Here is a 72,089-nt window from a genome sequence, read left to right on the forward strand (position 1 = left end):
TGAGAAGGGGCAGCTAAGTGGCTCAGTGGATAGAGTACTGGGCCTGGAGTCAGGGAGATCTGAGTTCAAATCTGGCCTGAGATACTTCCTAGACATGTAACCCTCAGCAAGTCACTTAACCCTGTTTGCCTCAGTTTCTTCATTTGTACAATGAGTTGGAGAAGGAAATGGCAAACTATTCCAGTATCTTTGCCAAGAAAACCCATGAAAGGGTTACAGAAAGTTGGACCAACTTAAATGACTGAACAACAAATATGAGAAAGCAGAGATTTCCAAGTACCGGGAGTATCATGTACAAAGGCATGGAGGTGAGAAATGGAATGTCAAGTATAGGAAAGAGTTGGTAGGCCAGTTTGGCTGGAAAATATAAATGACAGGATCATAGATTCAGAACTGGATAAGACCATGGAGGCAAAAAACCCAACCGCTCTCATTTTATAGATGAGAAAGCTGTGACACATAAAGGTTAAGTGACTTGCCTAGGGCTACATAGGCAGTAAGGTTAAAAAAATCAAGTTGAGTATTCCTGACTCCAAGTTCAACAATCTACTATTAAATCTCCTCACTGCCTTAAATAGTGTAAAATGGGGGAGTAATGGAAAATTAATTTGGGAAGATAGATTGGAGCCCAACTATGACGGATTTAAAAAGCCAAAAAGAGGGATCCATATATTATCCTATAGGGAAACGGTTGCTACTAAAGTTTTTTGGAGCAGGGGATTCACATAGTAAGACTTGGGTTTGGGAATTTCAATCTAGCAGTCATGTGCAGCATAAATAGGTAAGAGAAAGAATTAAAGCAAGATGACCAACCAGGAGGCTATTGTTCTCCTATATGTATGCTATGATACTGTAATAGGAGATTATTGTCCAGGTGAGAGGTGATGAAGTCTGAACTAGGCTGACAGCTATATGAGTATAGAGAAAGTAAAGGATTCGACAGATGTTGTGGAAGTAGAATAAAAAGAACAAGGCAATTTATTGGATATAGGGGTTAAAGGAAAGTGAAGAGTTAATGGTTGCCTTGAAACTGTGAACCTAGCAGGTAGTAATGCCTAGCTAGAGCTCAGGAAAGACAAATGAAGAGTCAGGAAAGATTGAGGATGAGAGGGCAGATAGGAGGAGAACCAGGATAAAACAGTAACATGGAAACAAATGGAGAAGAAAGCATCCAGGAGGAGGAAGAAAAAGGTCAACATTGACTAAAACTGCAGAAGAATAAGCCCAGAAGAATGAGGGCTGAGAAAAAATGCCATTAGTTTTAGCAATTAAGAGACTATGCAATTCCGGTTGAGTAGTAGACTTTGAAGCAGATTTTGAAAAAAAGAAAGAATTAAGTGGGCTATGAGAAAGTAGAGGCAGAGTGTAGAAAGTTTTTGTTAAGGATTTTGAAAGTAAAAGGCAGGAGAACTATACAAAAATTTCTCTACGGGACAACAGGATCAAGTGAAAGGTTTTGTTTGTTTTTAAGGATGAGTGAGATCTGGGCATATCAAAATCAGAAGGGAAGAAGTCAGTGGATTGAAAAGGTTAGAAAGGGATAGGAGAAGGAGCTTCTGGAAGAGATAGGAGTGGTTGGGATCATGAGGTTGTCTTTGAAAAGAAGAATCACCTCTTATTATATCACAGCCTCATTATACATTCAATAAGGAAGAAGAAATCTGTTTTCAGAGCCATCAAACACTCACATGGCCTTAACTCGGGTTTCATAATGCATCTTAATAAAGCTGCAAATTACCTTTATGTTGCACAGACTTAGAGATTTTTTTCAAGCTTACCCAGGTGGATTGATATTCTTTTTTGAATACAGTTTAATTTACTTTTGCATAAGAATAAGTAATAAGGTCAGTTTTATTGAGAAAATTCTTCATTATTCTTGGGAAAAATTAGTGTTGGATTTTAATCAATTTTTGGTTTTGTTAAAGCTCCCAGAATGTTTATTTGGATGTTCATGGGAGAAAGAAATGGTGCCTGACTACTTTTAGATACAAGCCAAACATATTTGAATATAAAATGTTCCATATAGCATTGCTAATAAAGCATAGTTTTGATTTTTATAAAGTAGAACAACTTAAATTAGAAGAGCTAGTTACATAGATATTGGGATAGGCCAGCATAATAGGAATATTTTCAATTCTCATTTTTCTTTATTTTCTTTGTCAGGAAAAAAACTTAACTTGGATTCACATTCTGAGTCATTGATTCAGACTAAACAGGCAATTTTTGCTGAACATATACTCTGTGCATAGCCTTGACATAGCTAGATGAAAAGATAGTGTACAAAATACTATGGTCTCAGGCCCCTACATGCTTAGTTGCATATTAATAACCTTGTAGAACATGGAACATCCATTCTGTCTCACAATGAACAGCTATTCCAGTTTCAAACTATTCTGTGGTTCTATAGTTTAAGAACCCCCACCAATGTGTATACCCTTAAAAGTTATCCAGAGGGTAATATTAGTTTAAAGAAAAGGCATTTAATGAAATGATATCGTAAAAGAAGGGATAAAACATTTCCTTCAAAAACCTGGGGTATACCCTTTCATAAATATATTACCAATGGGAAGAATGGAAACATGTAAGGACCCATATGAAAGTCCACACACATACACAAACACACAAGTGAGTAGAGGAACATACTTGTAGAGGGCATTGACACAGAAGATATGTGACCTGGGAACATGTGTGGAGGAAGGGAGAAGCTCTTATATTTTAGGGATGCTCATGTTTTCTAGTGATTAGTCTAACTAGACCCGAGAAGCAGCTAGTGGATCAGCAAGATCATCACTGGGCCTGGAGTCAGGAAGACTCAAGTTCAAATCTGGCCTCAGACACTTACTAGCTGTGTGACCCTGGGTAAACCATCTAGGTTCTGTTTACTTCAATTCACTGAAGAAGGGAATGGCAAATATCCATGCCAAGAAAACCTCACAGACAGCATTGGTGCGCTATGGTCCACAGGCTCATGAGGAGTTGTATACAACTGAAATATTGAACAAGTAGACCTACTCCTGCTACTAGAGCATCCTTCCCTAGTCGTTATTCTGCTGTATTCTCTGGCTGCTCTATCAGGAACTGCTCTGCCAAATACTCATGCTCTGTCATCTTTTCTAGAATCTACTCCACTGTAGTTCTGGTGCCTCCAGATCCTACTGGTGATGATGATGAGGACGATTTTTAGGGGTGTTTATCAAGACTGATAGAAGAAAACAAGCAGGAAAAGGATATAAGTCAAATTAAGTACAAACATTTAAAAGAGGGTGCTGGGATGAGGTTAAAACCAGTAATTCAAAAAGGTAATCAATCTCCTCCAGAAGATTAGGTATAAAGTTATGAATTCAATCAAGTAGTAAGATATCCAAATCCAAGAGGATATCCTCATGAAGCAAGGTCAGGAAAACATCCTAGAGAGCAGAAACAAATGAACAAACCCCAAACCCTGGGAGGGACAGTTTATCTTACATAAGAACCAACTAGAGAGAGAACAGACCTATTGTCTGTATAGTAGGTTATGACATGAATGTATCTTGATACAAGAGCTTTGGTCTCTGATATGACTGCACATTTGTGAGCTCAGATGTCATTACTCCTTCTTTAATGCCTCCCTGGATCTCTAGTTGAGCCTTGGTAGGCTAGCACTGGTGAAACAATTCTTCCAAACTGAGAGGTGAAAGCATTCATGTGACTGATGATTTCTGTTTTCCCCTCAGGTACACAGCTGTTCAAGTCTACAAGGTATTAGAGATAACCAGCACATTTCACCAAATCCATTATCTTACATTATATATTCCTTTTATTTATCCATGATTAGTGCAGTTGGGAAATGATTCAGTGGCTGTACTTTGGAATTGGTGGATTTTATTGTTCAGTCATTTTCTATGTCTGACTCTTCATGACCCCATTTGAGGTTTTCTTGGGAAAGATACTGGAGTGGTTTGCCATTTCCTTCTCCAGCTCATTTTACAGATGAGGAAACTGAGGCAAACAGGGTTAAATGACTGTCCAGAGTCACATAGCTAACAAGTTTCTGAGGCCAGATTTGAACTTCCTGACTTCAGATCCAGTACTCTATCCACAGAGCCATCTAGCTATTCTATAATTGATGTGGACCCATTTAAATATGAACAGATGGAGAAGAGCAGATGTATAGTGGAGAGGGTATTCTTAGCCGATAATCTACATGGCTCACCACCTCCATGATTTTGAAAAAAACTAGAGTAGCAAGGGAAGGTAATTGTCTAATTCATCATGAACACGTCTAGCCAAGGCTTCTAAAATTCATCATCCACTGCACGTATATTATAAGACAAATTCACCATGAAAGGAGCTGCCACATTTCACCACAATTCCAAGCCCTTTTCAGAGCTCACTAATCTGGTAACTGGCAACTTTTGATTATAGATATGTATCAAAATAAGCCTTTAGGTATTGGAATGGCTCCTTTACAACACTAAACAAAGCTAATTCCGTTTGAGGTTAAAGCAATGGCCCAGGGATTAATCAGTGCTAACAGGGCCTCCAATGTACCAATAGGTAGGCTGGACACTATAAAAAATGTAATGGCCCAAGCTGAAGAAAGTCTCCACGAGTAAGAGTTCATATGAAATTTTATTTGTGCCAGAAAGCCTGGGAGGAGGGCCTCTACAATGAACCAATCTGGGGACTCACTGTTTCTCTGGTGGGTGGGTCAGTTAATTCTACCTGTTCTACATGAATGAAATGCTTCATTTTGGCTTCAAAGGCTCACCAGAGCGTAAACAGTTTTTGTGCAATTTGGGCTGAGTTTTGCTGGAACACAGTAAGTTCTGAATTCCAATGGATTAAAATAAGCTTCTTGAAGGCAGAAACTATTTAATTTTTGTCTTTGTATCCTAGGTGACTAACATAGTACTTGGAACATAGTAGGCATTTAATAAAATTTTATTGATTGATTTAGCATACAATTCCCAAGGATGCAAATGAATAGCTAGCAAGATGATTCATCATTATCTGAGGAGGAGAGAAGGCTGAAGGTCCTGTCCCCTGTTAGAAGTCAGGCTATGAGGGCTAAGAGTAACAGTATTTGGTATTCCTAAGAACATGCCTGAATTGGAGCGAGGCAAAAAAGAGCATAATCTAAATCAAGATCTTCATCTTCTTTCTTTGATCTCTTTAGGGTATAAATTTAGTACTGTTTTAGTGGGGTCAAAAGTATGCATAGTTTTGGACTGTAGGGGACACAGTACCAAAATGTTTTCCAGATTGATTTGATGATTTCACAGTTCCACCAATATTCCATTGGTGTGCTTGTTTCCCCTTGCCCCCTCTAACTGTCAGTTTCTTTTTTTGTCATCTTTGCCAGTATGATTCATATGAAAGATGCTTAGATTTGCTTTGCTTTTCAAAAAAAATTATTAATGATTTGGAATTTTTCTGCATGCTTTTTTTAGTTTGGATTTATTTCTTTAAAAATGGGATGTTTATATCTTTGACTCTTTGTTGGAGGATTGATTCTTGTTCTTACATATTTGATTCAGCTAGGTATGTTTCTTGGGTATGAGATGTTTATCAGAGACATTTGCTACAATTTTCTTCCTCTAGGACTATTTCTCTTCTATTTCAACTGCATTAATTTTGATTTGTGGAAACTTAAAATTTTATAGTTAAAATCACCCATTTTACCTTTTCTGATCCACCGTGTCTCTTGTTTATCATCAACTCTTCCCTAATCCACAAATAAGAAGTTTAATTTTCCATGTGCCTTTAACTGTCTTTGTGATCCATCTTTTTGTATCAAAGTTACATTTCTACTTCTCATTTATTTCACAATATGGTGTGAGAAATTGGCTGATATCCATGTTTTGGCAGACTCCTTTCCAATTTTCCCAGAAGATTTTTGTTTAGTAGTATGGCTTGGGTGCATTGGGTTCATCAACCACTATGTTACTATTTCCTTCTGTAGGTTGTGGATCTGTTTTACTGATTGATTTTTCCATAACTTCTCCACTTTATGTGATGAAAGTCAGTCCCACAGTGGTTAAATTACTTGTCTAAGGTCACATAATAAATAAGTAGAAGATCCAAGATTTAAACCTGGGTAATCTCATTTCCAATTCAACATTTTTCACTGTACCATACTTTGGCAGCCAACAATTTCCCTCGTATGAGAAAACATCAGGAATAACCTCCTCCTATTATCATATCATGCTAGCACAATACAGTTTCATTTCACCTACACTTGATTCTCTTTTTGACTAATCCATGACCAATAACCAGAGTTGTTATTGTTGTCATTTGGTCATTTCAGTTGTATCCAACTCTTTGTGACGCCATCTGGAGTTTTCTTGGCAAAGGTACTAGAGTGGTTTGCCATTTCCTTCTCCAGCTCATTTTTACAGATGAAGAACTGAGGCAAACAAGGTTAAGTGACTTGCCCAGGGTCACACAGAAAATAAGTGCCTGAGGTCTGATTTTGATCTTGCAAAGATGAGTACTCCTGATCCCAGGTTCAGCACTCTGTATACTTGCCTGCCCCAATAGCTAGGGTGGAATGTTTAAAACCTTGCTCTAAGGGTACTAATTTAGGAGACAGTTTGCCCTGGTGTATCAAATTTAGTAGATGATTGTAATATTTTCAGTCATCCAACCTCATAGAAACAACAGATTTTAGCTCATAAAAAGCAAGAATAGTCAAAATAAGAATTTGCTAGGTGATGGGCTAAAGCTCTTATCCACTCCCATCCACATGCAGGTTTCCAAGCATCCCAGCTGTACATTCTATTTACCTGAGATTGCACTGTCATCTGATTGCTCCAGGGGAACAAAAAGGCCCAGTTATAACTTTTCTGCTCAAGTTTAGTATTAGCTTTTCTAAATGAGTTTTGGTAGTTCATTTTTCTTCCTTATGAATATCTATAGGCATGACAAACTATTACAAGAGAATTTGTGGGGCTAGAGAAAGAATAAGAAAGGTCAATTAGAGTCATATCACAAAATATTCATTAAACAACTATTTGTCAAGAATTGTGACAGGTACTAGGTCCTCTAGGACCTCCTTTTTAGGTGGATACTAGTTTTAAAAAGTAACAATACAAGTTAAAGACTACTTAGTACTGTCTCACCACCACCCCGTCCCACCAACTCAGAGCATTTAGGTGGTGCTCTAGATAAAGTGTCAGGCCTGGAGTCAGGAAGACTCATCTTCCTGAGATCAAATCTGGCCTCAGACACTTATTAACTGTGTGACCTGGGAAGCTCACTTAACCCTATTTGCCTAAGTTTCCTCAACTGTAAAATGATCTGGAGAAAGAAATGACAGATCACTCCAGTATCTTTCCCAAGAAAACCCCAAATGGGGTCACAAACAGTTGGACAAGACTGAAAAAGTCTGAACAATAAAACCCCCATCTCAGAATAGTCCGATGGATGGGCAGTGCTTTTGTCAACATAAAGATGTCAATTTGTATTCAGATTTTTATCCAATTCTTTCTGAATTAGATTTCTAAGTGGAGAACTATTAACACAGAGAAACAGCTTATAATATTAAAGAAACAGAAAGGAAGGGGTGGTAGAAAGAGGGAAAGAGGGAGGAAGAGGAGGAAAGAAGGACAGAGACAGGTGAAGAAGAAGGAAAGTAGGAAGAAAGAAAAAAAAAGGAAGTCTCCTTCCTCATTTGATGTGCTTTTTTTTTCTTAGTTGTTAATTCTTCTATAGATTAGGTATAATGAACACTGCTTCCCTCCTACCCTGTGCCCATGAAATTCACCCGTGCCTTTCTTTCCAGCTCAGCCTCCCTACTGCCTACACATTCCACCTTGCTGGTGAGAAATCAACAATGGGAAGTGAGAAAACTTATGCTATCATAACTTTTTAAGGAAGTTTTCACAGTATCACTCACCCTGAGACACTGATTAAGAAACAGTAGATGAATATTAAGGGATGTTCTATTTGGCATGAGACTTGTCAGCCCCTGTCCATGCTGCCATCTTCCCTCCTCTTTACTTTAACATTGTTTTATTGTGACATCTGTTTAATTATCATCCCTTTTTTATTGCTGTTAAACATCATCTATGTCTAATCCTTTGGTATGCTTCAGTACTTAGCAGTGAAGTCATCCTTCATTTGTCTTTTATTTCCTACCCAAAATGTTGTCCATCCCCTTTTCCCTTTGCCTTAGGAAATTGCTAAGAATTAATTTTACTTTAGTCACCCTGATGGGATATCATAAGAAGAGAGGCGGGGTAGATTGATAAAGCAAGACCTAAAGAAATAATTGGTGAGATGTGGATCAATCTATAAGATGAAAATAGGCTTTAATAAGATTTTTTTCTCATTTCCTTTTTGCAGACTGATCTCTGTAAACCCATTATCTTTAATAGGAAATCTTTATTTATGATCATTAAAAGGTTTGCAATAATAGGATCTTTAAAGAGAAATTGAACAGAGGCTATAACTGAGAAGTCTTGAAAAAATACAGTTTTCCAGGCAGGCACAATAATGGGAAAGAATATGGAAAATCATCAAAATTGTCTTGATTTTTTAATATAAAAAATGATAATCCTGATTACATACTTTGAATTTTTACAGTAAAGAATTTGGAATGACCTACCAATATTTGCTGCCCTAGTATTCCTTTTACCTAATAATACACACTTAAAGAGACAGCTGATAAAAGTGGGATAAAGACTGAACACCTGGAAGAGAATAAAACTAATAATCTAAATATCATTGCTTAATAGATGAGCTTTCTTTCATTCTTCATACCTTATCCAAGACTTCCATATAACAATGAAATCACAGATCTACTCCTAAAACTTTGTTTATTTTGCTTATATCTTTTATATACAGGGTGTCCCTAAAGTCTGGACACATATGCAAAAACTCGTATTTTGAAATATTCGGAATATTGACAGACATTAGCCCCCCGACTTCTTTTTCTGGGGTATGCCAAAGGAGAAGGTGTACTCAATGAAAATCACAGATGGAACAGACTTGATTGAATGCATAAGGAGTGAATGTGCTAAAATTGATGGCGATATGGAGTTATTGCTCTGAGTTCACATGAATCTTGCAAAGCACATCAACCTTTGCATCACAAATGATGGAAATCAATTGAAGATGTTATTTGTTAATATTCCAATTAAATAAAATGTTGTTGCAAATTTCATTCATTTCATTTCTTGAAAATATGCATTTTTTGCCTATGATTCCAGACTTTAGGAACACCCTGTATTTATGTATGTATATATTATATCCCTTGATAGAGTGGAAGCTCCTTGAAGTCAGGGACTATTTTATTTTTGTCTTTATATTTACAGTACTAGCACAGTAGCTGGCATATAGTAGGTACTTAGTAAATATTTGTGGATTGAATTACACAGACAACCCTTTGAACTGAATTCCACACTTGTAGAGTCCACAATCTAAGATAAACATACTGACATGACTATCTATTCATGCATAGGGCAAAGAGTCAGGTGAAAATTGTTAAACTAATTCTGAAGGCACACAGAGTCTCCCCCCACCCCCATCATATTTAATTCAACTGCAAAGACATATTTTATATAGAAAATAGGTAAATATATAAATATAAATTATTACTTTGAAATTCAGTTTTGCTTATAAAATTTGGTTGGGAGGGGCATGAGATTTGAAGAAAGGAGGAATAAACAAACAAACACTGTACTAAGCATCGGCGATATACAGAGAATCAAAAAGATTCTCCATTAAATTAAATAGCTTCTCTAGGAGGTTACATTCTAATTTGAAGAGATAGCACACAAAAGAGAGTTGAAAAGGAAAAACACAAAAAAGGCTGGTGGGGTAGAGAGAGATGAAGGCACAAAGCATGGGAGCATTGTTTTGAAGTTTGAAAAGTCAGTAGAAGGGCCAGGAAAGGAATAAAAATTGGGCAGTCTAATTTCCTCCACAAAATGGAAGCCTCAGCAGGTACTCACTAATGGGAGAAGGGGGCAGGTCTTGTGGAGGAATATTCCAGGATGATAAGAATGAGGAAGTCTCAGGCATCGAGGAAAGTTTCAGGATGACACAACAGCTGGGGCATGGTTTTTAAAGTCTGGAAAGTCAGGAAAAGGGCTTTGAGAGAAAGATTTGATAAATTCACGTATTTTTTGTCAATTCTGCCAATATGAGACTTCACAAAATCTGTGAAATAATCACTATGCACCATTATATTATTATCATGCACCATCGATGTACACCACCTTCAACTATTAGGAAGAAAGAACAAAGCAAGTAAAAAGCATTAGCCTGAGAATAAAGACCAGCTTGTCATTAATCTCATTTGGTTATGATAATAGTCTCCTTAGAAAGATAAAAGTTATTTGTAAGAACCATTCTCAATTCAAAAATTATGACCTTATTAATGTTACTGCATTTCTTCCAACCACTACATCTCTGAGCTCCTGAGAACCATGTAGAAATTTGATAGCTAAGATAGCTGCAGGATTATAAATCTTTCTATTCTTTGTGAAGAGAAAATGGGTATCATGAAAGAGATTGTGTGCAGCACTGAGCCCATTTGAAATTATGACCATCTATTGGTTGAGTAATTAACCACCAAAATAAAAGTAACGGTTGAGAAGAAAGTGTCCTCTAGTGAACAATTCACAATAATTCAATTTGTGGAGATATAAATAATATTTCCTTGAGTTTTTTTTTTTTCTGAATGAAGTGTCAACCAATAATGATGAAGTTATCATTGGGATAAAAGCTGACATTTTTTACTAATTAAGGAAATTCAACTAAAAAGGATGTTCTTATCATGGGAAAAAAGAAAAAATCAGAATCAAAATTAATACAAAGACATTCTTTCATTAATTTGATTGAAATAATTATCATCTGGCATGATTTTTGTCCAAGATTTTCTGTAATACCTTCTTATATACTAATCAATCAATATATTGGAAGATTTTTATTATGGGTCTTTCTCATTTATTCTCTTTCATTCTTACTATATGACCAGTCCACTTCCTTGTCTGGTCATGCGTTTTCTAGATACTGTCTCGTGGACTGACCTTTGGATCTCTCTTACAAAACAACATTTTGGGTAATAGAGCTAATATTGAGACACGATATTATAGTTGATAACAACCTGGCCTTAGAGTTGGGAAGATTTGATTCAAATCTCACCTCTGACATGTCCTGTCTGTATGACCTTGAGTGAGTCACTTTTAACCTTTCAGTGGCTCAGGCAACGCTCGAAGATATAAGTTGTAGACGTAGAGAAAATCCTTCCCTAGGAGTTCCTCATACCTCTGAAATTATAGGTCTGGTTAAAAACAAACAAATTTATTATCACTTCTGTAATTTTTGCTTCCTGTGTCACTTGCTTGACATGTATGTGCTTCTTTGTGTTGGTATTTGTCTCATATGCATGTCTTATCTGTCCAACCAGATTTACTGGAACAATTGCTATTCCTAACACTTTCATCAAATAAGAACCTACACTTAGCAGCCAGATTCCTGTCCTCTCACGCTAAAAAGATATTTGCTGCCACCCTCTCCTCTCCTTCCCCCATCCCAACCCCTTTCTGGTTCAACCCCAGCCCACAAATTCTACTTGGTCAGCTCTGTCACTTTCTGGAGGGCTCATACTGCTTATAAGAAAACTGAAGCTAATAGAAATGAAGCAATTAGGATCCATTGAATTAACTCACAGAATGAGTTAGTGGCAGAATGGAGAACAATGTGAATACACCCTTTCCTGATTTTAATGAATACAAAAACAACTGTCGTCATAACAAGTGTGGGTGGACCTCAATGAAATCAGTCAGAGGATGGTTACCCAGTCTCTCTTTAGATTGTCTTAACTTTTCCTTCTCTTTCTCCTCTCTGTCTTTTACCCATGTCACATCTTTCTGGCATCTTTATTAGTAAGTACTCTGCCAGATGTAATATTATTTTGCACATTCTGGAAATAGCACTTTTCTCCAGGTTTTACTAACTTTATTCCCAATCAGATCATAGAAGTTTCCCCAAGTTTCTCTGAAACCCTCCCTTTAATTATTTCTCAAAGTAATATTTCACTACATTCATATACCATAATTTGTTCAGCCATTTCCCAAATAATAGGCATCCCCCATTAATTTCCTGCTACCTTCTACAACAAAAAGAGTTGCTATAAATATCTTTGTATCTTTGAGTCCTATTCTTTTTTTTGATCTCTTTGGGATCTAACAGTGGTATTACTGGATTAAAAGGTTACATAGTTTTAACACTTAGGGGGAATAGTTCCAAACTGCTTTCTAAGATATCTTGTCTAATTCACAGTGCCATCAACAATGCATTAGTGTGTCTGTTTTCCCATAGCCCCTCCAACAATTATCATTTGGCCTTTTTTGTTATTTTAATATCTCGGTATTGGACTTTTCTAATATCATAAGTTTCAGAAAAATTTCTGGCCTGCATTGATATAAGGACCAGTGAAACCAGAGAACCAGTTTCTATTCCCTATCCCTATCCCCTAATGTACCCATAAAAACTTTTCATCTGTGGAGAAAGGAGTGTGCCTATTAACACATTTCTGCTCATGAATATATTAGACCTAGTTAATTTGTCACATGGTAACTGCATGCCTAGGCAATAAATATAAAACAAATAAATTTTGATGTGGGGAAGGGTGAGGGAAAATCAGAGTATAGGACTACCACATAGGGAGGGAAAACTTACTTGGGAAGCCTTTGGACAGCAAAGGGCATCAAATACCTGAATATGTGTATTTAGTGAAAGGGAAGAGAAGAACACCAAAAGAGATGTTTGCAGGGAGCCAAAGACAAATTTAGACAATTTTAACTTTTATTCTAGGATTGAACCTAGTATTTTTTTTAAATATATTTTTATTTCATTAAATATTTTCCAATTAAATGTTTAAAAAAATTAACGATCATTTTTTAAAATTTGAATTCCAAAACTATCTCTCCCTCCTGACTCTGCCCTTTCTTGTCAAGGAAAGCAATTTGATATTGATTAAACATGTGAAGTCATGCAAAACATTTCCATATTAGCCATATTGCAAAAGAAAACAAACACACATGCACGCACACAAAATAAAACAAGAAAAATGAAGTAAAAACAGTATGCTTTAATCAGTGTTCAGAGTTCGTTAGTTCTTTCTTTGAAAAGAGAGAACATTTTTTGTTATGAGTCCTTTGGGATTGTCTTGGATTATTGTCACGGTGAGAGTAGCTAAGTCTTTCACACTTGATCATCCTTATAATATTGTTGTTACTGTGTACAATGTTCTCCTGGTTTTGCTCACTCCAATTTGCATCAGTTCATAGCACATGTTTTTCTGAGACCATCCTGCTCATCATTTCTTATGGCTCAATAGTATTACATCACAATCATATACCACAACTTGTTCATCTGCTCCCCAATTGATAAGCATCCTTTTGATTTCCTATTTTTTGCCACCACAAGAAGATCTTTTATTAACATATTTGTACAAACTGGACCTTTTCCCTCTTCTTTGATCTCTTCACCATACAGACCTAGTAGTAGTGATGGTGCTGGGTCAAAGAGTATGCAGTGTTATAGCTCTTTGGAGGCAGTTCTAAATTGATTTCCAGCATGGTTGGATTAATTCACAACTTCACCAACAGTTCATTAAAGTTCCAATTTTTCCACATCCCCTCCACTATTTGTCATTTTCCTTTCCTATAACATTAGATAATGTGAGGCAATATATCAGTGTTGTTTTAATTTGCATTTCTCTAATCAATAGTGATTAAGAGCATTTTTTCATGTGACTACTGATAGCTTGATTTCTTTTTTGAGAACTGCCTGTTCATATGCTTTGACCATTTATCAACTAGGAAATGGTTCTTATTTTTATAAATTTGTTTCAGTTCACTATATATTTGAGAAATAAGGCCTTTATCGGAGAAAATTGCTATAAACTTTTCCCATTTTTCAGTTTTTCTTCTAATTTTGGCTGTATTAGTTTTATTTGTGCAAAAGCTTTTCAATTTCATGTAATCAAAATTATCTATTTTACTTCTCATGATTATCTCTATAACTTATTTGATCATAAATTATTATCCTTAGATCCAACAGCTACATTTTCCAATTTCCCTGATTCACTTATGATATCACTATTTCTAAATCATTTATCCATTTTGAAGTTATTTTGGTAAGCAATGTGAGATGGTGATCTATGCCCAGTTTCTGCCAAACTGCTTTCTATTCCTGCCACCCCCCCCCCCAGGAATTTTTGTCAAATGGTGAATTATAGCCTCCAAAGCTAAAAATCTTTGAATTTTATCAAATATTTAATTACTATAGTCATTTACTACTATGTATTATGTACCTAATCTATTCCACTGACCCACTCCTGTATTTCTTAGTCAGTATCAGGTTGTTTTGGTGATTACTGCTTTGTAATATAGTTTGAAATCTGGAATCCTAGGCCACTTTCCTGTTCAATTTTTTTTTCATTTATTAATCAGATATTTTTGACCTTTTTCTTCTTTCACATAAATTTTAATTTTTTTCTAGCTCTTTGGTAGCTTGATGCATATGACATTGAATGAGTAAATTAACTTAGGCAGAATTGTCATTTTTATTATATTGGCTTGACCTACCCATGAGCAATTAATATTTCTCCAATTTATTAGATCTGCCTTTGTGTCAAAAGGTGTTTTGTAATTGTCTTGGCAGGTAGACTCCCAAATATTCTATATTGTCTGCAGTTATTTTAAATTGAATTTTTCTTTCTAGCTAATGCTGCTTTTTGGTAGCATACAGAAATGCTGATTATTTATGTACATTTATTTTATATCCTGCAATTCGCTAAAGCTCAATTGTTTCAACTAGTTTTTGTTTCAGTTGATTCTCTAGGGTTCTGTAAGTATACCATCATATCATCTGCAAAGAGTGACAGTTTTGTTTCCTCATTGCAGATTTTTATTCCTTCAATTTCTTCTTTCTTGTCTTATTGTTATAGCTAGCATTTCTGGAACAATATTGAATATAGTAGTAATAATGGACATACTTGTTTCTCCTCTGATCCTATTGGGAAGGCTTAAGATTATCCCCATTACACACAATGCTTACTTGATATATTTTTATTGCATTATGGCGTGAAAAGGGTACACTTACTATTTTTGCTTATCTGCATATGATTGTGAGGTTATTACACCCTCATACATGGACAATTTTTGTGAAGGTGCCTGTACAACCAAGAAAAAAGGTGTACTCCTTTTTATTCCCATTCAGTTTTCTCTAGAGGCCTACTATATCTAACTTTTCTAAGATTCTATTCACCTACTTAATTTCTTTCTTATTTAATTTATGGTAAGATTTATTTAACATTGAGAAAGGAATATTGAAGTCCCCCACTAGTATAGTTTTACTGTTTATTTCCTTCTGTAATTCATTTAGCTTTTCCTTTAAAATTTGCATGCTATGCAGGAATACCATACAAGACAGAAACTTGAGGCAGGAATACCTAAGAAGATGGAAATGTGGTTGATACAGTAGTATAACCCCAAAGACACACTGCCCACTTCACAATCTTGTGTGAGACTGAAACTGGTAGTCCTGTCACCCTGTATAAATGACAGCTGAAGGCCAGCTCAACACTAACGCCTTCTCTAAAAGTGTGAGCCTTCTTTAGGTAACAGTCACCTGAAAATGGAGAAGAATAAAATACATTTTCTCAGAAGCAGTGAGGTCAGAAGTTTTACGCTCAATGGCAGGTCTGCTATTTATTCCCTCTGTGATGCTTGGGAAGTAATCTCCCTTCCCTGGGACTCAGTTTCTTCATTTATAAAAGACATGGCTGTAACCGAGCAGGACAGCTAGTTAGCAGAGTGAAGGGCAACTGGGGCCCGGCCTGGAGTCAGGAAGACTCATCTTCCTAAATTCAAATCTGGCCTCAGATACTTACTAGTTATATGACCCTGAGCAAGTCATTTAGCCCTGTTTGCCTCAGTTTCCTCATCTATAAAATGAACTAGAGAAGGAAATGGCAAACTGCTCCATTATCTTTGCCAAGAGAACCCCAAACGGAGTCACAAAGAGTCAGACAGGATTGAAATGACTTCAAGTAAAAAAAAAACCAGCAACAAAACCAACTGAACAATTTCTGGGATTCTAGGAAGTATGCTTTTAAAATGTAATACTTTGTCTTGTGAAACAACTCAATGGCTTAATGACTCTAGCCGAATCTCTTCTAAGAGCTTGTCTAGGAAGAGGCAGAAAAGTATGGTTGGGTGGCATGGCTCTGTTTGGCCAAAAGCAGCGATGAGCAAATGTCTGTCCACCAATCAAAGTCCCAGGTTTCTAGGCTCCATGGCTAGGAAGGCTCATACTGCACAGATCCCTACTTTCAGGACCATACCTCCTCCAGATTTTTAGTGAGGGCTGTCAAACCTCTGAAGCAAATGAGTGTAAATATTCCCCTTCCACAGCACTACTGTCCTTTCTCTCTGATAAATCCCCAGTCACAGCAGTTTTGCTTTCCTTCCCTAATAGTGCAAACTGGTTCTTGGCAGATGTGCTGCTTGATGCAGGGAGAATCAGCCAGTGGTCTGAGGCTTCTCTTCAGGACGTTGACAGAGTCAGACCAGGGGGAACATGTGGATGACTGAGAGAATTAGACTTCTCCTGATGTTCCTTAAAAGAGGTAGGAAGGGGATTTGAAGCATGAAAGAAATGACAGTTGGAAACTTAGCTTGGCTCTGGTACCAAGGTCTTAGTGGCATCTTTCTTCAGGCAGGGTTTGCAGCTGGGAACATCAATCTCCTCCTGACCAGCCACTCATTAACATTCAAGGTATCGCTTTCAATTAAATTTCCTGAATGCTCATTTAGTTTCTGGTTAATAAGGCAGTATTGAGTGTCATGTATGATCCAACTGACTGTTTTTAAAGGGGTGAAAAATCACCCTGAGATAAGATAAATGGAAAAATCTGTGATTGTGTCTTGGTGATACCAGAGCAACCAGTCAGTTCTGGCTATGACCACACACACACACACACACACACACACACACACACAGACACACACAGACACACACACACACGCACACACACAGAGTTTTTTTTTAAATGGATGAATTCAGTCAACCAACCAAATCTTTGGAAATTAATTAGTTAGTAACTGACTATTAAATGGTTGACTAAATTCAACTATGCTTCTTCTTCAAGGTGGTTTTTAGTTGCAGACTTTGTGGAAATAAAAAGAATCAACAGTTCCAGTATGAAAATCAGTCATACTGGTTATTTTTCATGGCATGGACCAAACCATGGTTGATTCCTTTTTAGTTTCCTAATTAGCTGATTTTAATCTGTAGTGGTAATCAGGGCAGGGCTTTTGGCTGTTCTTCTCTTAATTGCCTTTAATGATTCTGATCTTTGTTTGAATGTGGCTAGCAAAATGGGATCTTGTCTTGAATGTTTCTCAGCACTAAGACAATTGGGAGTCATTGATTGGAAACACAGTATATGGTGGTACTAGGGTTTAACTAACTTTCCCACACCCTAAATGGGACTTTTCACTGTTCTTTGTTGAAGTTCTTCTCCACATTGAGGAAATCAAGTGCCCCAGGGCCCTGCAACTGGTGTATAAGATAAGGTATAAAATAAGGTTGGTGTTTGACTTTTGGGGCTCGCTAATGGAAGGAGTGTTGAGACTCTGGGCAAGCCATTGTAACTGCCTCCCAGCTTTGCTAACCCAGACCCATTGGTTCTTCTCTGGCAACTATGTACATTGACTTGATCAGACAAAGTCTGTCTGTTGATGTTTGTCATTTCTGTTTGTATGTGCCCTGAAGTTCAGGGGGCTGATCTTTTCCCCCTGACCTAAGTGAATGATATATGTATGTTAAATTAAACTGTGATTGCTAACCCCTTAAAGTTGCTTTACTTAGAAAAGCAGATCAAAGAACCTGTGCTAGTAGCCCTTCTGCCTGCTGGTTGTTGTTGGTCTTCCACAGCCACAGTAGCTGCTAGCCATATTGTTGCTACAATATGCCATAGACATGATTCTATTGTGTTTAAGGTAAAAAAAAATAAACAATTCCTTTTGATATCGGGAATTAAATCTACACTAAATGTAAATGAAAGTGTCTTCATTCAATTCATTGTTGCCTGGCTAAATCAAGTTTACTCCTTGAAGAGGTGACTTAGAGGAGATCTTGAAGCTATCATTGCTGAGCTCTCGAGTTTGGCAGGGGAGGCAGCAACCCAAGAAACCCCTCATTAATTTAATTCTTATCAATCATCTTTGAGAAGCCAGAGTTCAGATTAGGATATCTAATACATAATTATAAAAAAGATAGGTGCCACTGATTTACAATACAAAATATGGCCTTTCTTGGGTATAAAGGTCACGGATCAGGCAAAGGAAAACCCTGCACCCCTTGACCAACAATTACTTGTGTAAACAAATACAGTAAGAGACATGTCAGCATGGTGTAGTAAAATAAGAGTTAGAACTGAAATCAGAGGTCCATAGTTCAAATTCTGGCTTTGTCATTCACTACCTATGTGACCTTGGGCAAATCACTTATCTTGGTCTCAGTTTCCTTATCTTTAAAATGAGGTAATGATTTCTAAGGTCCCCTCTAGCTCTATGTTTACTATGCTATAACCCTATGACCTGGTTTTGAGTTTTGTCTTTACTGCTTACTACCTTTGTAACTGTGGACAATTCATTTAATCTCCTTCATGACTCAGTTTTCTCATCTGTAAAAAGAATGAGTTGGACTAGATGATTTTCAAAGTTTCTTCTGTCCATAAATCTATAATTCTCTGATGTATGACTAGGAAAAGAATTGAAGGTAAAAGTCATATTGTAAGATGGAGGAGAAATCTAGTGTTACATTGTGATTCCTGGAACACTAAAAGAAACAGAAGAAAGCATACATTGTATTGGGTGTTTGGAGGATTATAGAAAGTGATAAGATAGAAACTGCTACAGGATGAAAAAACAGGTAAGGAGTTGCAATTTATAAGAGCATAAAGAATGTTCTCACTTGTTGAAATTACACATCAAAGTAGAATTATACTCTTTAGATCTGGAAGGATCCTTGGATAAGGAGGCTGAGGTCATGAGAGATCAATTGACTTACTCAGGGTCACCCAAGTAGTACATGGCAGAGACAAGATTCAAAGTCAGTTTTTTTTTCTGTCTTCAAAGCCAGTGTTCTTTTCACCATATCACAAAGCATCAAAGGATAGTGCACCTGTTCTTCAAACTAAAGTATTCTAAAGGTAAGATCAAATGAGATAACATATCTAAAGCACTTTGAAACCTTAAAATGCTATATAAATGTAATAGTGAAGATAATGATAACAAAAGTGATAGTGGTGATGGTGACAACAATCATCACTGTACAGGCCCAGCTGTCCTCATGGTTGCCAGACTTCTTAAGGAACTTAGACTACTACATTAGCATAAAACCATTGTGGAAATTTGAATAAACAATACAAATATAATACAAAACAATAATCTCTTAAACACCATCAAGAGCCTGTATTGTCTCTTAATCCTCCCATTTTGGCTCCTGATTTGACTCCTGGCTCACGATCCCTAGATGACATCTAAAAACCTTATTTGCCCCCTAAGGTCTATATAATATGATCCCACAATTTTATGATTCTTCACTGTCACCTCTTTCTAGGCTTCCTTTGCTTTCTCTATTAACATCCCCAATAAGGACTCTAGTGTGGACCTGCAGCATAATACCTAGTTTTCCATACATTGTCTATCCATGGACAGTACCAATCCAATCATGGGAACTTCTCTGAAGAGACACGACTTCATTCATTTCTGACAATAGTAAATCAGGGGTATGATGCCACACACCATTCTGCTATACAAATCAAATGTCAGGAGCATTAACTTATGGAGGCAGAATAAGTTGAAGAAAGAGGTTGCTTTGCCATTTGGTGCCAAGAAAATATCTGAAACTTAAATACATGCAAATGACATTGAAATGTTTCTAATCAAGGCAAATGCCCCACCCCCCATCCCAATAGACACTTCAGAATACATCCTATCTTTTGGCAATTTTTGTTTCCCTTTAAAGGTGCCTCTGATGATCTTTTAAAATTTTGAAATTTCAAACAAATATATGCAAAAATATGTGAAGGAGATAGAACTAAGGAAGGGGGAGGAGAGGTAGATGAAAACAAAGTGCAATACACATGCACCTATGGATTGCTCTTGACTCCCTACCTAACAGCAGAGGAACTGTACCCAGATGACAGCTGATAAATTAATAGGAAAGGGAAACAATAAATTCCAACCCTTCAAATTAAATATTGTTCAGAAAATTTCATATTTGGGAGGATCTGATAAGGCAAGGATATACTTTGGTAAACCATGGGGAACTAGCAAAAACCAAAGAGCTTTAAAAATGATTTTTACAAAAAGGGGTTGAAACTCTTTTTCTGAAGAATAACTCACCAAAAGAGGAAACATTGTTCCTACCTTTTTTTCTATTGGCATAATAGAAATATAAAATAGAGGTTTCCAAATCATAAGCAGACATATTTTATGGCCTGTTGAGGGGCTGTGTTTAGAAACCCATGAATGTAGCTTAGAAATTTGTTGGGGCTGGGAATAAACAACATTTGAAAGAAGGTGACCATGAGAAAGAGAGAATCCACAAAAAAGAAAATAGAAGTGGTGATGATGAGGATGATTGTGGTGGTAACGAGGACAGTGAAGTTTTCAACAAAAGCAGCGAGAATGTCACTAATTTGCAATCCTTTGGGCATTATTTGTTGGAAATGACTCCTTATTAGCCACCAGCTTTTTAAATTTTCAACTGAAGATCAGAAGGTGGCAGTAGTGTTTATGGGATTGGCTGCTTGAGGAAACAGAGAAGCTGGAACTAGCTATTTAACAGGCCCTTCACAAGAAGCTGTGCAATTAAAAAACAAACAGGTATCACAATGACCTGCAACTCTAAAGTATCTTTGATTCTTTAGTGCTAGAAGTGGATGCTAGCTTTCAGTTTACAATTTGTCTAAAAATAACAGCAGCAATAAAGCTTACTTTAATAACAGCAGAACTCAGCATCGTTCTTTACTTACCTTACTTCTTCCTTCTCTCCCTCCATTAATCCTTCCTTTTTTCCTTCCTTCCTTTTTCCCTTTCTTTCTTCCTTTTTTCCTTTCTTCCTTCCTTTTTTCCTTCCTTCCTTCTTTCCTTCTTTCTTCTTTTTTTCTTTCCTCCCTCCTTCCTTCCTTTCTTCCTTCATTCCTTTCTTCTCTTCCTACTTCTTCTCTCTTTCTCTGTCTATTTATCTATCTCTATTTCTCTCAGTCTCTGTCTCTGTCTTTCTATCTGTCACTCTCTGTCCCTGTCTCTGTTTCTCTGTCTCTCTCTCTTTCCACAATGGCTTATTCTTGCCTTTGATGAAATTTGTACCCATCATTAATTGAGTCAGGTTCTCTTGGTGGGGAGAAAAATATGCTCATCCACCCTTTAAAATGCAAGGACTGCACCACTGGTATATAGCCCGATTAGGTCAAAGGCAGAATGAAAAAAATTCCATATATAAAAAACACTCAGAGCAGCACTTTGTTTTTGGTAGGGAACAGAAACAACAAAACCCCAACAGCTGAAAACAATTTGCTGCCTATCAATTGGAGAATGGTATATGGGGGGTGGGGAGAGAACAGAGGGTTGGGAATCAGAAAAAAAAAAAAGCCAAATTCTAATCCTAGCCCTTCTTGGAACTATCTAGTTTAAAGTGGACAAAACACTTTAATTCCATGGCCTTGATTTCCTTTTCTGTAAAATGAGAGAGAGTTTGGGATTAGATGACCTCTGAGGTCCCAACTAGCTCTCAGCTGTCATCTTATGAATGATTGAAAAAGGGTGTTATGTAAATATAATGAAATATATCTTTGGGCTTGAAAATCACAAATGTGAGTATTTTAAATGCAAAGACTTCTATGAACTTATGTAGAATGAATTAATACCAGGAAAATATAGTTATAATGAAGATAGAAATGAAAATAATAGTAAAAAGCAGGGAAAGTCATGATGAAATATACTTTCATTCTCTTTGTGTAGAAATGAGGGACCTAGGATGTGAAATTTTGCACAGTCAGACTTACCTTATAGTATTTTTGCCTAACATTTTCTTTTCTTACGAGGGATGGTTGGTGGATTCAAAGAGGGGGAGGGAAGAGAGAAGAGGTATTCGCTAGGGAGGAGAGAATTTATCAGTAATTGTCTGTGAGGTAAAAAGCAAAAGCCATCAGGTAAATATAGAAAAGAAATAAATTAAACAATCCCTCCCACTAATACGTGAGTTCTCATAGAGCTACCATCTTTGTAAATGAATTAATAGCAGATGACATTTTGTGGATTTGGGCTTTCAGGCAAATGTAGGCAAAAGAGACACCACCCCAAAGATTCGTCAAGATGGAGCAGGATCAGAGGGTAAAAGTTTTCTAACCTTAGAGATAGAAGAAACCTTGGAGCTACCAAACCTTTCATTTTATAGATGTAGAAACTAAAGATGGTCACAGATGGGGAGACTAAGGATAATCAATATGCAAAGGAAATAACAGCAGAATTGGATATTAGCATCTTTGTACACACATAGGAAAAGAGACTTAAAGAAAAATTTCTGCTATATCAAACATTTTTTCTTCAACTCTTTTCTTAAAGTAATGAGTGTTAGAGCTTTGAAATGATGATTTTCAAAGGCTCTTGAAATGAATAAAGGCGTAAATTGAGCATAACTCAAACTAGGCAAGTCTTCCAAACAAGAGAGGAAAGTTGTCTTTGGGAGGTTCAAGACCAATTATACTATAAATGCTTTGAAAGGACTGAGAAAATTACTTTTAAAAAAAATTCACATTGAAGGAATCAAGTCCAGCAAAAATTCATTGCTGTTTTATTAATGAACTGTGTAATTGCACAATGGATGTTAGTATTTCGTGGGGCTATAATGTTCATTAAGACAAAAAAATCACAAATAGCAGTCCAGACAGTTGTGACTGCCTCAAAGTGTTAGGGATTCTAATTAGTTTCCTCATATTACTTCATTGGTACTTCAAGAGACACTCCCTCCCCTGCCTCACAGGTAAATATGTCCAGAGACTTGAAACCAAGGTTGTGCCTCAGTTAATTATATCATTTTGCTAAATACCATGAAACATCTGGATATTTGGTGCTATGAACAACATAGTCTATGCCTAAATAGCAAAGCACAAGGTTGAGCTAGATAAGAATATGGATGGAGAAATCCAGCATAGATAATTCAGGTCAAGTTTCTCATCCCTTTCATTTTCCTAAAGAATAGACCTGGGGCCCTGAATGATTTTAGCTGATAAGTCTACTCTCTGTGTTGGTTTGTCCATGGATACACCGGCTTCACCTACATGTCAGGATGAAAAGTGAAAAGTGAACTTCAGCTTCCAGATGTGTTCAAACTCTGGATGTTTTGTGTAATATTAAAACAGTCATGGCCTCCAGGGCCTATTACAGAGCCTAAAGGTTACTGCATACCAATGATGCCAGTCTTATTAATGGAGACAGTGAAAAGAGCTCTGGATTTCATGCTGGAGAATCTGAATTTGAATCCTGGCCCTGCCACTATTTGTGTACCTTTGGACAAATTATCTAACTTTCTGAGCCTCAGTTTCTCCAGCTATAAATAGAAGGCATTAGACAAGATAACTGCTAAGGCTCCTTCTCACTCTAAATTTATGACCTAGTACATACAAGAAGAATAATAGCATTTATGGAGTGCTTCAAGTTTTGCCAAGTAATTTACAAATATTATTTAATTTTGTTTTCACAAAGTCCCTAAGAGTTAGTGTTATTATTATGTCCATTTTTACAGGTGAGGTAACTGAAGCAGACAGAAAAGTGGCTTATTCAGAATCAGAGAGCTAGCAAGTGTCTGAGGCCAGATTTGAACAAAAGTCTTCTTGACTCCAGATCTAGCACTCTATTCACTGGGTTACTTCATCTGCTTTGAGTATATATTATATGCACTGTGGGGTGATACAAACAAGTATAAGCTTTAGTCTCTGATTTCTAAGACAATGGCATCTAGTTAGGAAAGTATGTCCCACACCCATGTAATTGTGGAATAAAATAAGAAGTAGATACATTTGCATAGTACACTTAATAAAGGCTATATACCTCCAGAGGAGGGAGAGATTATGGTAATCTGAAGTGTTAAGGGGGTGCTTCTGAGAAGAATTAGAACCTGGACTGACCAGGCTTTGGCTTTTGGGAAGAAGTGCATTACTGCACCAAGTAGGCACTTTGTGCAACATGGCCTCTGTGTGTGCCTGTTTATAGAATGCTCCCAATGGTTTCTTCCTAGGGGCAACTCTGTCAGATGTGCTTGCAAGATATTTTTAAAAAAATAAATGGACTGAATCAGTGATAGGACTAATGTTGCAGGAACAGAGAGAAAGCTGCCTAAAGGGGGGAAATAGAAAATATCTTCTCTTAAGACTTATTTTTCAAAGGAAAAAGATGAAGGCGGATAACATCTGACAGCAAAGATGAGTGCAAAGTGAGAGAACTAAGAGGAAGGTGATTTTATTTTTCTCCCTCTGTGTCCCTTCCCCAAATCTAGCAAAAAGATTTGCAGAAATCTCCACATTCATAATATCATGAACTACTGACCAGAAGTAATTTGGAAATCATTCAGTCCAATACTTTCCTTATAGAAGTGAGGGAATTCTCATGTGGGTTATTTTTCACATTATGGCACCAAATTATATTTACCTAAGTAAGATGTGGCATATGACAGTGGAAAAGAAGGGACATGGATTCTTATTAATCAATCAGTGAGCTTTACTGAAGCACCTTCTAAGTGCCAGGCACAGTCCTGGGCACCGAGGATAGAACAAATATAGCTCCTAGTTGTAGGAAGTTGTTTTTTTTAATTACCCTAATTCTTTACCATAAAATACACAGAAGCATACAAATTTATGTATCTTTACATATATTTTGTTACATTTATGTATATATAAGTATATGTATATATGTGTATGTCTATGTATTTATCTAGATATTATATATGTATATATGGAGAAAGAGAGAGAGAGTGAGAAAGGGGGAGAGAGAGAGAGAGAGAGAGAGAGAATATTTTAATGTTTTCAGAGGTGATTCAGGTAACCAGAACATTGAAGCAATCAGGTCTTACATTTAAGAATAGAATCAAAAGCTAAATTACGTTAGTGTCAGGACAGCAACTTCTTCATTCTATAGATGAGGAAGTTAGAGCTTTGAAAAATGAAGTGACTTGCCCAATTTTCTGTAGTTAGTAAGTGACAAAGCTAAGACTGGGACTCGGGTCTATATTGTTTTCTATTTTGACAAGATATGGAATGAACAGCCCCATTTTGCAGTATGAATTTACAGTTAAATTCTGAAATTCCTTTTCTGGTTTGAAATTCAACATAAGGACTGGATTGCAGATAACTTATTGAGAAGGAAGTAACATCATGTATAAAAGGCAGAGCTTGCTGACTATGGGTTTTAATGGGGAAAAGAGGAGGAAGACCTAAAGGAAGTGGTCAAGCTTTGTATTATCTAAGGAAGCCTCCTGGGAAAGATGGATTTATAGCAGAGTCATACATGGAGGAAGAGACAGATAGAATGAGGCAAATAGAAATTTTAATTTGTTATCTTTCATTTTCTGTTATTTTTCTATTAACAATCATTTATTTTTTCTCCATTTCAAAGAAAAAAAGAAAAGAAAAATCCCTATAATAAATATGTATAATCAAGCAAAACAAATTCCTACCTTGGTTACATCAAAAGTTTATGTCTCCTTCCTGAACAGATAGAAAATATTAAACTGGGGGAATATTATGAACAGACACAAGGAAAGATTTGAAAATTAAATGTTTGATCAGAACAAAGTGAGCCAGGATGAAACTGGAGATGAGATTCTCTGTATTACAGACCTTTCATCCCCAAACTTCCTGTCTTCCCAGCTTACATATTTCTGTCACTGACAACCATTCTTTTAGTTTCCCAGGTTTATAATATTTCTGTGATTCTAGACACCCCCTTCCTCACTCCACAAATAGCCAAGTCTTGAAGAGAGGAAGGAAGAACCATTTCTTAATGGTTCTACCTCTCCAACATGTCTTGCATCTGACCCCTTTTCTCTTCTTATTTTTTTTCTCCCACACACTTAAAATACTAGTTCAGGCCCACATCACCTCATGTCTAAACTAGTAAAACAGCCTCCTAATTGGTCTCCTGGTCTTGAGTCCATCACAGTTCCAGTTAATCATCCATAAAGTAGCCAAAATGATTTCCCTTAAACTTATATCTGATTATGTTACTCCACTACTCAACAATCTTTCTTGCCTCTAGGGTGAAATATAAACTCATCTGTTTAACTTCTTAAAACTATAGTTTCATTGACATGTTTGTTTGTATATCACCTAATTCCCTTTTACATTCCTCCCTTTCCTTGCTCCCAGAGAGCTATGAATTATTCAAATATTTTATATCATTTTAATATGTTTTTGTTATTGATATTTTCTGTTGCTTTTATGACAATAGTATTCTTCATATCCCTCCCTCTCCCCAGCAATATCCCATAAGACAAATTGTATTTTTTAGAGAGGGAAAAAAATGTCAACACAACTAATCTATACAATGAAAAAGTCGAAAGCATGTGCAATGTGTAACACCTGTGGATCTCCCACCTCCAGAGAGATAGGTTTGTGGTGTCTTCCCATACCTCTTTACCTCTTGATCTTTACAATTTTGTTACATTTACTTTTGATTTTTTTGGTGTGTCATCATTCTTTCCATTTATATTGTTGTGGTTACTGTGAAGATTGTTGTTTTGATTTGGTTTTTTTTGGCTCTGCTTACTCTACTCTGCATCAGTTCATATATATCTTTCCATGCTTCTCTGTATTAATCATACATGTCATTTGTTATAGTACAGTAGTATTTTATTACATTTGTGTGCCAGAGTTTGTTTAGGGATTCCCCAACTGATGGGCATTTGTTTTGTTTCCAATTCTTAGCTTTCATAAAAAGCATATTGTGGAGTAGTATGGGAACTTTTTTCTTACTGTTGGCTTCCTTAGGCTATAAAACTAATAATGGAGCCTCTGGTTTACAGGGTAGGGACATTTTAATCACTTTGCTTGCATAATTCCGAATTGTTTTCCAAAATAGTTGTATTACTTTACAATACATATTCTACTAATTTATAATACAACAATGAATTAATGTACCTATCTTCCCATAACTCTCTAATACTGACTGTTTCCATTTTTTATCATTTGTGCCATTTTGCAGGGTTTGTAATCTGTTTCTTTTCAGCATATTTTTTGTCCCTTTTTATTTTTTGAGTGTTTGTTTCACTTTGTCTGATTGCATGACAGCAACTCCAGATTTTTTTATTCACTTGATACACAGTAATTTTTTCCTATTTTAGTTTTATTTTTTGCATCTTTTTGTTTTTATTATTATTATTTTAAAAGTTAATGTATTTTTGTTTTTCAACATTCATTTCCCTAAGTTTTAAATGTTCTCCTCCTTCCTCCCCTCCCTGCTCCCCAAGATAGCATGCAATCTGATATAGGCTCTACATATACATTCCTATTAAACATATTTTAATAACAGTCATGTTGTATAGAAGAATTAGAATCAATGGGAAGAACCGTGATAAAGAAAAAAAAGGAACAACAACAAAAAAGATAACAGTCTGCTTCACTCTGCATTCAGACTCCATGTTTTTTCTCTGGATGTGGATGGCATTTTCTATCATGAACATTTTCTATCTTTGGAGTTGTTTTAGGACCTTGTATTGCTGAGAAGGGCTAAGTCTGCCAAAGTGAGTCATCGCACATTGTGGCTGTTACTGTGTACAATGTTCTCCTGGTTCTGTTCACTTCGCTCAGCATCAGTTCATATAAGTCTTTCAGGTTTTTCTGAAGTCTTCCTGTTCATCATTTCTTATAGCACACTAGTATTCCATTATATTCGTACACCACAACTTGTTCAGCCATTCCCCAGTTGATGAGCATCCCCGCCATTTCCAGTTCTTGGCCACCACAAAAAGAACTACTAGAAATATTTTTATACATGTGGGTCCTTTTCTCATTTTTGTTGTCTCTTTTGAATATAGCCCTAGAAGTGGTATTGCTGGGTCAAAAGGTATTCACATTTTATAGCCCTTTGGGTGTAGTTCCAAATTGCTCCCCTGAATGGTTGGATCAGCTCACAATTCCACCAAAAGTGAATTAGTATTCTAGTTTTCCCACATCTCCTCCAACATTTATCATTTTCCTATTTTGTCATATTAGCCAATCTGATAGGTGTATGTCTTTGTTTTTTTAAATGCATTCATTCTAAGCATCAGATGGTAGAATTTTGCTTTCTTATTCAATTTGTCTTGTTTCTTTTTATTGGATTGTTTAATCCATTCACATTTAAAGATATAAGTTAGATTTATATTTTCCTCCACGTCTGTAAAATTGTTTTTCCCAAGTTGTGATATTTCCCTTCTTCTATTGTAAGCACGGTATTGTATTCCTTCAATTATTTTACTTTAGCTTGTTTTTGTTGTCATTGTTGTTTAGGTGGAGCTCCTCCCACTGGCTTTCTTTCCCTTCCCCGATCCCCTAAAATGTTGGTTACCCCTTTCCCTTTAGAGTTTTGCTTATTTGTCCCTTTCTCATGCTTTTGTATGGGTATATATTTCTTCCCCCTCTTTTTTTCCTCTCAATCAAGGAGATTCCATGTTCCTCTTCTCCCTTTTAGCTAGTTCTGCTCATCAGTTTTTTAATTTCATTTTTGTACCCCTTTCCAGAAACAAGTCTCTTACTTTTCTTTATCTGGTTTCTCTACATGTTTACCCTAGAACCTCATTCTCTGGTTCATGACCCCTGTAGTCATCTAGCATGTCTATTTTCTCTCAATTCCTTTTATAGTCAAGGCTTCCAAGGTACCTATTCTAGGCTCTCACTCTAGGTATTTTCTGCCACTGCCTTGTAGTGCTTACCCTATGAGGTCTCCTTTTCCATTATGACTCACTTTCAGAATAGTATCCTTTTTTTGTGTCAAAGAGCACACTGTCCCATAGTAGTGAGTCCCTCTGCCAGCTATTTATCTATACTCTCTCTTGTTGACCTCTCTTTTTTTCAAGAGTTTAGTATTTATTTGTTTTGTTCTCTCTTTTTTTCTACACATGCCTGGAATTCTCTTCCTTGTGTCCATATTCCCCCACTCCTTCAGGTGCCAATTGCCCTCAGGGGTTTCTTTACCTAGCTTACCTTCTAGGACAACCAGATTTTTGAGGCACCAAATTCCCCGGACCTTGATTCAGTGTAAGGTTCTCATCTCCCTTCACCCTCAGCAGCATTCATCAGTGGATCACCCTCCTACCTCCAAAGTAAGATCTCCTTCCTTTCCTCCCCTTTCTAATCTCTACACCCTCTCCTCTTCACCCACTATTCTGCAGACTTACCTCTTTCTGAGACCACAGAGTTCACTTTCCCCATATCGCTAGCCCTTCATTTGATTCTGTGTATCACTCTCTCCTCTCTATCCTCCTGATTACCCACCACTCCCCTTCATACACCCTCTCATGTTGTAATGTAGTCTCACAAAAACATTCATCTGTTGACAGGGTATTGCCAGGTTGTTGTTTCAACAATCTGGTTAGCAGCTGTTGTGGGGGTGAAAGAGCAACACAAGCCCAACAACAAGCACACTACCAGCACGCTGCAAAATCCCAGGTTCTTTTGATCTGCTTTAGTAAGGAAAGCAATGTTAAGCAGTTGACAAGGTTACTTTAATTCAGCACACAAATACCACTCACTTAGTCCATGGGAAAAAGCCAGAACCCTGAACTTCGGAGCAAATACAAACAAATTACAAACATCAACAGACAGACCAAATACAATTCATAGTTACCAATATCTAAGTTCAGCCTGGGAGCTCATAACAAGGGCTGGCCAAGAGTCACGCATGCCACCACGGCTGTGGGTAAGAGCTCTGAAAAAGAGAAAGCCAACCCCTGGTTTTATATCTTTTTCAGGGTCAAGGGTGAGTCACACATGTGACTCACCCATGTGACCTAAAATCGTCACAAAGAGGCAATTTAAACCCATGTGATCTAAAAGCCTCTGATGTCCCAAACCTGTCCCTCAAACCCATGTGTAAACTAGGGCCTCCCCTGAGGTAAGGAGGTCACCAAGGACTCCCAATCTAATCAAGGAAACAAAGGCCAAACTTTTCAAGGGCACTTGATTGAACTGAGGGCTAAGAGCACATTTTGTTTGCCAACACAGTTGTGTCCATAATGCCGATATCTACCTTTTCACTGTAATCTCTGCCAGATTTCTACCGTCACCCTTGTGTCCTTGTATACCTTTGGAAAGAAGTCTCTTATTGGTCTCTTGTCACTCTGTTGCTATTTCTGTCTACATCTGGTCACTTCTGCAATCCTTTTGTTTGGAGTGTTTAAAAAGAAAATAATTTCTTTAGTGCTGGTTTTCTTTCTAAAAATATTTGAAACTTCTTTATTACCGAATGCCCATCTTTTTTCCTATATGGCTAAGCTCAGATTTTCAGGAAAGGTCATCCTGGACTGCATCCTGTGCTCCAATGCTCTTCGGATAACATTATTTCATTCTCCCCTCCTTTTCTTCTAGAGGATATTGAATAGTATTGCATTACATGAAAGTCCTTTCTTTTGTATTTGAAGGTCTTTTCCTGATGGCTTGAAAAACTTGTAGTTTTTAAATTGAATGCTTAAATTTTACTACTAAGTGTCTTGAAGTTTATAACCTTGTTTTGTTTTTCTTTTCTGGAGGCAATCTGTAATATTTTTTTCCATCTGGAATTTCATTTTCTATGTTCAGAAGTTCTGGGCAGTTCTCTTCTATTATTTCCTTCATTACTGTATTAAGGTTTTATATTATAGTATTCTTTTGTGAGATCTATGATCTTTAAGTTGTCTCTGTACATTCTGTTTTTGAGATGCATATATTTTGACTGTACAGTGAGCATATTTTCTCCTAATATTTTTGGTTTTTGCTTCTTTTCTTTTTGGTTATCCTTCACTTCTATGTATTTGTCTTCTCAATCTATTTTTCTGTCTTTTGTTTCTTTGATGAGGCTTGCCATTGCCTATCCATTTTTCCTATTCTGTTCATTATTTTTGCTGTGCAGGACATAAATTCTGTTCTCATGATCCTCAATTCTCTTTTAGTCTACTCAGCATTAGCATGTTGTGGTTCCATGTTCTCACATTCCACAGGGTCTTTTGTCTCATTAAGTGTTGGATCATTTTCTTCCATTTTGCCATATTTATTCATAGATGCCTGAACTTGTTCACTAAACCCAGAGGTCATATTTCCTCCTGTTACTGTTTTTCCTATTGACTTAACTGTTCTGAGATGTTTGTTTTCTTTTCCTGAAATCTTTGATACTTTCAGAATTTTCCCCCCTACCTTGTTTTCCCCATCACTCCATTCCTGAGTCCCTCTATTTTCATGATAGTTTCTTTGGGGGATGGATCTCAAAGCATCACAGATTCCTCCTACACTGGTCAATTCATGGTTCACTAACCTATATTTCTGTCCCAACTAATGTTTGAGTGGTCAGAAATGGTCCCAACTGGATGTTTTTCTTTTTCCATCAGGCTTGGAGGAGTGTTTCATAGCCTTCTACATCTATTGTGTCTTGTCATGGTGACCTGTCCCACTCCCTCTGTTTCTCAGTTCTATGGCCCATCACCAGTAATTCAAAGCCTACTTTACCTGGCACTGGCAAGTTCAGAGTTTTCAGTGCTAGCGCTTCAGGTTTGTAGCCCCTAGCAGGCTTTTGCTCCTGAAGGGCCATGGCCAAGGTGATTGTTGAGGCTCCATCAAACTTCTACAGCTTGGAACTGGGAAGTGGGCAAGTATACTGAGAGGTAGAGGTGGGTTTTGATGTAATTCTCTTTTGTGTCCTTGGGTATTCTAGTGTAGTCTTGCTGCCAGTAGCATGAAAAGTGGGAGAGGGGTGCTGAGTAAGCTCAGGGATCAATAAGCATAAATTTCTAAATTTTCTTCTTGTTTCTTAACCTTTTTTTGGATGTTGATTGTTCTGGATCATGGAAACAGCTGAAGTTGCTTAGTTCATGATGCCTAGGTTGATCTGGATGAAGCAGGGTAGGCAGGACCTTTTGAGACCTCTGAGTCCATTACCAAAGATTCCCAAGGTCAAGATAGCTATCCTTAGCCTTCCTCTCATTTTTTTTCAACTCGGAAGTCTTGGATCACTGCCTTGTCATGGCAAATGGGCTTGTGTAGCTCAATAAAACTATGAACTGTACTTGCAGGATTACCTAATATCAACAGGTCACAGAACAGAATTCTGGCAAAAGGTGATCTACTACAGAAGGAAATGGCAAACCACTCCAGTATCTTTGCCAAAATAAACAAACAAAAAACCCATGTACACTATTAAAGTGCTAAAAGATTTGACATCAGAGTGGTGTGCTATGGTCCATGGGGTCATTTAGTCAGATATGACTAAATGACTGAAAAACAACAACCAGCAAAAGTTTTTTTTATTTTTATTCTTTAATAGTAAAAGGAAAGAGAAAGTAAGTAGTAACTTATTGATCTAGAACAAGGCATTTGACTTCTCTTGGCCTTGGTTTCCTCATCTGTATATTGAGAGAGTTATATTAGATCTTTAAGGTCCAGTAGAAGGGAATGCTATGGTCCACAGGATCACGATGAGTTGGACATAACTGAAACTACTGAACAACTAGTTCTATCTTTTGTGATTCTAAGTTTCTGTCAACCTCTCCCCCTTCCTGTTTCAATTTATTATTTTCCATTTTTCTACATTTTTTTATATTACCAAATCTCTTTCCATATTCCTTACCCCATTCTTTCACCTTTATTTTCTCTTGGGCAAAAGGAGGGCATGAGTAACACAGAATAGAAAGGTATTTCAATGACTACTTTGAGATAGACGAATACTTTCTCTCTCTCTTCTTTTTCCCCTGCCTATTTCTCCATACCAACACCCCTTCTCCTACTCTTTTACCTACTTCCTAGCCCTAATCCTTTACCTGAGGGCTTTTAAACATCACAACCAAAGCTTTTAAATATTAATAAAAATAGCCAATAAAAATTATCATGACCACACATTTACTTATCACTATAATAGTGGTTCAAGGAACATGACATTTATTGGTTGGCCAAGCCAAGTACTACTTCTGCTGAGCCAAGTACATTTATTTAGTTTGGTCATTCATTCACAATGACCCCATTATGAGATTCCCCTCCCTGATTTTTTTGTATGTCTATTTTGCAAAAGAATCAGTGGATAGGTCCATTTAAATCAAGAACTTAACTCATTCGTGGAGCCATAGCATTTTAGAGTCGGAAGGGACATTTTCCATTGTGTTAGTGAAGGGATATTTCCATTATGTTAGTCTAACCTACTCATTTTATGAATAAGGGAACATAGGGTCACATAGTTTTAGATAAGGAAAATTTTTCATGGAACTGAAACATGGAAAGAGTTAACATCTACAATTTAAGGAACAACTTGGGAGGAGAGGAAAATGCATTAAACTGATTTTTTCTTTATCATAGGACCACTCATTTATTCTGTTTCTCCTTTCTTCGTTCCAGAAACACAACTCAGGCAAGGCAACTGCCACTTTGTTCCAGGGCACTGAAATATAAAGGGTGCAAAAAGTTAAAGTAATGATTTTAAAAGGTTACGTAATCCTAGCTTTTCTTTCTTTCCTAGCTAGCCATATAATAGATAAACTCTTATGCAGCTTAGGCCTGCCCTTCCCTCCTCAGATCTTCCTTAGCAATACAGTCATTCCAGTAAAGATAAATGACTGGGAGTCTCTGATTCCTCATTAAGGGGAGTTATCCTGGAAACTCCCTCCCCATAAATACTAAGAGTCTCCTCCATGGAACTTCTGTTGGAGTCTCTCCTCAAAGTTATGTTGAGGGCACACTAGTGTGGTTTGCCCTAGACATCCTTTTGTGCTGCTTGCCCTGGATGCCAAAATTTCTAGTTACAGCTGTCCTAGGTTCTCTTTTTCCTTCATCCCCCACTTTAATACCCAATTTTTGTTAACATCCAAAAATAACTCAACCATTTCTTTTTGCAGGTCATAGATAACCTCCACTCTCCACAAATATAGTATAGACTGCAGTGGTATCAAATAAAAATGGACCCCTACAGGCTGCATGTTGCCTTAACACTCCCTCCCCACATACACACTCACACCTATACATACACATTCACATCTGTATTGTATTGTATTTTTATTTATTTTATTATATATTTCCTAATTACATTTTAATCTTATTGGGTCACAAAGAGTTTGGAGGGAGCTGGAGGACTTAGGTTAGAGTTGACAAGCCTTGAAAGTGCTGGCTTGGATTGAATCCATACTATGCTGTATATTCATTAAGCCTTTCTTCATAGCCCCATTGCCTGGCACATAGTAAACACTTAATAAATGCTTGTTAATTGACGATGGGGCAAGTCACTTCATTTTTCTGAGCTTCCGTGTATTCATTTATGTAATATGGGTAATGATACCTGTATTAGAGGGAACATGGGATTGGGAGCTAGAATCAGAACCAGGAAGACCTGGGTTCAAGGCTTACCTTGGACATGTAATAGCTTTGTGACCAGGGGCAAACTCACAACCCCTTGGTGGGTTATTCTCTCTCTCTCTCTCTCTCTCTCTCTCTCTCTCTCTCTAAATATATATATATATATATATATATATATGTGTGTGTGTGTGTGTGTATGTGTGTATAAAACACATATACATATACATACATATACACATATGTACACATAGATATGTATCTATATAGATAGATCGATATGTATCTATATATAAATATATAGATGTAATGCATTTCTGAATTTCTAAACTTTTTCTGTGTCGTCTGTTAGCCTTTGTGTGTTATCTGCAGCTTCCACAAAACTCCCTCGAAATTCCCATTAATTTCTTATGCCAGTGCACTGTGTGTAGAAACCATGATGGGCTAAGTCATGATGTGGAAGAGATAACTGTGGATCATATAATATAACTCTCTTTGAAAACTTTAAAATGCTACATGAATTACAGCTATTATAACAACAGAATTTGGAAATATAAGGAACCTCAGGAAATGTATAATCCAATCTTCTCATTTTCACAAGAAAAATGGGACCCAGAGAGGGTAGGTTACTTGTTCAAGGTCACACTGGTCATAAATAGCAGTGCTAGAAGAGCTGATTAAGTGAGAGAATTCAAACATTGCTACATTGTGTTCTGTAACCTTTCAAGTGGTAAAAATCTTCATGCCTGGCAGGTCTTGAGGACTGCGAGCCACACTTCTTTAATCATGAAACTCCTATTGTAAAGTTAGGCATTTTTGTCCACAGTAGAGCAAAGGAAGACTTAAACCTTTGATTAGCATGCAACAAAAGTTTCCGCCCCACCCCCATCCCCCAACTCTCTTTGACAAGGAAACTTTGTGAAGTCAGAAGAGATGTTGTTTCCCAAACCTTTAGAATCGAGAAATCAAAGCAACCTTTTGGAGAGTTTGGATAGATAATTGAAAAGAAACATGAATAAGTAATGAGTGAATCACAAATAAATGGTAAGGCTTAATCATTGTAAAACCGTTATCTATTCACCTTCATCCTTTTCTTCCTTCTCCACCAGACTGTCTTTAAGAGGGTTAAGGGCGAAGAGAATAAGCATTTAGGTAGTCCCTACCATATGTCAGGCACGTACTAAGTGCCTATTACAAATATTATCTCATCTGATCCTCACAACAATCCTGCAATGTAGGTGCTGTGATTATCCCCATTTTACAGATGAGGAAACTAAGGCAGATGGAAGTTAAGCAATTTCTCCAAGGTCACACAGCTAGTAAGAATCTGAATTCAGATTTGAAGTCAGGTCTTCCCCCAGGCCTAGGACTCTATTCACTGTCTCACCTAGGTGCCTCAAGCTGTTGTAGAAAGTTATTAAACACTGTACCTGAAACTAACCATGATATATGTATGTGTTCATGTGGACAATTGTCTGTATATGTGTGTCATTGACAATTATTTTTTTCAAGTTTTTCTCACATCCCTTTAAGAGCCCAATTCATATACAAGAAAATCCAAATTAAAAATTGCTTTAATACCATTTCTACCTCATAATGGTCTCTCAAATTTCACAGTCTAAGAGAATTATAGAAGCACAATACACTTTAGAAATACAGTAATAACACAAACAATAAATTTCAGATGACATCAATTGCATTTCCTTATTATCGCATATAGAAATTATTGATCTTATTGATCTTTTGGTATTTAAAAACCATTTCAAAGTTATCAGGTATGGAACAATTACATTAAATTAGAGAGATAAGAATAATGTTGTTTCTAATATATGCCAGTCATTGTGTTAAGCGTTCTACAATTATTATATCATTTTCATCTCATTACAACAACCATTATTATTTTCCTTTTGCAGATCAGGAAATGGGTCAGAGATAAAATACATTTTTGTACCTGGAACAGAGAAGTGTGGAGTTTACCAACAATTATTAAGTGCCTATGATGTGCTAGTCATAGGAAACGCAATTATAAATCCCAATAAATAGTCACTGCCCTCAAGGAGCTTATATTTGGGGGCTGCAGGTTACATGTACAGAGACAAATGAATGCAACGTAATTTGAGGCGAAAGTAGTAACAAGTAAGGACATGGGGGCAGGGAGGGGGGGATTAAGAGAGGAAGTAGCATTTGACTTGAACCTGGACAAGTGAATGATAAAAGCACTTATGAAGTACTTACTATACAACAAGCTTTGTGCTGAATTCTAGGAAAACACAAACAAACAACATGGTCCCTGCTCTCAAGGAACTTAAAAATTCTTTTAAGGAAAGAATACATATGGGGAATAAGAGTTGGAAAACAGTATAGAAGGTGAGGATACACATATGAGGATGGCTTGGAGATTGAAATGAAATAGCATATTAAACCTGGGTACCAGACAATATAAGATGTGAGCTGTCCAGTCAGACTCAAGATCCCAGGGTGAGAGTTCAATTTCTAGTGTGAGGAAGAGGACCCACAACTTGGCAATGCCCTTCCTAACCTAAGACTTTCATAGCTTCCTAACATAGGACTTTCATATGGAACATAGTATTCTAGATTTGATCTCACTGGGGAAGAGAACAGTAGAATGATTCTATTCCTAATTTTCTGGGTGCCATAGACATTCCTGCTCTCTTTTCTCTTAGCATATGCATACACATGAACACATAGGTATCTGTTGGTATCTTTATGTACACATGAGTAGATAGGGGAAATCATTTAGCATTTGAATAGCTAATTAATTTATGAAATTAGTAAATGTGGGCAGGCATGCCTTCTTCTTTGGGTACTTACTGGGAAAGACCATGATAACAGCAGGGAGTAATATTTTGTTTTGTTGTTGTTCAGTCATATCTGACTCTTTGTGACCCCATTTGAGGTTTTCTGAGCAAAGATACTGTAGATATAACTGAAGAAACTGAGGCAAACAAGACTGAATGACTTGCCCAAGGTCACACAGCTAATGGAGGGTCTGAAGCTAGATTTGAACTCAAGTCTTCCTGACTCCAGGCCTGGAGCTCTATCCACTGTGCCAACTGGCTGCCTCAGTGAGTGATATTTTAGTCACTTTAGTAAGGCACAGAGGGTACAGGGGCAAGTGGCACCAAAAACATAGAGACAAATGGCATGGCAGGGTACAGAGGCAGATAGTGTGTGGATGGAAATGGAATGGTAGAGGAAGGCAGGCAGCATGGAGAAGAGAATGAGGTGGCAGAAAGTCATTTATATAACCATGGATTAGAGTTCGGAACATTCAGTCAACAGCATGGACCTAGATGGAGAGGGAAGATTGCTGAGGGTCAGGGGCAGGGAGTGGGAGTGGTAAGCAAGAGTTTACAGTTTCACTTTTTCATAGGACAAATGTTTTGGTGGGGGACAGATTATAATGCTTGTCTATACCATCCTGGAGTTAATTCATTAACATATCTACATCATCTCAAAGTTAGCAGCAACATTTGTTGTTCTGTTAGTCCTAATGCAGATATTTGGAGCCCATCCGAAACCTATAGACCATAGCGCTTAGCAGGACCAAAAAACCTTACAGTAAGGCCTAGCTGGTTTCCCCTGATTTATCGCATAGTCCCAGGATAAGATTTTCACGTAATTTATGACACAGTTTTCAAGTAACTATCATGCTCCTTTGATCTATGAGACAGTCTGTAAGTGACTTCTAAGTTCTTCTTTACACTCTTAACTTCCTGCTTATTGTTACTTTATACTGGCTATTTATAAATTTATCTACTGTACTAACTAGAAGTTGTGTGAGTAGGTGGGTAGGTGTGAACTGCCAGGGGGACCAGAGCAAGATACAATTTTAACACAGTATTGAATTAGCTATCTTGTGATACCAGAGTTGTAGTTAGATTTAAGGAATTTTCTCCTTATTATTTAAAGAAAACAAGAGTGTTGAAATTTTTTTTGAAGACGTAAACAGGAGGGATTTGAATGATAAAACATGCCTATTTTGTCATTGAAATATAATTTTTTTTCTTTTCTTTTTGAAGGGTGGAAAGCAGGGCAATTGGGGTTAAGTGACTTGACTAAGGTCATACAGGTAGTAAGTGTTTCAAATGTCTGAGGTCAAATTTAAACTCAGGTCCTCCTGACTCCAAGGTGGGTCATTGCACCACCTAGCTGCCCCTTGTTGTTGAAATGTAAGCCAAATATATGGCATTATACCTTTAGGATACATCTTATGTGACAACTTTACCTTTAAGAATAACAAAATATATCCTTAGGAAGAAAGAAGACTTTAATCTAATTCTGGTTTATCAGGTTTTTCTTCTTTATACATGGCTTTTAGAGAAGGTTTATTTAAGAAACCTAGGAGGTTCTTTCTGGACAAGTTATTCTTTCTAGACAAGTTATTTATGAATAAGAATGGAATAAAATCGGCTGGTGTAAGTATTAGCATCTATCACTCAATCCATTGGCAAGAACAGGTGTTTAGTTTGCTTTTATGTTTGCTTTGGACCCTCCTACTTGGGTATTTCATGTAATTAAAGGAATTTATGTATATAAAGCACCATGCAAGCCATAAAGAATAATCTCAATGTGAATTGTTATCATGATCATGATCATGGTTACCATTGTCTCCTCATCATTTATGATATAGTTTGAGATTATTTAACTTAGAGGTAAAGCAGGGACTATTCAACTTAGAGATAGCTAGGTAGCAGTGGCCTATTCCAAATCTCTGGTCTTGAAGTCAGGAAGGCCTAAGTTCAAATCCTATCTCACTTACAAACTGTGTGACCCTGGGCAAATCAATTTGTACCTCTCTGCCTCGGTTTCTTCATGTGTAAAATGAGGATAATAACAGTGCCTATTTCCTAAGGGTTCTTGTGTAGATAAAATGAATTACTATTTGAAAAGCTTAGTTCCTGGTACATAGCATTTATTTAATGAATTGTCTGTCTGTCTGTCTATCTATCTATTTATCTAAATTAGTCCTGGCAGAAGTTGCTATCCTGCTATTATGCCTCTATATTTAATACCCCGTAGAATATAGTATTATTAGTAGATAATGATATCATTATTATTATTTATCTCCATAAGTAATTTAAGCCTGTTTTCTTATTTCCCCTTTGTTCAGTCTTTGATGATACAGTTTATTGTGTACAATAAAGTAAACACACCCTTTGAATATATGCTCTTGGCTGAGTGAGCCTGGAAGAGGGTAGAAGCTACTCAGAGAAGATATCACAATTGGGGGCACAGAGGTACTGAGTCTTTCAGCATTATAATTTGTAAAGAAGGAATTGCTAGAACTAAACCCAGATTTTCTGCCTCCACTTAGTATCTTATTTGGCTATCCTGATTCTGAGCAAAAGATTAAGAATCTGGAGTCTAGGACATTCCACTTCATTCTGCCTTCCTGTTCCTAACTCCATGTTCCCTGGGTATCCTTTCCTATGTCAGCCCAGCCTAACTATAGTTGCCAAGATTCAATAGCAGGGACAGATTGGTAAAACTGAGTCAGGGTAGGCCAGGAGAAGAGGATAGGGAGCTATGAGTGGGGAAATAGGCAGAATGACTTGTCTCTTTGCTTTCTGCCCATATGTTCTCCCAGCATGCCTCTTTATTTCTTCCTCCTCCCCACCATTCTCCACCAAAACTTGTCAAGGAACTGACCTGATAATTTATTCAAGCTTTTTGTTGATAAAAGCTTAAGTTGTTAATGTTTCCAGGAGTATTTGCATTTTAATAGGATATCTTGGAAACTGAATAGCCTTCTAGACACAAAAGAATTAATTTCAAATGGTAGAATTTCTAGTACCAATAATAGTCTAGTTTGAGAAAAATTGGGAGTTAGGAAAGGCCTTCCTTTTACCTCCCACATCACGGTGCATACTCTACAGATTTTATTTCATTCAATTCATTTCAATTTGATTCAACAAAAATTTATTAAGTGTGTACTATCTTAAGGTACTGTGGTATGGCTGTGCATGTAAAAATGAAAGAAAACAAAGTCAATAGCACCTATACATAAGCAACTTACTTTCTACTAGACAATATAGCCTACAAGAGAGATAAATAGATACAAGATAATTTATGATGGGGGAGAGCAGTAGCTATTAGGTGGCATAAGGAAAGGCCTTATGAAGGTTTCACCTTAAAGGTGATTTAAAGAAATTAGCAATTTTAAGGGCAGCTAAGTGGCACTATAGATAGAGTACTCAGCCTGAAGTTTGGAAGACTCATCTTCCTGAGTTCAAATCAGACCTCAAACACTTACTAGCTGTGTTACCCTAGGCATGTCACTTGACCTTGTTTGCTTCAGTTTCCTTTTCTGTAAAATGAGGTGGAGTAGGAAATGACAGACTGCTCCAGTATTTTTGCCAAGAAAACACCAAATGGGGTCATGAAAAGTAAGACATAACTGAAATGACTGAACACCACCACTACCAACAAGCAATCTGAAGATGATGATTAAAGGTAATGGGAAGAGAACTCCTGGTTAGAGATTCCTGTGGGATAAGGAACTAGGTCTGAAGATGGAGTGTTCCAAATAGGGAAGAGGTAGAAGGCCAGTTTAAAGTAGAGAGTATAGAAGAGAATAGTAAATATGGAACCTTAGGTAGCAGTCAGTTTGTGAAGGACTTTAAATGCCAGACTGAGGATTTTTTCTTGATACTAGAGGAAATAGGTACTTAATGAAAATTCTTGACTAGGAGAGAGGCATGCTCAGATCTGTATTTTATGAATGTTAATTTGGCAGTTAGGTGGAGGATTAATTGGTCAGGAAAAAGAGTAAAATCAGGGAGAGCGAAGAGGAGGTTACTGAAATGATACAGGAGAGATACAATGAGTGCCTGCATTAGGCAGAGGCTTTGTGAGTGAAGAGAAAGGGATGGATCGAAGAAACATCATTGAGATGGAATCGAAAGGCTTCACAGCTGACTGGATATGGGAATTGAGTGTAGGAAGAAAGGCAAGGATGAGTCAGGGCTATAAACCTGGGTGCTTGAAAGGGTGGTGGTGCTCACAGAGGTTTGGAGGAGAAATAGGTTTTGAGGAAAGAAAGTTTCATCTTCTATAGGTTCATTTTTAGATACATAAGTGACATTCATGTGAAGGTATATAACAGATAGCTGGTAATGTAGGCTTCTGAAGTTTAGGGAAATATGCAATGTATTCCAAAAAGGTAGTTTCAAGTTATTAAGTTCAAAAGTCTTATTTCAGTTTTAAGGTTTTAAAGTTCAAAATTGCACTAAGACATATGGGACATTCTTTGGGTATGTGTATGCAAACACGCACATATGTATATATTTAGTGTATAAAGATAGCTATGTATGTGTATACAAATATATTTGTATATACACATATATTTGTATTTATCTAAATGTGCATTATATAAATAAAACATTTTGGGGGGATAATCTTCATAGAGAGTTCTTCACCTATTGAGAGAACATAATGTGAGGAAAGAAGAGGGATATGAAATGGTTTTGAAGAATACTTGTATTTAGTGAAGAAAGAAGATAAGATCAAGGAAAGAAGATGATGATCAAGGGATAGGATAATGAGCTCAATAGAAAGGGGTGGCCTTGGCAAGAAGGGCTATCTGTTCGTGAAAGACTGGAACAAAGGAGAAGAGAATAGGGATGTGTTTTCAGGTGTGAAATAAGGAAGAAGAGAGACCTAATAGTAGATGACCTTTATTTTTTAGTAAAGTTGGCAGTATCCTCAGCTAAGAAGAAGGAGGGTAGAGGTCGGATAGGATATTTGAGGACAGAAGCTTTGAAATAACTAGTGTGGAGAGTATGATAGAGACTCATTCAGGAAAGAATAAAAGAATTGCTGTGGAGCAATGAGGACCCATGTGAGATTAGACAATGAAAAAAAATTATAAAGAATGACGTGGTCATATGATTGTATTCAGCAGTGTTCAGCCACGTTTGATTAAGAGTATAGATGATGGATGGTAATTCAAGGTTGATTTTAGTAAGATATGACTAGGAAGCAAAAGAGTTGTGAGCGTCTGGGTGAATTGGCCAGCCATAAGATCAAGCCTACAAAGTATGGAAGTGAGGCTAGTGATGTCCTTGGATGAGGAGAGCAAATAGAAAGTTTAGAGCTGGTGGTGATGGAGATAAATAGCATGTTTAGGAAGAGTTAGGCAGAGGGAGATACTGAAATATAGGAGTCATCAGGGTAGAATTTCAGAGTTTTAGGTCATGGAGGTAGAATAGCAAGGTGGTAATAGATCAAAAGTTGGACCATGTGTGGTTGAGGTAGAAAGAAAATGGAGGTCATGGGAAATGAGGAGTTTGGTGACCTTAGGGGCCAAGGTGTTCGAGGGGTCATCAATACATCAATACATATACATATATATATATATATATATATATATATATATATGTGTGTGTGTGTGTGTGTGTGTGTGTGTGTGTGTGTGTGTGTCCCCTAGTATGAAAGTTGGTGTGGAGTTGAAGACTGTGAATCAAGTACTAAAATTCATGAGAAATCAGAGATATTGACCTGGGGGACTACAGACAACTGTTACAAGGATTTGGACCAGGTACTAAAGATGTATCAAGTCTTCTTCAAAGGAGGAGAAATATAATGATGTGACAGTCTGAAACTGAGAGTGAGAGTTAAGGAACATACCTAGTCTTCCTAGGACTTTGGGGTGTATGAGAAGGGCATCTAGGACTTTGAGGGTAATCAGTGGTATTACTTGTAAGAGTGGCTGGGACTGGCAAGCAGTTAGGTACAGGCATTAATATTTAAAATGACAAGTTTAGACTCTAACCATGGGATTTAAAGCTGGAAGGAATACTAAAGGTAATCTAGTTCAATTTACTTACTTTACAGATGAAATAAGACCCAGGTATTTGAAGAAACTTTCCCAAGGTCACAGAGCTAGCAGAAGTGAGATTCAGACTCAGAATACCTGACTGCAAACCCAGTGCTTTCCCCATTATTTCACACCCCCTTATACTAGAAGGAGTTAATGTGACTCCCCAAAGGGAGTGCTTTCTACTCTGCACTGGTGGCATTAGACTCAAGATTATTTTTTTAATCTCTGGCTTTGGTGACATGGGTTGAAATAATCCAACCATTCAGAATATTAAAAGCTAATTCTTTTAACAAGATAAAGCTATGATCTGGGAGCTAAATAGAACGATTTCTTAGGTGTTATGCTGAGCTTGGTCTGAGTCAGCCCTCTTGAAAATGTTAATTAGCACCAAATAAAGAACAATGGAAAATGTCTGCCTTCCTCCTCAGAGACCAAGATTTGGGACAAGTCATTTTGCACGTGAGTGGAATGTGGATCTGGCTAAGAGATTTAAATATCTGATTTTAATAGGTTTAATCCCCCTGGGAGCAACACTTTTGATTATCTATGACCTATACCAATTATCATGATTCTCCCCATCGGCCCACCATAATTTTAATAACTAATCAAACTAAGCCTAGAGGTTTCTGTAAAATGCCAAATATGTACACACGCTTTTGCTAGTTACAGAACTGGTGCTTGCTACCTGACCTTTTTACAATTTCTTAGACTTCTTATTCATACCCCAGCCACATACTCGACTTCTCTGTGTTGAATTGGCCCTTATTGATCCCAAGCTGGTAGCTGTTTGGGCTGTTGAACGACCTTCTATGGACATTTGGGGAGCCCTGGGTTCCATGAGGAGAATTCAAGATTAGTTTGAGTTGAAAATTTAATGGCCTGAAAGCCAAGTGATAAAGACTCTTTCTGAAGATTTACATAAGAGATAGTTGATGACATTATGTTGGGGAATGTCAGGGATAAAATAAGAGTAAGGGCTTCCTAGGCAAGACAGATTAACCTGAAGAACAGCTTTCCTAGAAAATGACCCTGCAGACTCTAGCCTACTTTAAGGTTTCACCCTTGTAACCCATTCTTATCGTCTCAGTCCTCTATCTTATCACTAGACTAAGCTTTCCATGTTTTTAACTCTAACCAGGTAACCTAATTTTGATTCTTAATTCTTCCTTCTTCTTGATCTTGCCTTCTGTCTTTTTGACTCTGGATTGTGCTTTGACCCGAATTAATTGTAAAGGATGGTCTGGCCCCTTTGCTCTATAGTAAGCTTAGGCTTAGCCGAAGGGATATGTGGACTCTCAAGTGCCTCACCTCTAAAAGGTGAAAGGACAGCCAGCCTTTCCCTCTGAAGCTTAGATGCGGAGTGGGTAGATCACCAGGGATGGGGTGATCAGGACAGGGAGGAAGTAAAGAGTGGCAAAGGAGGAGAGGGAGGGGGAAGGAAGAGAAGAAAAAGGGAAGGGAGAGGAAACCTGATTAATGTGTTCAATTCCCCCTCACTCAGATCTATATTCTATATTACTAACCTCTAAATCATTATGCTTCTATATTACTAACTTCTCTGTGCCTGTGAAGAGGCCTTTTCTTGAACATAAAATTTTCATGGGGGTCCTGGGTGGTCAAGGGAAACATCAGGGAGGAGACATGACTCCACCAGGGATAGATAAAATTTGAATAGCTAGGGAGGAGGGGAGGCCCAACTGGCAAAGCAAAGAGCTTTAGAAAAAACCCTGAGGCAAGAAAGAGGCACCAGCAGAGTAAGATTACTGGGTGTCATCTTGGCTGGAGCAGAAGGGTCCATGCTCATTCCTCTCAGCAATCATCATCTCTAGCAAATCACTGGAGCTAAAAGATTCTCAAAGTCTCAGCCTTTTCTATAAATTTTCTATGTAGATTGCCCAGGCAAATGGCACTTAGCAATAGTCTCTTTGCCTTTTAAATATAATGACACGACTGATTTGAATATCAGGGTAACTATCCAAGTCCAAAGAGCAAGCAGTTAAGAAAATGAGATGGAATAAACTCCTAGATATGTACATTTTTTTACATGATTACAGTTATTTTTCTTCCTTTAGATAAACGTGATATCTGTGCTCCCCCAATAAGTTTTGCAATACTTTTTTTTTTTCCTTTTGACTCCTCTGTGCCTCATTTTCCTCATATGTAAAACGAATGAGCTGGACTAGGTGAACTGAAAAATAACATCCAATTCCAACACTCCATGATTCTATATTTTGGATCAATTAATACAGGCTACTTGGATCATGTGAAAATGCTTTGAAAAGTTCATGTGTTATGGGAAAATATAACCTCACTCCTATCTATAAGAGTTTTATGAAGCTAAAGGAAATGATAGATATGAAAATGCTTTGAAAACTTCCCAAGGGTAAGGAAGTAGTCATTCTCAACATCTACCACAAACTGGTTTTGACAAATGAAATGATTACCTTCAAAGGACCAGATAACTAAATTGTCTGACTGAATGTAAGCTTGGAATAGTGCATAAAGTGCTGAAATTAGAGTGAGAAAGACTTGCACTTGAATGTGCAGATATGTACAAGATCTTGGGCAAATCACTTAACTTCAGCCTCATTTTTGTCCTCTGTGAAAGGGGGATATTAACAGACCTACTCAATTTAGTCATTGTCAGTTTTTTCGTTGTTGTTCAATTGTTTCAGTCATATGTGACTCTTCCTGACCCCATTTGAGGTTTTCTTGGCAAACATACTGGAGTAGTGTGCCATTTTCTTCTCCAGATCATTTTATGGATGAAGAAACTGAGGCAAACAGGGATAAATGACTGGCCCAGGGCCACACAGCTAGTAGTGTCTGAGGACAAAATTGAACTCAGCAAGATGAGTCTTCCTGACTTGAGACCTGACACTCTATCCACTGTCACCTAGCTACTCTTGTTTTGAGGATCAGAGATAGTTTATGTAAAATGCTTTATACAAAACCTTAAAGTGACAAAAATGTAAGCTATTATTATTTTCAAACATTTTTGAATGTGTAGACATAATCCAAGTGAGTTTTTAAAGTAAATTTTTGTTTATATTGATCATTGAAAATTATATAGGTTGAAGAGACAAACTTCCATTAAAGATGGATTTCAGCAAAGCTCTACATTTTTTTGTTTTTATTTTCCTGGAATCTTATTTCTGGTCTGCAGAACCAAGAAATGAAGCAGAGATCTTGCCCAATCCAGCTAGTGAATGAACAAGTCAATATAGTATGCTGAATCACATCAGAAAAAAAGAGATGGGCCCACACATAAACCTACACCTTCACCCCTATTCTTCTCCAAGATCTTGGATCTTTTCTGTAGCATTTTATTTAATTATTTTTAGAAGCTTATGTGGGAGGAATAATTGTATCTTAATAGACTTTAAAATTCCATAAGAATACAGACATTTAAATGTTAGTTTTGTATTTCCCTTGGGGGCCTAGAACAGTGTTCTGCTATGAGATGCTTAATAAATGTTTATTGAATGAATGAATAGCAAAATGAAAACAATCCTCTCAGATCTCTACCTCTGCTACTTGTCTTAATTCCCCTCTGAAACAAATCCAAGTCGAATAATTTTTTTTAGGGAGTCAATGCCACAGGAACAAGGGCCAGAGAAATACTTGTGCTTATTATGACTTGCTGCGGAGAAGCAATAAAAACCTGATAAACAAAGCACTGGCCATTTGAACATTGTTTTCTTTTAACAAAGAATATTTTATTTTTATATCATCTTCATTTCCTATTATAACCATAGCCTTCTCCTACCCAGAATTATTCCTCATAACAAAGAATGGAAAACAAAGAGGAAAAGTAACATTTCTGAGAAAATAGCCAACACATTAACCAAGTATGACAGCACATGTGAGGGTCTACACCCAGAGCCCCTCACACCTTCAGAGGTAGGAGAGAGGCCTGAGCCTCTGAGCAGTCATTATTGTCATCACCACTTAGAGACCGAAAGTATGCTCTACATCAAGCCTTCCTCATAATAAAATTGGTTCCCCATTAAACCACACCCTCTAGGTACAAGAGCTATCTGGGTATTCTGATTTCATTCATTTAAATTTGCCTTTTCTTAACCTTCGGGGGTGTATGGGGTTTTGACTTTGTATTTATTTCTCTGAAGCTATCACTTAATTGCCCAAAAATAGTTTGAGTTATGATAATGACCTAAAATGTAATGTTTTTATCCTAGAAATGGCTGTTAAAAGCATCAATAAACTTCTTTAATTTTAAAAGAAGCAAAATGTTTTATGTTGAAGAATCAACAAAAAAGGGGGGGATTCATTTTCTGATCTCTTTCCCAAGGCCAAGACTTATCGTGATAATTATTCAACATTCAGCATCTTTAGGTTGTTCCCTTTAATATTTTTCTAGTCACCGCATAGATGGTTTTCCTAGTCCTCTTCTCCTGCTTCTTTGACTTCTTTACATTCATTTTTTCTTTTGGAGCTGTAGTATTCCATTATATTAATGTAGCGCAGTTTGTTTAGTCATTCCCTGATTGATGAGCCTCTTCTCTGATTCTAGTTCTTTGCTACCACAACAAAGTGCTGCTATGAATATTTTATGAGATCTGGAACCTTTCTGTCTTTGGCTTCCTTGGTGCGTATCCTTAACCAGAGGGATCAGATGGATCAGATGGATATGAACATTTTAATCTCAGAAAACTCCTAATTGTTTTCCAGAATAGTTGGACCAAATCACAGGTCCACCAATAGTGTAATAGTGTATCTCTGTCTTTTCCCAGCCCCTTCATGGTTCACTGTGCCATACTTGGTCATTGTCTTAACGCAAGTGAGTAAAGTTCAGGATTCTAAAGTATACATAGGGAAACACTAAGAACAAAAGGACAAAACATAAAGTCATCAGAGAGGAAGTAAAGCAACAAAGCTTTATTGATGGGAAATAGAACAAGAAAGTTCAGGTAGAGAGGTGGATACAGGTCAGATCTGCTGAGGATTGACTTAGGATTGGTGCTGTAAGTTGACTCCACTTTTTATCTGCTGCCCCATCTGGTTTCTACTCCAGAGAACAAGATACCTGGCCTTGGATAAACCGTTCACCTCTAATCTTCTTACCATGCTGCTAACTAAAGCCTTAATTGACAACACCTTCTTCAGCCTCCTCTCCATTCTGTTTGCAGTGCTAGAGGACTGAGTACCAAATTCTTCCCAATGCCTTCCCCTTACAGACAATGGGATCTGAACTCATGCAGCTTTGCATCTGCCTTCCTTAGAACAAGACACCCCCACATTGGGAACCCCTTAGTGTTGCATCCTCCCCCTCCCTTTTCTTGCTTCTTTTTGTGTGCTGTCTCCGCCTTTAGATGGTAAGCTCCTCAAGGGCAGATACTGTCTTTTTATTAATTGTATACTTAGCGCTTAACACAGTGCCTGGCACACAGTGGGTACTTAATCAATATTTACTTGATTGGACTGGTAAAACATGGTTGGCTTTTATGGGATTTTTATCTGGGCCAACCAGGGCCAGGCACTGGGAAGAGAAAGCCGGAAACCCAAACTTGGTGTTCATGTCAAGTTTGGGGACTTAAAATCCCCCAGGCTTTGGGCTATTGCTAAAACCCTTGCTTTGACAGGATGACTCTCAGTGGCTTTTTCGTTTAGCGGGGTAGGAAGGCTACTGAGGTCCTCATCAATCATCTGTCAATTTTTTAAGTGTGAGGTGAAACTTGGAGCTGTTTTGATTTTCATTTCCCTTATTGTTAGTGATAGTCTCATATGACCGTTAATAGTTTACAATTCTTCCAAGAATTGTTTGTTCTTATCCTTGGATCACCCACTCCTTGAGGAATGGCTGTTAGTATTTATATTTGAATTAGTTCTTTTTGTATTTTGGATATCAGACTCTTATGAGAGATATTTGATGGATCTTTGAACCATCTGGGTTTGGCCTCCTCAGTCAAAGATGGCGTTGCTAACGGTGTCAGTATATGACCATCATTGATCTAATTCTGTGTGTGTAGGTAAAGATTGTTCTTTTGTTTGCCATGGTGGCTACTCTTTTCTATGTCCCTAGCTGCTTAGATTTTTGCTTTTCCTCCTGCCTGCCATGTCAGTTCAGATGGAGGGAACCCATTTCTCATTGCTGCTGTTTCCCAGCAATCAGGTCCCCAGGGTACTACTGCATTTGAAGTCATATTCCTGCAATGTATATCACTGGGCCACTGCTTCTGTTTGCCTAGTTTATAATCCCCTCATTTCAGCTCTGGAGATAGCAGCTCTCTGTGTATTTGTGATAGAATAAACCTTCTTTTGCTTTTGATGGATATTTTCTTTTATTCTTATAGTATACATACATTTTGCTATGGTAAAATTATATAGACCATATTGGGGTGGGGGCAATTCCCGGGAAGGAAAAAGGAGAGAAAACTGAGGCATGAATCATCAAAGAGAAACTGGTGAAAAGGGTAGAAATGGACACCTGAGCCAGGAAGGACTTGAATATTCATTGGCTTCAAATAAATCACTCACCTTTGATCTGCAAATGAGCTGTGAGAGGGAAAGTACCTTATCAGGCAGAAAACAGGAAATTTAGTAGAAGCAACAAGGGGCATAAGCTTTAAAGAAGAAACGGAAGGAACAGATTGGTTATTAGAGGAAACTGATATGATGCAGACAAGCTCCAAGGAAAATGGCACCCACCTCTGTGATCAAGACCCAGTTATTAGTATAGAACCATAGGTGGCTTAAGCTGAGCTTTGCCCAAATGTGGAATCAGCTATGATAATCAGTGGGGAAAACCTATCTCAGGAAAGCTAATTTTGTAGTAACAATAAGACTTCCAAGGGTCAAAGTTTTATCAGTGTCCATAGAGCACTGGAAACAGCCTGAAGCCCAGGAAATAAACTCTGAGACCAAATAGAGAAGCGTATTCCTCATCAAGGGGCCTAGAGAGTAGGGATCAAGGGACCACAGGGGCCAGGGCTGCTACAAAGTGGAAGTGAAACAGCAATCCAAAGAGATTTCCTGAGATTTTATTCCTTGAGCTGAAGCTAGAAAATATATTTTAAAATTGGGCAGTTAGATATCACAGGGGCTAGATTGCTGGGCCTAGAGTTAGGAAACTTGAATTAAAATATGGACTCAGACCTTAGGTAGATCACTTATATCTGTTTGCCTCAGTTTCCTCAGCTGTAAAATGTGGATAATAATAGTACCTATTTCATAGACTTGTTTTGAGGATCAAAGGAGATAAAAATTATAAATTGCTTAGCACAATGCCTGGCACACAGTAAGCACTATATAATTAGTATTGTACTTGTTGTCTTCCCAGACCCAGTAGTGATATCAACTCACATTGACCTTAAGCTAGAAGCCTTAGTACAGTCAAGGGCATACTGGGGAATGTTTAACACCTGGCTCTCAAAAAAAAAAGAATTATTTTAAGTTTAATCTGCATTATTAACATTTTCTCCATTGCTTTTTAAAGTCTAGAAATCAACAAAGCAATACATCAAACCTGATTTTCAGTGTTTATCCATCTCTGAGGTGGAAAGGCTCACACTGAAAGTTTTACTGTTAGCTCCATCCAACGAAGCCTGCTGAGCTGGTTTCCACACATTCCTGTCTAATATACAGCCCAGATAGCTTTAAGGTACATAACAGGAGTGAGGACATGGGTTCCATCTAAGCTGTCAGCCTGTGTCCTCTAACATGGATATGTTCCAGAGAACTGATAATGACTCTGAACGCACTGTCAAATGCACAGCTGTCGCTTACCTTGTGACAGATTCATCACCGCCCTATCCCTGATACTACTAAGGCTTCTAGCCTGAGGTAGAGTTCAGTTAATATCACTGTTGTGAGTGGGAAGATAATATTAGTATTGACAACAACTGCATCTATATAGCACCTATGAGGTGCCAGACACCGTACAGAGGGCTTTACAATTGTTGTCTTGTTTGCTCCTCACAATAAACTCAGGTTAATCCAGTCACAAGTCTATATTAGTGCCATGTCAATGTGGTATTTTCCTTGCCTTCAACCTCAAGTGGCATGTTCCATTGCACAAAACTTTCTTGGGGGAATACTCATGGCTCAGAAAAAAGCAGAGACACACAAGAAGAGTCACCCAAGAATACATCATCGCTATTCTGCTGTGGAGTGGTCCTACCTGCTTCCTCGCTTCCTCCTCTAACAGTATAAAATTATTCTCTGAACACTATGATGTGGGCCAGTTTCCAAGACACCAGCAATGTTTTGTCCTCTCTGCTTTGATGTACTAGCTGCTAATAGCACCAGCATGGCAGAGAGGCTGATCTGCTCCTTAGGGCTACTGATGGCGACTTCAATCTTTCAACCTCTAACAGTTTTATATACTGTGCTCAGAATCTAAACTAGTCAAGCCAATATGTCTAGAAGGTTTTAGCTATCTTATACAACTATGTGGTTCCAGAGGAAAGTCAGAAAGAAGGCCAGATCAGCAGTATAGCTTTGAAAGGTACAGGTTGAAATTACCTCTTAGTAGAAAATAAAGATGTACGTAATCGAGAACTGAACTTTTACATAAATTTTTTTGTATTCTACTATGCATATGCAAATGTGCATTCTATTGGCTGTATGTTAAGTTCAAAATAAAAATAAAAATTAATTGTAAAAAGACTGTTCTGTAAAGTCATGTGTTTTAGTATCAAGTCAAAAGCATTGGTTAAGTGCCTGCTATATGCCTGTTTAGAACAGGGATGGGGAATCCACCCCTGGTTTAGAACATAACTAGAAGCAGAAAGTTAGTCTGTGCCCTCAAGGAGCTTACATGCTAATGGGTGGAAACAACACTTAAAAGGAAACTGGAAATGTAGGGCATAGGGAGAGGGGATGAATGTAGTTGGGTGGCAGAAAGAGTGTTATAGAGAGGAGAGTTTGGAGTTTAGCCTTCAGGGAAATGAAGACATGAGTGGTCTGGGCATCTTTCTTAAAAGGGAGGTGCTGAGAAGAACCAGCTAATCAGAGGAAAGGTCCTCAGGGGTGGAGGGTACTTCCAATTTATGAAATCATGGGCCCTGAGTGAGCTTCCAGGGTAGAGAGGTTTCTGTGGGCATTGTTAAGAAAGTCTGGGAGGAGAGTCCAGGAATACAACTTGGAGAGGAACATTTTTTTTTCCTCTTTTTGTTTTCTAGTGAAGTTTCCTTTTGAAAAATATAAATATATAATATCAGTTAGAATTAAAAGGGAGACCAGGGTGGAGAACCTACAGCCTTGAGGCCACATGTGGCCTTCTGAAGTTTGGACTCAATCAAAAGGCTGCACTTGAGGACCTCAAGACCTCTAGGCTATAAGTTCTCCACCCCTGCACTAGACCAATATAGAGAGGGGAATCAGAGTACCTCTAGGACAGATATAGCTAAAGGAGCTGGGTAGAAAGCAAGAATTTAAAAATCAGGATAGAGCAACTAAGACAGAGATCCTTACTTGTTGATCCCTTTCAGCCAGAGACTTTTCTTCTTAATATCACCTTCTTCTCTATCCTTCATGCCTTTCTGTATGATTGGGTCAGCAGCTTAATCATGACTGTATTTGAGGGGAATACGTAAACATACAACACACATCAGGAGTAAATGATAAGAGGCAACTGAGGCAGGATTCATCAAAGAGAACCTAGTAAAATGCGAGGAGCTAGACACCTCCTCCAGAAAGGCCTTGAATACTCATTGTCTTCAAATAAATCAACTATCTTTGTTCTTCAAAAGAGCTAGGAACTAGAGGTACCTCCTCAGACTGAAAACAAGAAATGTAGGTGTAATGGCAAGCAAAGTGGGACTTTTTACTGTTTTTTCTTTTGGAGTGCTTCTTAGCACTATGGCAACCAAACGCCTTTGATTGAATCTTGCCTTTGTTTGTAAGAAGGCCCACCCCTTTTTGCTAGTTAGGTCATGAGAGATTTGAAGCCCTCCAGAGGTGTGAAGCACTCTGACCCTGAAGAAGTGTACAAATACCCTGAGGTTAGCATTTTGTTTAGGGCTCACTCACTGGAAGAGTGTCCTGTGATTTGACCAGATGAGACTCTGGGTAGCCATTTAGGAGCCCCCCCGGCTTTGAAAACCCAGATGTTGGTGCTCCTCTCTCTGGTAATTATGTATGTATAGCTTTGGTCAGAAAGCTAGAAGCTTGTCTGTTGACATTTTCTCTGTTCGTAATTTCTGTTTGTATTTGCTCTGAAGTTTAGAGTGCTGACTTTTTCCCAAGAACTAATTGAATGATATATGTGTTTGATTAAAGTGAGATTGTTAACCCCTTGAAGTTGCTTTCCTTAGAAAAACAGATCAAAGAACCTGTGCTAGCAGAGTTCCAGTGTGCAGGTGTTGTTGGCCTTACCCCCCACAGCAGCTGTTAGTAACATTGTGGTTACAGACGGGAAACAACAAGGGGGCATGGACTAGGATGAAGAAATGGAATCCTGAGACTGGCTTTTGGAGAGAATTGAATATGATTCATATAGGCAGCAATATTTTAGAAGTCAATTTTGTTCTGAGGGAAGCTTTTTGATAGCTTCCTGCCTTTTTTTCATTATAGTATCTTACAATTGATTGGTTGGAAATGATATTGATGAAAATCTTGGGAAGCTAGATGGTTGTTGTCCTTCCTTCTCAGAGAGGACCAAAATGGCATCACTATGCTAGAGGAGAGTTTCACTGTGTCTGACTGTACTTGATCAGACCAATACAAGCTGGAGATTTCCTACCATGGTTCAGACACAAATAGTCTCTGTGAACCTTTGGGGTGGCTTCTCTAAATTGGCACATCCTGCATTTCCTTTGAGCTGTTTCAATTCTGCTTTGCTCATAGAGCACAGTACCTTCTCTGATGTGAGCAGGCCATGCTGGGCAGTACTGTGCCAGTGTCTCTCATGTCATACAGTCAATTCCAGAGTTCTTAAGAAAGACCTTGAGAGTGTCCTTCTATTGCTTCTTCTGACTACTATGTGAGTGTTTGCCCTGTGTGAGTTCTCCATAAAACAGACCATTATCATCAATATACAAAAAGGGAACAAGTTCATAATTTTGAGTGACTTTAATGCCAGAGTAGGCTCAGACTACCAGACTTGGCAGGGAGTTCTAGAAGAGAATGGAAAGCTAGACATGACCTAGGGCAAGCCCAAGTATCCCATGCCTGAAAAAAAGCTAGATTATTATTGGCTTCTCTGCAGGGTTTCAGCTTCCCCTAATGCTTGTTACTACTTTACTACTGGTGGGTCAAAAGACACAATAGCTTTCTTAATTTAAAGTCCACTTTATCACTATTTTTTTATCAGTGAAAGGGTAGTAGAATTCAGGCTATCACTTATAGCTTTGAACTCTCAATGACAATCTCCTGCCATGCAGAGTTACAAACTACAGCATTAATGAGTGACTATTGAATCAGCCATGAATTCTGGCAATTTGGGCAATATTATACATAGACACTCACGCACATACACACATGTACTCACATGTATATATGTACTATATATGGATATGCACATGTACATAATATAATATGATATATGCACATATGTGTATATATAAATATGCATACACATACACGTGTATATATGTACATATACATATACTTACATATACATATTATGTGTGTGTATATATATATATATATATATATATATATATATATATATATATATATATATATATAAAGAGGGAGACAGAGAAAGAGAGAGAGGGAGAGAGAGAGAGGGAGAGTCTATGCATAGTGACCACAAGAAGTATAAAAGAGAGTTTACTGTATCCTCCTTTCTTTCTCATTAGATGTTAAACTGTTGTTTGTTGGTACTTCTGTAATAGTCCTAAGCTCTGTGAGAAGCCTCACCCTGAAGTTCTCCCACCCAAAGATAATGGCCAGCTCCCATATCATCTCTGAGGTTGCTAGGAGAGGCCTCACTAAGCAGGCCATGCGCTATAAAGATGACTGCTATCATAAGTCCATGCCCAAGATTGCTTGGTATAATACAAATAGATAAAATCATGAACTGGGCCACCTGGATCTTGGCCAATCATTGTCCCCAAAACCCATGAGTTATACAGGTTGTGAAATGAGAGACAATGATTACACATCAGAACAAAGGCATTTTCTTTAGTTTAAAGGTAGAAAAACCAATCCATGAGCTGCCCTACATCTAAGCCCTAACACATCTTATGTGAAGGCTGGTGCCTGTATCTGTAGGTTGACAGTTGGCATGAAGCAGTGATTCTCTCATAAAATTACTAAGTTGGGAAATGTTTCAGGCTATTATTGAGATGGATAGCAGTGGAGGAGACCCAAGATGGTTCTTATATTTTGTTTTTCATTCATTCAATAAAAATTTGTTAAATATAATTACATACAAATAATTCTCCTAGGTCATTATAGAGTAGTAAACTTAGATTTAAACAAGACCTCATATTCATGGAACTTTAAAGTCTACTAAGATTCAATAATTCTTCCCATCCAAAGTTCCCTAACAGTATTTAACAAAAGAATATGTGAAAGATCCAGGATGATGGCGAAGAATAGGGATGAAAGTAAAGGTTTATGCGTCAGCCCATCTATTTCTCCTATCACGGTTAATATATAATTTCCATTTGTGCATTCAATATAAAAACTTACTTTGCTTACTTTATTCCTTTGTTCTGTGACCTGGAAATAAAATTTTTAGGGAGATATTCATCTTAACAAGATGTGGATGGTGGTAATAGAACTTGAGATTATAGGCATAGAAGAATGTGTCCATCATCTAGAAATGCCCAAAGAGGAACCTTCAGCAGCCACATTCCCCATATTTAACGTGTGTCCAAGATTCATTAGGTTGTACTATAATCTGTTATTATAGTTTTTCAGGATATGTGAGTAATGTGTTCCTCCTTGCCCAAGTCATGTATAAGGATTCCCTGCTATAGACCAGCAACTGGGATATGTTCACTTTAAAGATGAAATCATTCTTCTTTGTTATCCTACATATTTTATTTTATGCATTTAAAATCACTATTCGTAGAAAGGGTCCATAGGTATCATCAGACTAAAGACTAAAGACCTGCTCTAAGGTAGAGAAAGAGGAAACCTTTACCAGTTTACATGTATGATTTGAGGAATTCTAAAAGATCCCCCTACTTCAAAGTGTCTTCCTGATTCATCCTGCCACTTTGCCTGAAATTCCTCAGGCTTTGGATTAAGACATAGGAGACCACTGTTAAAAAACACATGTTATCTCTAAAGGTAACATAATAAACCACTATTATCCAAGAATACCTTGGCATATATCTGCCTATTAGATTAGGTCTGGTCGCCTCCCAAATGTCCAAGTACACAGCCAATAGCCGATTCACCGGGAGCAGAGTGAGCCTTGACAGTGACTAATCCACCAGATCAATTTAGGGTAGGGGTGGAGAATGCACTATAGAGAATGCACTTTTTACAGAAAGTGGAAACTTTGAGGAAACAAGTAGAATCAAATAAAAAAGGAGCTTACCAACACTTCCTGTATCTTGCTTCCTGTACTAGTACTGTTATTTCAGCCTGAATCTCTGCTTTTTCAGCAGATTTTTCTACTACATTTCTACTACATTTCTACAGCTTTTATTTTTGCTCCCCCAAAAGAACTTGGGAATGATTTGTCGTTGGCTTTTGTTTTATCCTCACTCCTATCCTGATTCTGACTCTGCCTCTTTTCCTCAGTAGAACTGTTCCCCAGCATCAGCACATTTTGGCCCTTCCCTGGAAAAGTATAATAGGCCTGAGGTATAGAGGCAATAATAGATAAATTTTGAGAAGGTCACTATTAGGCCTTATACCAGGGGTGGCCTTGTGGCCGCATGCAGCCCTCTAGGTCCTCAAGTGTGGCCCTTTGAATCCAAACTTCGCAGAAAAAATCTTGAAGTTTGTATTCAGTCAAAAGGTCAAGCTTGAGGACCTAGGGGCCACAAGTGGCCTCTAGGCCTCAAGTTTCCCACCCCACCTTAAGTATTAGGCTCCAGGCTAGCAGTCACATAGGAGGGTCCTTTGCATTGGGCCTCTGAGGGGTGTTGAGGGAGTACTCAAAATAAAGAGCCTCAGAAAGGATTGTAATGCATTAATGATGAACTTGGCTCAAGTACCAATTTGGCCAGAACCATTGAAGGTTAATGTCATATCTTGGGTCCTCCCCTTGGGTCAGTCTTGGAAGTAGACTGATTTTTCAAAGCAAAACAGAATCACACTGCCCCCCCCCCCCCAAATTTAGAATTTCAGAGTTGGAAGGAATCTCAGAGGTTCTCTATTCCAATCCATCCCTGAAGAACAATGTCCTCAAAGACATTCTTGGCAAGTGGTTATCCAACCAAAGGAAGAAGTCCATTGAATGGGGAAACTACTACCTTCTAAAACAGTCAGTTCTGCTTTATGCCAGTTCTAATTCTTTAGCCCTTGTAACCCTTCTGTTTTTGTTATCAACGGATGGATTTTGCTTTTGAGCATGTGACCTTAGACTCCTCCCAGTTGTTTCATTCATTTAATTTTTCAAGGTCCTAGTACATCATTTTTATTTCTTAAGTTTTTAACCATATAGTCAAATTTATTCTGCGTCTACATGATGCTAAGGCAAATGGTCAAATAATGAAGAAATGTGCTAAGGATTGTCAACCTGGGGTCTGTGAATAGATTTTAGGGGGATGGTGAACTTAGAGCAGGAAAAAAGAATATATGTATATATAAGTATATATAAAATATACATATACATGTATACAAACATATATGGCTTTATATAACACATATCTTTAGTCACTGTAATTGGTTTCCTTTGTAATGACTATGTTGTTTTTTTGTATTCATTTTTTTAAAAATTCTAAGAAGAGAACCATAGACTTCACTGGACTACAGAGGGGGGACCATGGTGCAAAAATAGGTTAAAAACCTCTGGAGTGATGACCTGGTTTTGCAGTGGCTAAAAGAAAACTAGTTTTTGCAGGATCTAGACTTTGTGTGTGATTGTATGTCTGAATTTTGTTGAACCACTTTTTTATGAGAGAAAAGCCTAAAAACCAGCTAAGAATCTGAGAGATGTGCCTGAGACTAACATGGAAGACTTTAAAATCCCCTAGCTTGTTCCTGCAGTCTAATATATCCATAAGAAAGGATGCTCTTTGAAGAGAACCCACATTTTCTCATTTCTTCTCATTTCATTCTCTTGAATTGCTCTAAATTCTTCTACAATAACACCTTTTGGTACTATATATCCTATTGATGTAACACATGATGAAATTATTATCAGACTCCGCCATTCTTTCCAATCATGGTTTTTAACCAATTGGATCTTTATCCCTAAGACCCATTCAGATCTGGGGAAGGCTCATAAAAGAAAAAAAATTCAGAATGCATAGCTTTCTTAATTTAGCACACCTCCCAGTTACATATTTCTTAAGCAACTGATATAGTGGTAATGAATGATAAATCATAAGACAGTATTATATTATTTGGGACATCTTAATAGCATTAATCTTTTATGAATTTTAATTGTTCATTCTATATTTTTTAACTCTAAGAAGATATAGTTGTTTCTTTTGCTTCTCCTATATTTCAACTAAATCTATAGGACTGGGTTTCCCTAACCATGTGAAATATATTTATTGGCCTTAGAAATAAATATCTCTGTGCTTGGAAAATGAATCATATTATAAAAAAATCTCAATCAGAATATAATTTCAGCAGAACTCTCATTCAACTATACATATATATTTTTCTCTACTATTCTTTTAGGAGAAAAGTAAATGCCAAGATACAGACTCAAAGTAGAAATCTAGTTTTTTTTAAAGAAGGAAAAGCGATAATGACTATAGAGAGAAAGAAGAGAAAGAAGGAAAGAAGGAGGGAAAAAGAAAGAAAGGGAAAGAAGGAAGCAAGGAAAGAAGGAAGGAAGGAAAGAAGGAAGGAAGGAAGGAAGGAAGGAAGGAAGGAAGGAAGGAAGGAAGGAAGGAAGGAAGGAAAAGGAAAGGCTAATAAATATCTTGAGGTCAATAAAGAATGTGACCAATATTTTAATCTTTCATAAGTTTCCTCCAGCCTTGAGAAGTGTGAGTTGATATTTAAAATAATGTCCTTGATTCCCCACAAGGTCTTGGAACATCAAAGAAATTCCATCATATTTACTAGTCCACCAATCCATTTTAGAAACATTTTAAGGAAAAGTTAAAGCAGAGATGATTTTTAATTAATTTTCAGATAACCAGAATGCCACGTTCTTCAAGGATCCTGTTAAGTCAAGGTTTTATATGGTACAGAAGACTAAGAATTTGGAGTCAAAAATATCTGGGTTCAAATTCTGCCTCAGATATTAACTAGCAGTGTGACTTTGAGCAAGTGTTTGTTGTTCAGTCATTTCAGTTGTGTCTGATTCTTCGTAACCTCATTTGGGTTTTCTTGGCAAAGATACTAGAGCTATTTGCCATTTTCTTCTCTAGTTCATTTTATAGAGGAGGACACAGTCAAACAGGGTTGTGACATAGATAGGGTCAAACAGCTAATAAAGTAGGATTTGAACTCAGGTCTTCCTAGTTCCAGGTCAAAGGTTCTATCCACTGTGTAACTTGAGCTACCTATTATTATATTGCATTAAGTATAGTTATACATAATCAGTATATCATATTATTGTACAAATGTAATAATAACAACAAGAGCAAATACTATTCTAGCATTCTTATCAGGATTACTGGGGGTGGGGGTGGGTGCCACGTGCCCTTACCTTGTTGTCTTCACAGACATAACACCTCTAGAAGCAAATGGTTATCTGTTGATTTTCTTAAATTTACCCTGTATATTGACATTTTTTGTACATAATTGCTTGTATTTTGTTTTCTCCACTTGGCTGGGAACTCCTTAGTAGTAGGGACTGTCTTTTGTATTTCTTTCCATCCCTAGCAATTAATGAAGTGGTTGGCACATAGTCAGTACTTAATAAATGTTTATTGACCGACAGCTTGACAGGTGGAACACCTATCCCAGAACTGAGAGCAGCTGCAGCAGTAACTAAGGGTACTTAGACCAAGGGAACATACAGACAGCATAGAAGCCACTGTAGTGCATCCTTATCAGAGGGTAGCATGATAGTCAGTCAACGAGCACTTAGGAACTAAGAGGTCCTGTGCTAAGAGCTAGGGAGACACACACACACACACACACACACACACACACACACACAAGGCACTGCTCTAAAGGAGCTTACATTCTAAAGAAAGGGAGAGGGGAGAGACAATGTGTCAATAACAATCAGTAGGAGATGAACCCTAGTGCTGGAGATCTTAGCCTCATCCTCATCAAAACTTCTTTTTTTTCTGATTTTTGTTTATTTAATTTAATTAATATATTTAGTTTTCAGCATTGATTTTCACAAGAGTTTGAATTACAAATTTTCTCCCCATTTCTACCTTCCCTCCCACTCCAAGATGGCTTATATTCTGGTTGCCCCCTTCCCCAGTCAGCCCTCACTTCTGTCACCCCACTCCCCTCCCATACCCTTTTCCCCTACTTTCTTGTAGGGCAAGATGAATTTCTATGCCCCATTGCTTGTGTATCTTATTTCCTAATTGCATGCAAGAACGTTTTTTTTTGTTTTTGAACATCTGTTTTTAAAACTTTCAGTTCCAAATTCTCTCCCCTCTTCCCTCCCCAACCACCCTCCCTAAGAAGGCAATCAATTCAACATAGGCCACATGTGTATCATTATGTAAAACCCTTCCACAATACTCATGTTGTGAAAGACTAACTATATTTCCCTCTCTCCTATCCTGTCCCTCTTTATTCAGTTTCTCCCTTGACCCTTTCCCTTTTCGAAAGTGTTTGTTTTTGATCACCTCCTCCCCACATCTGCCCTCCCCTCTATCATCTGCCCTTTTTTATCTTCTTCCTCCTTCTTTCCTGTGGGGTAAGATACCCAATTGAGTGTGTATGGTATTCCCTCCTGAGGTCAAATCCTATGAGAGCAAGATTCACTCATTCAGCCTCACCTGCCCCATCTTCCCTTCCTACAGAACTGCTTTTTCTTGCCACTTTTAGGTGAGATAATTTACCCCATTCTATCTCTCCCTTTCTCCCTCTCTCAATATATTCCTCTCTCATCCCTTAATTTGATTTTATTTGTTTAGATATCATCCCTTCAAATTCAACTCACCCTGTGCCCTCTGTGTATGTATATATATATATATATATATACACACATATATATATACACATGTACACACACATATATGCATATATATACACCTACATATACATAAATAGACACACATATGTATATATGTGCATAGACACATAAATATATATGCATATTCTTTTCAGCTACTATGATACTGAGGTCTCATGAATCATGCGCATCATCTTTCCATGTAGAAATGTAAACAAAACAGTTCAACTTTAGTAAGTCCCTTGTGATTTCTCTTTCTTGTTTACCTTTTCATGCTTCTCTTGATTCTTGTGTTTGAAAGTCAAATTTTCTATTCAGCTCTGGTCTTTTCACTGAGAAAGCTTGAAAGTCCTCTTTTTTATTGCAAATCCATATTTTGCCTTGGAGCATGATACTCAGTTTTGCTGGGTAGGTGATTCTTAGTTTTAATCCTAGCTCCATTGACCTCCAGAATATTGTATTCCAAGCCCTTCGGTCCCTTAATGTAGAAGCTGCCAGATCTTGGATTATTCTGATTGTGTTTCCACAATACTCAAATTGTTTATTTCTGGCTGCTTGCTATATATTCTCCTTGATCTGAGAGCTCTGGAATTTGGCGAAAATATTCCTAGGAATTTTCTTTTTGGGGATCTTTTTGAGGAGATGATCTGTGGATTCTTTCAATTTCTGTTTTACCCTCTGCTTCTATAATATCAGGGCAGTTCTCCTTGATAATTTCTTGAAAGATGATATCTAGGCTCTTTTTTGATCATGGCTTTCAGGTAGTCCAATAACTTTTAAATTATCTCTCCTGGATCTATTTTCCAGGTCAGTGGTTTTTCCAATAAGATATTTCACATTGTCTTCCATTTTTTCATTCCTTTGGTTCTGTTTTATAATATCTTGATTTCTCATCAAGTCACTAGCTTCCACTTACTCTAATCTAAATTTTAAGGTAGTATTTTCTTCAGTGGTCTTTTGGACCTCCTTTTCCATTTGGCTAAGTCTGCCTTTCAAGGTGTTCTTCTCCTCATTGGCTTTTTGGAGCTCTTTTGCCATTTGAGTTATTCTCTTTTTTAAGGTTTTGTTTTCTTCAGTATTTTTTAGGTCTCCTTTAGCAAGTCATTGACTCATTTTTCATGGTTTTCTTGCATCACTCTCATTTCTCTTCCCAATTTTTCCTCTACTTCTCTAACTTGCTTTTCCAAATCCTTTTTGAGCTCTTCCATGGCCTCAGACCAGTTCATTTTTTTTCTTGGAGGCTTTGGTGTAGGCTCTTTGACTTTGTTTACTTCTTCTGGCTGTATGTTTTGGTCTTCTTTATCACCAAAGAAAAATTCCAAAGTCTGAGACTAAATCTGAATACGTTTTTGCTGCCTGGCCATGTTCCCAGCCAACTTACTTGACCCCTTGAGTTTTTCATCGTGGTATGACTGCTTGTAAAGAGTTCTTTGTTCCAAGCTTGAGGGGCTGTGCTGTTGTTTTCAGAGCTATTGCTATACAGCCAGCTCTGCCACACCAGCACTCCTCCTCCCCACAAGAACCACCAGCCTGAACCTGACTCAAAACTTAAGCAGGCTCTGCACTCCCGCTCTGATCCACCAGTTCACTCTGTCCCCTGCAGCTTTTCCCACTAACCTTCTCTTTGGAGTTTGTGGGTTGAGAAGTCTGGCAACTGCCACAGCTCACTGATTCAGGGCGCTAGGGCCTGTTCCGCCCAGCTCCTGGTCTGGTTGGTCCTGCAGCCAGCCACACTGGGCTCCACTCCCCTCTGCTCCCAGCTTTGTGAGTGATAGATCTCACCCAGCGACCATCCAGGCTGTCCTGCGCTGGAGCCCTGCTTCCCTCTGCTATTTTGTGGGTTCTACAGTTCTAGAATTTGTTCAGAGCCATTTTTTATAGGTTTTTGGAGGGACCTGGTGGGGAGCTCATGCAAGTCCCTGCTTTGCAGCCACCATCTTGGCTCCGCCCCCCATCAAAATTTCTGTACAGAGACGTGGGCCAAGCTGATGATCCCAGAGAACATCGATACACCAAAGTTTGGGAAACCCCTATTTTATTACAGTAATTATGAATTGTTGTGTTTTCCATCCCAACCAGTTTTAGAAAGGTTCTTCTTATCTGTGTATCCCAAGAAAGATGGAGAACCCTGTTTGTGCAATATTTTGGTTTCTTTTGACTATAAACTGGGGAAGGAACTGGGGATCCAGTCTGAATTCGCCAGATTGCTTAGTGGGTCATCCAAGGTTGAACTGTGACATTGACTAGGTTATTTACGCTCTGCTTTAGCAGTACTTGTTTGAAGTTACCCCATCTCCCTTTCCAGATACTTACAAATGGGGAAGAAAGAGGTTCCCTCATAATTGCTGGAAGGATCACAGATTAATAAGAGCAGTAGATTAATAAATCAATCAATATTAAGTACCTACTTTGTGTCAGGCATTGTACTAAATGCTAGAGATACAAAAAGAGGCAAAAGACAAGTCTCTGCCCTCAAAGAGCTTACAATTCAATGGGGGATACAAGATTTCACACAAATGCATACAAAAGCAAGTTCTACAGATAATAAATAGTAAATAATTAATAGAGAGAAAGCACTAGAATTAAGAGGAATTTGGAAAGGCTTACTGTAAAAATGGAATCTTAGTGGGGACTTAAAGGAAACCAGGGAAGTCAGCAGACAGAACTGAGGAGGGAGAGCATTCCGGGCATAGGGGATAGCCAGAAAATAAAAAAGCCAACTAACGTACCAGGCACCATGCTAGGTGTTACATACAAATACGATAAATCCAATGATAAATCCCTACTGTTAAGAAGTTTACATTCTGGGATGGAAAAGAGTGGGCTGGAAAGGAGGGTAAAGTCCATGTAAGGTATGTAGTTTCCATGACAGCAGTAAAGCTAAAATAACATTGCAGGTTCAGGTACATTGTGGAGCAGATGTTCTAAAATGTACACTAACATGCTGCTCTCCCTTTTTGTTCAATAAAAAAAATATAGAGATTATGAGAAGTTATTATCTTATATCAAAATGACAGTTCTGAATGATTGCTAAATCATTTGCATACATATTTTCCCAACAGAAAGTAATATGCATTTATAATCTGTACAATTCTGCCTATTAAATATGCATGTATTTATGTACATGAATACATAAGCATTTGTGGTTTAATTAGAATTTTTCCATTTAGCTGTGAGACCCTGGATAAGTTACCTAACCTCTTTCTGCCTCAGTTTCCTCACTTGTGAAATGTGGATAATAATAATAACCTACCTCCCAGGATAGTATAAGTATAAAATTCAATAAAATTTGTAAAGCAATTTGCAAACCTTAAGGTATAAATGCTAGGTAGCTCTTTATGCATAAATGACTAACTTTTAAAATAGGGATTTGTATATATGAACTTACTAAATATTTTTGAATTATTCTTTTCAATAAAAACAATAGATAAGTAATGAAACCCAATAGCAACACATTTAGTTATAACATTGGAGTCTACCAATGGATCCAATACTCTCTCTGCCCAATTGTGGATTCATAGAAAATCAACAATAAATAAATAAATGAGTGAGTGAGTGAATAAATGAATGAATGAATGAGTAAAAGTGTTCATATTCAACATGGTAATATTACATTGCTTTTAAAACTATAATGTAAATAAATATTTAATACAAATTTAATATACCTAGAAAATAAATTATATAAAATTACTATAACTAGATGAAGACAAATTATTACTTAACTATATTTCATATATTAAATATGTGTACAGATTTATAAGTGTATGTATGTGTCTTTCTCTGTCTTTCTCTCTGTCTCTCTCTCTCTACCTATCTATATGAAATTAAAAACCAAAGAGAAGAAAATAGTTATGCCAGTTATAACTGGAGCTGGAAGGAACCTTAGAGATTATCTAATCTAATTCATATTTTTGAAAATGGAGAATTTGATATCCAGAAGGGCTAAGTTCTCTTTTCAGCATTACACAGAAATTAAATGACCCATTTGAATTTTGAACTCAGTCTTCTGAATCAAAATCCTGTGCTCTTTCCACTTTATTCCACAAAATCAAAACATTTAGATTAAATCATTAAATTTTTTTTTATTTGAATAATTTTGGGGGGAAATATTTCTGAATTATATCCTATATTTCCTTGCAGTCTTAAATAGTAAACACTAAACATAATTTAAACTTGTCTTGGTGACTCAGGGTTTATGTTCTGGACATCAATTACAATGCTTTGTTTTGACACAGTGATCACTATCCATGAGGGCTACTCAGACCTGTAGGACTGTTTATTTCTGCCCTGAATGGCCCTGGACTGCTCTGATGAACAGCTAAAAAGCAAACAGTAAAACAAGTGAGCTCTTTGGAGTTCTATATTTCCTCCCTCTCCAGGCAGCTATCACTTCTCCCTGCTCTCAGAGTATCCTGCTGTTTAAATCTGCTGCCTTATTTGATACATAATTGTCTAGGTGAGAACTTGTGGGTGGTCCTGACTCTCTTGACACCAGATTGGATTTGAGGCTGAGGGGCCAGGCCTGGGGAAACAGCATGCACAACACAATCCATAGGTGAAGAGGGAAAAAAAATCACTATTACATATGGACGCACCGAAGGGTAGAGCAGAAGGCCCAGCGTCCATGTGAACAGAGGCTTTGAAGGAATTATAGAGGCAGTGTGTAGAAGTGGTCAGAGTGCCTGACAAAAAAGTTTGCCCCCTTGCAGGCCAAGGTACTCAGAGAACAGCTTGAGGGCATTGGAAGCAAAAAACAAACAACAACAACCCTAGAAGTCCTAGAAGGGAAAATGATTGCTGTCCTGTCTCATTTGCCTGGGGCAGGGGGGGTGGGGGGAAGAAAGCTAATTTGGAAAGATCTTGACCAGAAGATCTCTGGATGACAAAAACTGAAAACAGCTGTGTGTGTTGTATGTGGATTAATAGTTGACTCTCAATGACCTTTATAGAGAAAAATTAATTTCATTTTGATCTTAAACTCCTTTTCCTTATAGATTATAGATTTTTATAAGATACTATTACTAGTGTACTACTACTACCATTAATCTATTTATAGATTTTTAGCTTGGGATCAATAAGTTACTCATCATTCGCTTTTTAGAAAAGGCTGGTAAAGTAGAAAGAGAGCTGAACTTGTGGGTCACAGGACCTGAATTTGAATCCCACATCTTGTTGGGATGGGCATGGACAGCCACCTTGGAGAAATTACATAATTTCTCTGGGCCTCAGTTTCCTAATCTGTAAAATGAATGGGTTGAACTAGTTGACAACAAAGAAATCCTCCAGTTTTAGAGACTTGACTGTAGGCTTAGTGTTCTCGCTTACATATGAAAGCTAATTACACAGCCCTAATAGAATAGAGGTTCTTAGCTTTTTTGTGTGTCATACACCCCTTTGGCAGTTTAATAAACCCTATGGAATTTTTCTCAAAATGCTTTTAAATTCATAAAATAAAATGTCTAATATTACAAAGGAAACCAAAGATTGTTGAAAATAGTGGAGTTTTTTCTCATCCAAGTTCATGGACCCCCTTTAGCTTGTATCTGGACCCCAAATTAGGACCCCTGTCCTAGACTAAAACAGCTGTATAGGTATATGAGTAATACTGAGGCATTTTCAAGCTTCTGTCTTGAGAAGGCCCTGATTTTTTTCTTAGAGTAAGTTTAATGGTCAGAGAGGACCCCACCCCACATTTAATAGCACCAGGGTTGGACATAGCCACAATTATAAAGTACACCAAGTCTGTATTTGCTAACTTCAGACCTCCCATTTTATCATCAGTTTTTCTTATTTTTGCCTCTTCCTCCCAAAGTTATCCCCCACTTTATATGTAGTATCATACTTCCCTTAAGCCCTACTGATGTGTTAACTAATAACTCAGAGTTTAGCTACATGAATTTTACCTTTCCTTCAAGACCTAGTTCAAGTCCTACTTCCTTCTCCAAGGAGACATTCCCCCCATGACAATCAATTCATCAATCAAGAAGCATTTATAAGTGCATACTATGTGCCAGGCAGCATGCTCAGCACTAAAGATAAGAAGATTAGATAGTTTACTCAAGGAGATTACATTCTAATCCTACAGTTCATAGTGACCCATATATCCTTTCTCTGATGTCTTTTCCAGGCTGTGTCAAGTCTTTGGCACTTTTTGATATCTTGTTTTAGCATCATGCAATTTAAAGATGGAGGGATGATGACCTTAACAGACTATCTTCTTTAATCTGCCCATTTTATAAGGGAGGTAACTGAGACCCAGAGAGCAGAACTTTCCCTAATCCTTTTCAGCTGTCTTGAGACTAAAGCAGATTTCACAAAAGACTCAAACCAGATATGTCTCACGTATTGTGGTGTTGTTATTACACAAAAAGGAGGGTAAAAAAGAATAATTTGAGGTAGCTAGATGGCTCAGTGGATGAAGCCATGGATCTGGAATCAGGAAGACCTGAATTCCATTCCCAAAGGTCTTGTGCCAGAGAGAATTGCAAAGGCAAGATGGAGTTCTGGCTCTTTGGATTACCTCTTTCTCTCTGATTATAAGATGTTGTGAATTAAAAATAATAATAATTAATAAGTTTGTTTCTGGCAAACTTGGACCCCAAACACAGATATTTCTTCCATGATAAGTAGTAGATCTTGAATTCAAACCCAGTGTGTATGTCCAAATTCTGTGCTTTTCCTGCTTCACCATGCTTCCTCCTTCTAAACAAAGCAACATCAAGAAAACACTGATTTTGATTCAATAACTATAATGCATAAAACTCTTTGCTAGTCATCTTTTTATGAATTTATCTCACCTCCCTCACTATAGCACTTGTTTCTTTTCATAAATGTTTATATTACCCCCAGTATGATACCCTCCAGACAACATCATAGGAAGCTCACCAAGAATTTGTTCCTCACTAAGGATATGATCCTTTTTCTCCCAATCCCCTCTCAGGGGATAGTATTGGCCTTTAAAGAGGTGACTTGGAGACTAAAAAGTTTTCAGCATTGATTCAAAGGTAGAAAAAGGTAGAATAACAGGCAGTTGATTTGCTGTTTTAGGTAAGAGGGTCCTGCCTGGTGCCTCTTGAAGTGTAATGAATTTAAATTATATACACTCAGAAATACAAAGGACCTTGAAGGTCACCTTATCCAACTCATACTCGAATACTTCCTCTGTAACATCCCTAGCAAATAATTATCTTGCCTTTGCTGTACAGTTGAAGAACTCCATGGTGGGAGTTTACCTCCCAAAGCAGGCCATCCCATTTTTGGAGAGCCCTAATTATAAACAAGTCTGTTCATTTGTTTTATTTTTGTTTTTGAATCAAGCCTAATTTTTTTATCCTAGCTTAGGTTCACAGATGTGCTGGTAAATGTTTAACAATTGGCTCTGGGGGGCAATGTAGGCATGACACACTTTGAAGTTTAATCTGCATAATCAACATTTTCCCTATAATATTTTTAAGTCTAGACAATCAACAAAATAATAAATCAGGCCCTGATTTGTAGTGCTTGCTGATTTCCAAGGTCTAAATGCTCACACTGAAAATTTAATAATCAGCCCTAGAGAGCCAGATAGGAGCCAGCTGCAGTTCTCTACTGCTCAAGTGGCCTTCTATTTTGCCTCCTCAGAAGGCCATCCCACACATTGCTCTTTATGGGAGGAAGAATTCTTTTATGGAGCAGATCCTTTGCTTTCTATGATTCAGTGTATTTGTTGGCAAAGAACTACCAACAGCCTTAACAGTTTAAATTGTATGGTTTATCATTTCCTGCTGAGAATCCAGGAGGAAACTATAGCGAACAAGAACTTAATGTGATTGTTTTTTCCCCTTAAAGAGTAGATTTGGAGAAAAGCCCTAAACAATAGCTTAAAAGAACATTTGAAAGAATTTGCCCTTTCTATATCCTTTGTTCTGCTTAATATATTTGCCAAGCAAGACTATCTGAGCACATTGAAACACATCCTCTCCTTTCTTCTCCTTCCTCTTCAAATTCTCAGCATAATTGTATGGAACTACTAAGTAGTTAGATAATGGTCTACAAACTCTTCAAGTAACAAGACTAAGAATTCTACAAGAGGTACTAGATGCTAATAAAAAAGATCCCAACTGGAAATATACACTGGGAAAATAAATTGGAAAAGTGCTCTAAATGTTTTTGAGCAGTACCAAGGAAAATGAAATCACAGGACAGAAACAGATAAACAAGTACATCTGGGCCTGATTTGATGGATATCCCTTCAAATCTCTGATGGTGTCTCCTCTCCACACCCAGCAGACTGCAAATGAGACCAGACAGACTGATGGAAAAATTAGCCACAGTCTGTCTGACTCATAGCAAATTAGGGAAGTCATGTTCAAAGTAGCGTCCTAACAGAATTGTTTAAATGAAAACAAAGCCTCCAGTGATAGGGAATTATTTCTTAACTGTACATCAGATAAAATAATGGAAAACTCCAGGGAAGTAGAGGTGGACAGCTGTGTTAATGACAACCTCTTTTCTGCTCTCTTTTTACTACCTCCAAAGATGTTTATCCTGATTCATTGAATGACTAATTCACAATTCTTAATTTGAAACGTGTATCTCTCAAGAAAAGAGATTTTACAGTTAAGTAACAGCCCAAATGAACAAACATATTTTTCTATAGTTTAGTTCCTTTCTCCTATTTTTCTTTCTTGTTATACTTTCTTTCATTCCAATTTTTAGAAGAGAAAAAAGAAGTCACATTTCTAACAATAAAAAATACTGAGTCTATGAGCCTAATTCGATTTTTTTAACCATTTTTTCTGGCTTCCTCTCTACTTATATTTGTAATTCTCAGCCCTTAACATAATACCTGGCACACAGTAAGTGTTTAATAAATGCTTGTTGATTGAGTAACTATAAGGTACTTTCTTATCTAAAAACTGTGTTAGCTGGTCTCAACAAAAATATAGTCAGTGATTTCGAAAATGTTGAAATACTTAAGTTACTTTGGTTACTGCAGAAAAGATTAAAACATTCTTTGTGTTAATGCACATGAGCAACTGGCAATATTCAGTAAACATATAGTCAAATTAAGCTTCAAATATGCCACTCACCATACTACATTGCAATACTCAACTTGGACTGACTTGTGCTTTCTATTATTTTGGTAAACGTATCTGGTAAGCCTACTTACTGCCAAAAAGGAATTTGGTCATTTCCAGGAAGGTATGCCAGAGACATTTTGTAATATAGTCAGGGAAAGGCAAATGTTTGTCCTGACTTGGTTAGATGTGTCTCTCATAACTTCAGATTTGGTTTTAGCACCAAGGGTGAACATTTGCAATATACTGGCAGATGTACAGTTTTTACAAGTTTTCCTGCATGCTCGTAAGTCTTAGAGGCAGAAGAGTTCTTAGCAATCTCTAGTGTAATACCCAAATTTTACAGATGAGTAAACTGATACCCATAAATGTTAGATGATTTGCCCAAGAATACATGGGCAATAGTAGCAGAATTGTCATTTGAACCCAAGTCATCTGACTTTAAATTCAGTAATCTTTCTACTATATCACAGGACTAAGATGGATGCTGGTTATATTGACTTAGAACAGAATAAAATAATACTCTTAGACACTAGACCATAGAGGGTAATATTTAACCCAAAAGTTTCATATTTATTAATAGGTTTTCAAGCATTAGTAGGAGACCGTTGGGGTGTGAGGGGGGGATTTTAGGGAATGCAGGGCCTTACTGTTGTTCCTCATATAATACAATGCTTTTATACACACACAGACACACACAGACACATACACACACACATGAGAGAAATGATTATTAATAACCAATAATGGGGAAGATCCAGGCTTCTTTCTTATTCTGTTTCCTTGTTTGAAGCCCAGCCTTTGAAGGACATTACTGACCTGTGTCAAAAATTTGCCCCACCTAGAGCATCTTATCTAGGTGAATTCTTGCCTATTGTGTTCTACTCAAGTTTGGGTGGGGATAAATTCTGGGAGTGATTTGGAAGTGAATGACAAGATCAAAGTCAGGTCCCCTGACTGTCATTAGAATAGGTCTACCTCTCATTATAATATTCCTTTTCTTTCCTTACTTGTTAACCAATCAGAGTAGATTGCCACCCTCAGGAACACCCACTCTTCCAGGGGCATATAAACATTGAGTGGGTTCCATGAGGGGTTTTTGGCATTCAAAAGTGTTACTGACCCCTTTTATTAATTATTGTTAGCATGATTAATAAAATTATTAATTACCCAGCAATTACATTTCTCAAACTTTTTAAACATCACACACACACATAATTGTACATAAATCTATACATATGTGTGTATATAACAAATATATACATATACATACATATCTATCTATCAATCTATGTGGGGGGGGAGAGAGTGAGAGAGAGAGAGAGAAAGAAAGCTTTATTTGTTTGTCTAGACAAGACACTTGGAGTAAATACTCTCTGTCAAAGAAAATTACCAACTGTTCAGCTGTTTTGTAATACAGAGGATTGCCTATAAAGTAATAATGATTACTTGCATTTATGTAGCATTTATCAAAGC

This window comes from Trichosurus vulpecula, chromosome 2, assembly GCF_011100635.1.
Source record: "Trichosurus vulpecula isolate mTriVul1 chromosome 2, mTriVul1.pri, whole genome shotgun sequence".
NCBI lineage: Eukaryota > Metazoa > Chordata > Mammalia > Diprotodontia > Phalangeridae > Trichosurus > Trichosurus vulpecula.